This window comes from Ranitomeya variabilis, chromosome 2, assembly GCF_051348905.1.
Source record: "Ranitomeya variabilis isolate aRanVar5 chromosome 2, aRanVar5.hap1, whole genome shotgun sequence".
NCBI lineage: Eukaryota > Metazoa > Chordata > Amphibia > Anura > Dendrobatidae > Ranitomeya > Ranitomeya variabilis.
This window is the reverse complement of record NC_135233.1, coordinates 103,593,373-103,665,461: the sequence shown is the minus strand read 5'-3', so window position 1 is coordinate 103,665,461 and position 72,089 is coordinate 103,593,373.

Genomic DNA, 72,089 nt, shown 5'->3' with positions numbered 1-72,089 from the left:
CTCCATTATTAACCTGGCTTAATGTCATCTTACAATAGCAAGGTGACATTAACCCTTCATTACCCCATATCCCACCGCTACACGGGAGTGGGAAGAGAGTGGCCAAGTTCCAGAATAGGCGCATCTTCCAGATGTGCCTTTTCTGGGGTGGCTGGGGGCAGATGTTTTTAGCCAGGGGGGCCAATAACCATGGACCCTCTCTAGGCTATTAATATCTGCTCTCAGTCACTGGCTTTACCACTCTGGCGGAGAAAATTGCGCGGGAGCCCACGCCAATTTTTTCCGCGATTTAACCCTTTATTTTACAAGCTAGAGCGCCCAAATTTTGCACATACACACTACTAACATTAGTAGTGTGGAATATGCAAAAAAAAGGGATATGAGATGGTTTACTGTATGTAAACCATGTCTCATATCCTGTCGGGTTTGTGAAGGAGAAAGGAAAAAGCCGGCAATTGAATTACCAGCTTTTGTGCTATCTCGCACTGAATTAAATATAAATACAGTATATATATATATATATATATATATATATATGTGTGTGACTCAATGACATATATATATATATATATAGACAAAAAATTGGAACAGCACAATGCTCACCAGTGGGTGCCCGGCCTCCTGGGTATGACGGTCCACACATCAACCCAAATAGCATACAAGTTTGAAGAAAAGAAGGCAGCACTCCAAATCCTTTTCAAAAGTGCAAAATGTGCAGTTTATTCAAGCCCACATCTTTCTTGTGCGACGTTTCGGCTCGCAATGAGCCTTTCTCAAGCCTTGTATATATATATATATATATATATATATATATATATATATATATATATATATAGACTGTATATATGTTTTAACGAACATTTGAGCCCATAATTCCATTAGATGTCGGTTTTGCTAGCCTGCGAGAAAATTTCACAGTACGGATGCCATACGGATTACATATGGAGGATGCCATGCGCAAAATACGCTGCCACACCCTGCCTACGGATGACATACGGATCACTATTTTGGGAACATTTCTGCGTATTATGGCCGTAAAAAACAGACCGTATTTTCATACACTGAGTGTGACGCCGGCCTATGAACACAATTTACAAATCTAAGGTGTAGCACTATTTTTCATATGAGTGGAGATCAATCAAGATTTAGAAAAAAAACAGTTTTCTATCTAAATTTTATGAAAGTAAAAAAAGACCCTTTACATTTCCTCCCCAATGACCTCATAATCTATGCTCCTTTTTAAGCCTGACACAGAACAAACATAAAGTCATAGGAAAACGTGTGTTAATGTAAGATATGGCCCATTTCCAGACAGCTTCTTTAAGGGAAGATAAATTGAGCACCGTCAAATCAAAGAGCATTTAGGAATCCTTGTATGTTAATGTGCCATAAACCACTACCTTTTGTACCGCTTCCTTCTTAAGGATAATGTGGCTTTTCAGGTGTTCAACTCCCCAGCTACAGAATTAAAAAAAAGAATCTGCTGCTGCAAGAATGTTCATTAGTTATGTTTTTATGTTTTTTCCTATTTTATGCTTATGCAATTTTTACCAAATGTTTTATCAAATACCAATTCATTTTGTTTACCAAAATTTTGCCAATTTTTTTTTACCAAATACTAATTTTTATCAAATAGTCACAATCTATCAAATATCCAGTAGTGGGGCGCACCAAGACTATTTAGAGCTACAGAACCATTGCTGCTTTTCCTGCATGTCTGAATCCAAACCAATGGAAAAGTAAATCTGAACGTGCTCATTGAAGAATAATTGGAATGTTTTTTGCATTTCACTCTTATAAGATTATTTTTCAAGGCTTACCTCAATTTATGGGGCTTTTTAGCTGTCGTAGGAACCTATGATTGTCATGAAGTCATTGTGACTGTCATGGAGGGCACTAAGGCTGTCATGGGGATCATTGTGGCCAAAATGGGGCATTATATGTCAGGCAAAAGTCAAATATTGTAGCTCTCATAGGATTCATTGCAACAATCACAAGCATGTCGGGGGTGTCAATCTGTACCTGTAAATTGAGAGTACGTGGTATAAAAGTGAAGAACCAAAGTTGCCTAGGCAGTATGCTATATAGAAACACATCAGAAATGGAAAATGTCTTTATCTTTTTTATTTTGGCTTCAAACAGATTAAGGTGGGGAAATCAAACGACTATAATAAAGAATATGTATACAGTATATTATATGGGGTACACCCGCCCATGAAAAAAAGTTAGTTATACATAGCATCACACCATAATCCATAATACAAACTTTGTTCCTTCACTGCTGTATTAAATTAAATGTATATATATATATATATATATATATATATATATATATATATATATATATATATATATATATACACACTTATTTTCCACTTGCAAATAATATATGAGTCTATGTCAGGCTGAATGCTTGTATTGTTCAGTATATGATGGACACCTGTCCTGAAAGACACAGATCTCTAAGGATAATTAATTCACTAGAGCATCCATTTGTAAATGGTATAGAGTTAAACATGGACAAAAAATAGAACAGGTGTAGCAGATATTGATTTCTGCAGATATGGTTTTCTGTGATAACAGCTGTTCTTAGTGCCCCATATATTGTACAAGCGCACGAGTGCAGACAATACCGCAAATTAGCTTGACTTCCATCCTTTGTTGTTATTAAATGCTGTTTATACGGTATTCATTGTCTTTTTGCTATATTCCTGGTGATCTCATGGTGGTTTCCATGTTTTAACCTCAACAGTACATGTCAGGTATAATTTATTTAAAAAAACAATTATAAATAGATAGATGATAGATAAATAGATAGATTGATAGGGACATAGATACCGGTAAATAGATAGATAGATAGATAGATAGATAGATAGATAGATAGATAGATAGATATGCAGCGCCCCAGAGTCCTGGTCGTTGCAGTACTGTGGATCCGCCACTATGGGGAGCCATGGTACGTTCGATGGCACTGAAGGAGTTCCTCTGAGCAGGTATCACAGACACCAATATGTTTCACAGCTGGGCCTCCGGGGGGAGCTAAGGGTTCTATTCATTAGGCCACTCCCCACCATAGTGGGTAAACTGGGGGTCAGGCAGGAAGTTAGAGGAGAAAGCTGACTGGATTGAGCGAAGAAACACCTTGTGGCAGAGGGTGTTGTGGAGGAAGAGACAGTAGGGCCTCTGTCAGGGGTGGGATCCTGACAGAGGCTTGGCATTGGAAAGAACGTAACGGGACCGTGCCTGCTCAGCATAGCGGCGGTGCCCTAAGAAAGGACTAGAAGCGAGATAGATTGTGCTGAGTGAGAAATGAGATCAAGCGAAAGGAGAATACCAGTAGGGGTCATGCTGTAAGACCGGAGCAACATCCTACTGAGGCGCACTACCGGTGGCCGGAACGCCGAGGGAGTGGAATAGCATACAGCTTCAAGCCATACTCCAAACAGCGGCAGGGCAGTCAGTTTAAGGCGGGCTGTCTAACACATATCACCTATGAAGTCTTGGGGGGCAATTGCGGGAGAGGGGCGTCTCTAGGGTCCCGGAAGAACTCCAGGCCTACCTGACAAACGGGTGCCATTCCAACCTGAATAACAGGGTGGGATGGAATACGAGAAGAACATCAAGTAATCGAGTTGTGAGGGAACTTAAGAAACAGACACAACCGTTGTGGGGTACTTTCCGTGAGCACAGCAGGGAAGGACTACAACACACAGCGCTAGAAGGAGGGCACTGATTTCCACCTGTGAGGAGAACTCTGGAGGTGCCATTGGACCGGTCGGACTTGCGCAGCCTGGTGAACCGTATTCTGGACTGAGGACTCAGAGATCTCCAGTAAAGAGGTAAAGAGACTGCAACCTGGTGTCCTCGTTATTCGCCGCGACCTGCACCGCTACACCACCAACATCCACACCTATCATTCACTGTGCGCCCCACGGCAGGGTCACGGGCCGGGGCCTAGCCGCCGTGACAACCCCAGAAGCAGAGACCCAGAGGCCCGGTACCGGGTACCCCTCGGCCCTGCGGCGGTGGGGGCGCTACAGATAGATAGATAGATAGATAGATAGAAAAAAATCAGAGCAGCACCAGCAAAAGAAAGAGGGGTGCAAAGTCCTCCGAGGCATAAATCATTCCTCCAATATACCCAAAAAATAGAGGCAACACATCCAAAATAGAAAAATTTGAAAAAATGTAATGGCCCATAGTAACGGTAACATTTCAAGCAGTGTCTTATTTATTTATCTATTTTTATGTTTTTCAGGTTTCCATTTGTGGATGTCAGATTCCTTAAATTATGTCCGACCTACATCGGATTTTTTTTTAATTGGCATAAATTGGTGAACAAGGGAAAGTGTCGAGAAGGTTTAATTGAAATAAAGTATTTTTTTGTGTGTGTGTGGTTGTAACACAGGTACGGTAATTGAATGCAGCAACACAGAGGCACAGAGCAAGGGTTAACAGGGAAAAACAATTGTTTGATTTAACCCCTTAACGACCTTTGACGCATACGCTGCGTCATGAAAGTCGGTGCCAAAACGACCTATGACGCAGCGTATGCGTCATGGAATGATCGCGTCCCTGCAGATCGGGTGAAGGGGTTAACTCCTATTTTACCCGATCTGCAGGGAGAGGGGGAGTGGTGCTTCAGCCCAGGGGGGGTGGCTTCACCCCCCCGTGGCTACGATCGCTCTGATTGGCTGTTGAAAGTGAAACTGCCAATCAGAGCGATTTGTAATATTTCACCTAAAAAACTGGTGAAATATTACAATCCAGCCATGGCCGATGCTGCAATAACATCGGCCATGGCTGGAAATACTAAAGTGCCCCCCCCCACACCCACCGATCGCCCCCCCAGTGCTCCGTTAGTCCTCCGGTCCCCTCCGTCCGCCTGCCGGCTCCCCCGTCCTGCTGTCCGCTCCCTCCTTGCTCAGATCCCCCCCCCCTGTGCTCCGATCACCCCCCCTGTGCTCCGATCCACCCCACCACCACCCCTTCATACTTACCGATCCTCCCGGTGTCCGGCCGTCTCCTCCCTGGGCGCCGCCATCTTGGAAAATGGCGGGCGCATGCTCAGTGCGCCCGCCGAATCTGCCAGTCGGCAGATTCCTTACAGGTACATTTTGATCGCTGTGGTAGGTTCTATCACAGCGATCAAAATAAAAAAATAATAAATAACCCCCCCCCCTTTATCACCCCCATAGGGACAATAATAAAATAAAGAATTATTTTTTTTTTTTTTCCACTAGGGTTAGGGTTAGAACTAGGGTTAGAACTAGGGGTAGGGTTAGGGGTAGGGTTAGGGTTACGGGTAGGGTTAGGGGTAGGGTTATGGCATGTGCACACAGAGCGGATCGGCCGCGGATCCGCAGCGGATCGGCCGCGGATCCGCAGCGGATCCGCAGCGGATTGGCAGCGGATTGGCAGCGGATTGGCCGCGGATCCGCAGCGGATTGGCAGCGGACCCGCAGCGGATTGGCCGCGGATCCGCAGCGGATTGGCAGCGGACCCGCAGCGGATTGGCCGCGGATCCGCCGCGGATCGTCAGCGGATCGGCAGCGGATCGGCAGCGGATCCGCAACGGATCGGCAGCGGATCCGCAGCGGATCGGCAGCGGATCGGCAGCGGATCCGCAGCGGATCGGCCGCGGATCCGCAGCGGATTGGCAGTGGATCCGCAGCGGATTGGCAGCGGATCCGCAGCGGATCGGCCGCGGATCCGCAGCGGATCGGCAGCGGATCCGCAGCGGATCCGCAGCGGATCGGCCGCGGATCCGCAGCGGATTGGCAGCGGATCCGCAGCGGATTGGCCGCGGATCCGCAGCGGATTGGCAGCGGATTGGCCGCGGATCCGCAGCGGATTGGCCACTGCGAATTCGAAGCAGTTTTCCATCAGGTTTACAGTACCATGTACACCTAAGGAAAACCAAATCCGCTGTGCCCATGGTGCGGAAAATTCCGTGCAGAAACGCTGCGTTGTATTTTCCGCAGCATGTCAATTCTTTGTGAGGATTCCGCAGAGTTTTACACCTGTTCCTCAATAGGAATCCGCAGGTGAAATCCGCACAAAAAAACACTGGAAATCTGCTGTAAATCCGCAGGTAAAACGCAGTGCCTTTTACCTGCAGATTTTTCAAAAATCGTGCGGAAAAATCTCACACGAATCCGCAACGTGGGCACATAGCCTTAGGGTTAGGGTTGGAATTAGAGTTAGGGTTGGAATTAGGGCTAGGGTTTGAAATAGGGTTAAGATTAGGCTTGTGGTTAGGGTTACGGATAGGGTTAGGGGTGTGTTGGGGTTACAGTTGTGGTTAGGGTTGGGATTAGGGTTACGGTTGGGATTAGGGTTAGGATTAGGGTTGGAATTAGGGTTACGGGTGTGTTGCGGTTAGGGTTGTGGTTAGGGGTGTGTTGGGGTTAGGGTTGTGATTAGGGTTATGGCTACAGTTGGGATTAGGATTAGGGGTGTGTTGGGGTTAGTGTTGAAGTTAGAATTGAGGGGTTTCCACTGTTTAGGCACATCAGGGGTCTCCAAACGCAACATGGCGCCACCATTGATTCCAGCCAATCTTGCGTTCAAAAAGTCAAATGGTGCTCCCGCCCTTCCAAGCCCCGACGTGCGCCCAAACAGTGGTTTACCCCCACATTTGGGGTACCAGCGTACTCAGGACAAACTGGGCAACAACTGTTGGGGTCCAATTTCTCCTGTTACCCTTGCAAAAATAAAAAATTACTTGCTAAAACATAATTTTTGAGGAAAGAACAATTATTTTTTATTTTCACGGCTCTGCGTTATAAACTTCTGTGAAGCACTTGGGGGTTGAAAGTGCTCACCACACATCTAGATAAGTTCCTTCGGGGGTCTAGTTTCCAAAATGGGGTCACTTGTGGGGTGTTTCTACTGTTTAGGCACATCAGGGGCTCTGCAAATGCAATGTGACGCCCGCAGACCATTCCATCAAAGTCTGCATTTCAAATGTCACTACTTCCCTTCCGAGCCCTGACGTGCGCCCAAACAGTGGTTTACCCCCACATATGGGGTATCAGCGTACTCACAACAAACTGGGCAACAAATATTGGGGTCCAAATTCTCCTGTTACCCTTGTGAAAATAAAAAATTGCTTGCTAAAACATCTTTTTTGAGGAAAGAAAAATGATTTTTTATTTTCACGGCTCTGCGTTGTAAACTTCTGTGAAGCACTTGGGGGTTGAACGTGCTCACCACACATCTAGATAAGTTCCTTGGGGGGTCTAGTTTCCAAAATGGGGTCACTTGTGGGGGGTTTCTACTGTTTAGGCATATCAGGGGCTCTGCAAACGTAACATGATGCCCGCAGACCATTCCATCAAAGTCTGCATTCCAAAACGTCACTACTTCCCTTCCGAGCCCCGGCATGTGCCCAAACAGTGGTTTACCCCCACATATGGGGTATCAGCGTACTCAGGAGAAACTGGACAACAACTTTTGGGGTCCAATTTCTCCTGTTACTCTTGCAAAAATAAAAAATTCTGGGCTAAAAAAATATTTTTTAGGAAAGGAAACACATTTATTATTTTCACGGCTCTGCATTATAAACTTCTGTGAAGCACTTGGGGGTTCAAAGTGCTCACCACACATCTAGATAAGTTCCCTTGGGGGTCTAGTTTCCAAAATGGAGTCACTTGTGGGGAGTTCCTACTGTTTAGGCACATCAGGGGCTCTGCAAACGCAACATGATGCCCGCAGAGTATTCCATCAAAGTCTGCATTTCAAAACGTCACTACTTCCCTTCCGAACCCCGACGTGTGCCAAAACAGTGGTTTACCCCCACATATGGGGTATCAGCGTACTCAGGAGAAACTGGACAACAACTTTTGGGGTCCAATTTCTCCTGTTACTCTTGCAAAAATAAAAAAATTCTGGGCTAAAAAAATATTTTTGAGGAAAGGAAACACATTTTTTATTTTCACGGCTCTGCGTTATAAACTTCTGTGAAGCACTTGGGGGTTCAAAGTGCTCACCACACATCTAGATTAGTTCCTTGGGAGGTCTTGTTTCCAAAATGGGGTCACTTGTGCGGGAGCTCCAATGTTTAGGCACACAGGGGCTCTCCAAACGCGACATGGTGTCCGCTAATGATTGGAGCTAATTTTCCATTCAAAAAGCCAAATGGCGTGCCTTCCCTTCCGAGCCCTGCCGTGCGCCCAAACAGTGGTTTACCCCCACATATGGGGTATCATCGTACTCAGGACAAACTGGACAACAACATTTGGGATCCAATTTCTCCTATTACCCTTGGGAAAATAAAAAATTCTGGGCTAAAAATCATTTTTGAGGAAAGAAAAATTATTTTTTTATTTTCACGGCTCTGCGTTATAAACTTCTGTGAAGCACCTGGAGGTTATAAGTGCTCACTATGCATCTAGATAAGTTCCTTGGGGGGTCTAGTTTCCAAAATGGGGTCACTTGTGGGGGAGCTCCAATGTTTAGGCACACAGGGGCTCTCCAAACGCGACATGGTGTCCGCTAACGATTGGAGCTAATTTTCCATTCAAAAAGTCAAATGGCACGCCTCCCTTTCCGAGCCTTGCCGTGCACCCAAACAGTGGTTTACCCCCACATATGAGGTATCGGCATACTCAGGAGTTATTGCCCAACAAATTTTAGGATCCATTTTATCCTGTTGCCCATGTGAAAATGAAAGAATTGAGGCTAAAAGAAATTTTGTGTGAAAAAAAAGTACTTTTTCATTTTTGCGGATCAATTTGTGAAGCACCTGGGGGTTTAAAGTGCTCACTATGCCTCTAGATGAGTTCCTTGGGGGGTCTAGTTTCCAAAATGGGGTCACTTGTGGAGGAGCTCCAATGTTTAGGCACACAGGGGCTTTCCAAACGCGACATGGTGTCCGCTAACGATGGAGATAATTTTTCATTCAAAAAGTCAAATGGCGCTCCTTCCCTTCCGAGCCTTACCATGTGCCCAAACAGTGGTTTACCCCCACATGTGAGGTATTGGTGTACTCAGGAGAAATTGCCCAACAAAATTTAGGATCCATTTTATCCTGTTGCCCATGTGAAAATGAAAAAATTGAGGCTAAAATAATTTTTTTGTGAAAAAAAAGTACTTTTTCATTTTTACGGATCAATTTGTGAAGCACCTGGGGGTTTAAAGTGCTCACTATGCTTCTAGATAAGTTCCTTGGGGGGTCTAGTTTCCAAAATGGGGTCACTTGTGGGGGAGCTCCAATGTTTAGGCACACAGGGGCTCTCCAAACGTGACATGGTGTGGGCTAAAGATTGGAGCCAATTTTTCATTCAAAAAGTCAAATGGCGCTCCTTCCCTTCCGAGCCCTGCCGTGCGCCCAAACAGTGGTTTACCCCCACATATGAGGTATCAGCGTACTCAGGACAAATTGGACAACAACGTCCGTGGTCCAGTTTCTCCTTTTACCGCTGGGAAAATAAAAAAATTGTTGCTAAAAGATCATTTTTGTGACTAAAAAGTTAAATGTTCATTTTTTACTTCCATGTTGCTTCTGCTGCTGTGAAACACCTGAAGGGTTAATAAACTTCTTGAATGTGGTTTTGAGCACCTTGAGGGGTGCAGTTTTTAGAATGGTGTCACTTTTGGGTATTTTCAGCCATATAGAACCCTCAAAATGACTTCAAATGTGAGGTGGTCCCTAAAAAAAATGGTTTTGTAAATTTTGTTGTAAAAATAAGAAATCACTGGTCAAATTTTAACCCTTATAACTTCCTAGCAAAAAAAAAAAATGTTTCCAAAATTGTGCTGATGTAAAGTAGACATGTGGGAAACGTTATTTATTAACTATTTTGTGTCACATAACTCTCTGGTTTAACAGAATAAAAATTCAAAATGTGAAAATTGCGAAATTTTCAAATTTTTTGCCAAATTTCCGTTTTTTTCACAAATAAACTCAGAAATTATCGACCTAAATTTACAACTAACATGAAGCCCAATATGTCACGAAAAAACAATCTCAGAATCGCTAGGATCCGTTGAAGCGTTCCTGAGTTATTACCTCATAAAGGGACACTGGTCAGAATTTCAAAAAACGGCAAGGTCATTAAGGCCAAAATAGGCTGGGTCATGAAGGGGTTAATTGTTACAGGGACAGATCTCCTTGCAGGGAGCAACAGGGGATAAATCAGATTAAAGCTAGGGATTACAAAAAGAATGGAACAACTTAAGGTGGCAGTTTATATGTAAGTCAAGTTCACTTAGCGTGAGTCAGGCGCCTGTCACTTCCTCTGGCTTGAATGCTGGCTGCCGGCTGAGGCCGGTGCTGAGGTCTTCCGGCTTCCCCGCCTAATATGTCGGTCTTCTCTCTTCAGGCGGCAGCGGGCAGTCACCAGTCTGGCCCTCTGAGCCCATAGTTCGCCACACTGCTCTGCAGCCAAAAGTATTTCACAGCAGTCTCTTGCTCGGCGTGCACTCCTCTGCATGCCTGACTATGTTTCCAAGTCCTTTCTGCACTCACCCCTTATCGCTGCCGCGCGGCCTAACGTTACTTGCGGCGGAACGCAGGTCCTCACTATCACTTTGTTCTGGCAGGAATTAACTCTCTCCTCCAGCACAAAACCCCTTATACTCTCCTGGCTCACCATGCCCCCTCTGAACAGGTCATGGGTACCTTCCGTCTTCAATTTCCTTCGCCGGGCCAGGTCTACAGTTAAGTAATCGATCATCAGTACCTCCAAGGGGGCAGAAGTCATGATGGACTGTATTGGGGCCCTCTGTTCCGGGAGTTTGGCTAACTCACAGCTCCAACATTTTTGGTAAGCCTCCTGCACTGCAGCCCTCAATCGTGGATGATCCACCAGCTTCTGCAACCACTGGAACGTCTTCTCCGGACCGAAGTGAGCTCCTTTCTCATGGGCCATGGGCCTCCATAGCCACCACTCTGATCAAGTTTTCCGGGAGCACATCTTGCCAAGTGAACCCCAGTTCTCGGAGTAGCTGTACTCTCTGGTATAGCAATCCATCTTCCAACTGGATCCGCAGGGTTCCTGGAGAGAGAGCGTCTCTCTCTCACCAGCTTGGAAGTTGCTTCAGGGCCACCCACTGTTGCAGCTGGGCGATTTCTTTATCTGTCTGTTGGAGTCGCACCCAGTCGTCCTGGGGCTGTCCCAGCACCTGCTCTCCAGACGCCTCTCCGATCTGTCCCTGTGTCGCCACCAATGATTTGGCAAAGTCCCGGAAACCAGGAATCTCTTCCGCCTCCAGCTCTTCATCTCGGTCACGGTCGGGTCACTCATGAGTCACCCTCAAGAGGACATCAGTGTGGGTGTTCTCGGCCCTGGCCCTGTAGACGATCTTGTACCGATACTTCGCCATGCCAGCCACCCATCATTGGTCTAAGTCCCCCAACTTCGCATTTTCCAAGTGGAACGGGGGGTTATTATCCGTCTGCACCAGGACTTCTGACCCAGACAAGTATTCTGTGAACTTCTCAGTCATCGCCCATACCAGCGCGAGCAGTTCCAACTTGAAGGAGCTATAAGTGTCCGGGTTCCGCTCTGAGATGTGAAGGTACTGGCTTTCGACGTATCTTTGGCCTTAGAGGGGACTCTTTTAATGCTGGACCACTCATCTCGCTTTTCCCGTATTTCTCTCCGGATCTCCCGGGCACACTCCGGCTGAGCTGCGGGCGGGGTGGGTACCTCATTGCTCCAGACCATCCCTGCCAGAGCCACGACCCCCTGTTACTGTTCTCTCACGCGTGCCTCCGCCCCTATTTCTAAGAAAGTCATACAAAGGGCTAGTACGCAAGCGTTCTCGCAAAACCTGTTTGAGCAGCTCGTCCCTGAGACCCGACATGAACTGACTTCTCATTATTACGTCAGAGGGGCCCACTCATATTGCCCCCACATAATCCAGCTTAATGATATGTGCATTCACCTCCTGCAATGCATTGATATACTGGGTCACAGATTCTCCTTCCCCCTGGACACAGTGAAACAGTCGCATCCGCAGCTCTCCAACATTAGTGGGGTCACCATTCGTCTTTTCAGGATCTGCATCATCTTATCCAGTGTATCCCGCTCATGGGAGGGCAGAACATGACAGAACACCGAGCCTCACCATCTAGGGCCATCAAAGCAATCTCAGCTTGCATAATAGGGGTCATGGGGTGCATCCGCAACATGCTTTTAACCCTCTCAGTCCAGTTCCACAGCATCGTATTACTTCCCATGAATTTGGGGAGATTGCTGAGCAAGGCCCCTAATGGCAAACTGGGCCTTGGGGCACTCATGATAGATTGATCTGCAGTGTCTGTGTCCAAAGACTGCATCCTACTGACTATACCAAATGTAACACAGGTAATTGGATGCAGCGACACTGAGGTACAGAGCAAAGGTTAACAGGGGAAAACAATTGTTTGAAATAACACTGGTCAACAGCATTTTTGGTGCCAAAGATATTTCATCGAATTTAGGGTATTTTTGGGGTGCTGATTCTGAATATGTCATCAGTTTTGCCAGATTGGCTCAAGTTTTTGAGATTTTTGGTATCTTATTTATAGCACTTGTTGGTAAATGCGACGCATCATCTCATTAATTTCTTTGGATTAGTACTTGAACTGAGCAGTTCTCAATATAGTTTTGTGTTAATTAGTGTTCTAAAAGTTTGTTCATAGCTTGATTTTTGCACTAACTTTATGTTGTTGTCTGTTTTCCAGTGAAAAGCATGAACTCATCAAGAAGTTGTCTTAACGATCCAGACTCATTCTGTTACATTTGTGGTGAATACACACTGCCAAAACATAGAAGAAACATAACAGACTTCGTAAAAAAAGTGTATTTTGCCTATTTTGGGGTTATGCTTGGGGACCAAGACAAGTTTTGGGCACCACACATAGTGTGCAAAGCATGTATCGAATTATTACGAAAATGGAGCAAAGGACAAAGAAAAAGCTTCAAATTTGGTGTTCCAATGGTGTGGAGAGAGCCAAAAAATCATCATGATGACTGTTATTTATGGTAAACACAGGTACAGGCACATCTTCACAATGAGGGACAGGCCTTCTTGCAGATTCCATGTTACTCCCATTTTCGTTTCTTATGCTTATTGAATCCTTGCACTTGCACTGCACAGAAATAACAGTCATCATGATGATTTTTTGGCTCTCTCCACACCATTGGAACACCAAATTTGAAGCTTTTTCTTTGTCCTTTGCTCCATTTTCGTAATAATTCGATACATGCTTTGCACACTATGTGTGGTGCCCAAAACTTGTCTTGGTCCCCAAGCATAATCCCAAAATAGGCAAAATACACTTTTTTTACGAAGTCTGTTATGTTTCTTCTATGTTTTGGCAGTGTGCATTCACCACAAATGTAACAGAATGAGTCTGGATCGTTAAGACAACTTCTTCTTGATGAGTTCATGCTTTTCACTGGAAAACAGACAACAACATAAAGTTAGTGCAAAAATCAAGCTATGAACAAACTTTTAGAACACTAATTAACACAAAACTATATTGAGAACTGCTCAGTTCAAGTACTAATCCAAAGAAATTAATGAGATGATGCGTCGCATTTACCAACAAGTGCTATAAATAAGATACCAAAAATCTCAAAAACTTGAGCCAATCTGGCAAAACTGATGACATATTCAGAATCAGCACCCCAAAAATACCCTAAATTCATTAAAATATTTTGGACACCAGAAAAAAAAATTTTTTTTGTTGACCTGTGTAATCGTTACAGGGATAGATCTCTTCGCAGGGAGCAAAAGGGAATAAATCAAATTAAATCTAGGGATTACAAAAAGAACAGAGCAACTAAAAGTGGCAGTTTATATGTAAGTCAAGTTCACTTAGCGTGAGTCGGGCGCCTGCCATTTCCTCTGGATTGAATGCTGGCTTTGGCCTTTGCTGAGGTCTTCCAGCTTCCCCGCCTAATATGTTGGTCTTCTCTCTTCTGGTGACAGCGGGAAGTGACTGGTCTGACCCACTGAGCCCCTAGTTCGTCACACTGCCCTGCAGCCAAAAGTATTTCACAGCAGTTTCCCACTCGGAGTGCACTGTGCATGCCTGACGTTTCTGAGTCCTGTCTGCACTCACCCATTATCGCTGCCGCACGGCCTCTCATTACTCGCGGCGCGATGCAGGTCCTCACTATCACTTTGCTCTTACTGGAACTACTTCTCTCCTCCAACGCAAAACCCCTTATACTCTCCTGGCTCACCCCCTCTACGCAGATCATGGGACCTTTCCATCTTCGATTTTTTTCCTGCAACAACAGGCTCGACCCCAGCAGTTCTGGACCCGGTGCCCTGTCAGCACCCACAGCCCAGTCTTCTGCCCTACATAGATTTTTTTTTATTACTGGGTTAGTAATGGGGGTGTCTGACAGACACCTCTCCATTACTAACACCAGGGCTTGATGTCAGCTGTGTTTTTAAACACTTCACAGCTGACATCAACCCCAAGCCCTATTACCCCGATTGCCAACGCACCAGGGCAATCGGAAAGAGCGAAGGCGAAGAGCCAAAATTGGAGCATCTAATGTGATGCGTCACTTCTGGGGTGGCTGAGGTCTGGTATTGGGTTTGGGCAAGGAAACAGATCATTTTTTTATTTATTTGCTTCTTAGCTTACTACTTGTACTGCAAGCTACATATGCAAGGCACTAATTATATATCTCACAAATATCTCTATCTATCTAGCTATCTTTCTATCTATCTATCTGTGGCTCTGCTCTTTGCTCCACCTCCTGCAGTTATGCTCTTTACTCCGCCTCCTGCGGCTCTGGTCTTTGCTCTGTCTCCTGTGGCTCTGGTCTTGCTCCACCTCCTGTGGCTCAGGTCTTTGCTCCACCTGCTGTGGCTCTGGTCTTTGCTCCGCCTCCTGTGGCTCTGGTCTTTGCTCCGCCTCCTGTGGTTCTGGTCTTTGCTCCGCCTCCTGCGGTTTTGGTCTTTGCTCCGCCTCCTGCAGTTCTGGTCTTTGCTCTGCCTCCTGCGGTTCTGGTCTTTGCTCCACCTCCTGCGGTTCTTAGCTTTGCTCCACCTCCTGCGGTTCTGGTCTTTGCTCCGCCTCCTGTGGTTCTGGTCTTTGCTCCTCCTCTTGCGGTTCTGCTCTAATCTCTTCCCGCTTCCTGCAGCTCTGTCCTGCTCTCCGCATTGTTCGGCTTTGCTCTGCTCCCACTCCGTGCCATCTGTGTCCTTGTCCCTCCAGTCTGTACTGGTTCCTGCCTGCTCCTTTATCCTGCTCATTCCAGCCTGTGTTCCCGTGTCTCCTGAAGCAGTTCCTGTCCTTCCAGTCTGAACTAGTCCCTACCTGTTCCCTTATCCCACATGTACCTGCCTATGTTCCTGTCCTACCTGAACCATATCCAGTCCGCTAGCCATGCCCACCTGCCTGCCAGAGTGCCAGCCGTGCCCACCTGCCTGCCAGAGTACCAGCCTGCCTGCCAGAGTACAAGTAGTGCTCATCTGAACTTGCCTACACTTGCTATTAGGGTTCAGTCCCACAGTGGGATCAGTTGCCACGACCAGACACCACCCTGGAGTAGTACCTGGCATTTACCACAAGCCTGACCTCACCATCAGAAGCTCCAGTGAACACCAAGGTAGCTACTTAGTCACATCCTTCCAGGGTAGTTATTTTTGTGGCACAGTGGGGCCACAATCCCCTCGCTCACGCCACCCGGTCAGGGCACGAGCATGACACTATCTGTCTATCTACCTATCTAGTATCTATCTATCTATGCAGAATATATCTGTCTGTCTTTCTTTACATCTATCTATATCTTTGCACATCTTTAAAACCTAAAAATCTGCATTTTTATTCTGGTACTTGTTACACAAATGGCACACAGATGTCTCACGAATGGTACACACGCACACACAGACAGCCAACAGAAAACCAGAAGGATAATAAAATGGACGGTCTCATATGCATGTCTTTTTAAGGAGACTTGTGAAGGGGACCCTAATATGTACACACAAGAAGTGTAATATGGAACATGGAGAGTAGGGGGCACCTGTTGAATAAAAGGATTAGATTTTGAGGTAAGACCAATTTTAAATAGGTTACAATCATTAAGAAAATTAGAGCAACTATTAGGGGCCACTTTTGGAGTAAGTGTGGTTCCCTCGGAGACTCAAGCAGTCCATATGTAAGGAGATGGACATGCTGCCCACGTTCCCTCTCAAAAAAGTTTATTGTTGTAAAATGTTATGTGATGTAATGTGAATTGTGATGTCCATTGTGACTTGTGATGTGCTTTATTGGTATTAGTAATACTGATACTGTGTGTAGTTTGACAGTAGGGGTAGTGAGAATTAATGTTTGGGATTAGCCAAGAGTGGGAAGGAAAGTGACATCTTCCTGTTAGAAAGTCAGATGGGGCCTGGAGTGCATAGAAAGATGACCTAAGGTCTATTGTGAACAGTGCTGCATTCTGGAGTGTCCCTAAAGTAAGAGGAGTCCAAAGGAAAGTGACTAAGTGACTAAGAGACAGTGATCGATTGGAGACAGATCCCGGGAGAGGATGCCTATCAAAAAGGTCCAGAGTTTATATCCCTTGAAGGTAATGGGCATAGACAGGAGTGAGTTGAGTACGTGAGATGAGTAGAGTGGGGGGATACCGCGATAGAGTGGGGTCAGACAATCGCAGCATCTGGTGATGCACACACCTGTGGCAGTTAGAACGACTTCACCATCCTATTAGCAGTTCTGGCTTTCTTTGCTCTGGCGTTGCAAGAGTTAAACTGCTTGGTTGGATTCCTGGAGTTCTCTGCCTTGGGTGGTATCAGCTGTTCTGAGTTTGCTACTCCCAGCAGGAATAAGAACCCTCCTCCTTACTTCTGACCTTGCCAGTGATAGTTCAGTCTGCCTTGTTTAGTGTTGGAAGAGTAGTTTGTGTTTGTAGTAGGAGTTTGGAGAGTTTTTCTGGAGATTGTTGCATGGAGTTGGTTTGAGGCAGTCCAGAATTGTTTAAAGGCATATTAATCTTAGTGTATGTAAACTTTTGACTTTGTAGTAAGTAATAAAAATGCCTTAAAACATTCTCTCATTATTCTGGCATTTGGCAAATATTAATAATTATGGTAATCCTAGTTGACCTAAAACAGGAAAGGTTTATTCTGATTTCATGTCAGTTATTGAGAAAAACATGCAGATGTGTCTTTTTATATAGTGTATGTAAACTTCTGTTTAAACTGTATGAGGTGCAAAAGGGGGCATTATTAATTGATTGAGACATAAAGTGAGCATTTACATATGGAGGTTGAAAGGGGGAATTAATAAGCCTTGCGGGCACAGAGGGTTCATTATTAATATATAGAGATGCAAATATGATATTATCATTATATGAGGCATCAATGTGGCATTCTTAATTTACAGAAGCACAAAGGGGACATTACTAATATATCCAGACATAGAGTGGGGGAGTATAACTGTCACTGGGCTAACGCAACAGAGTGGAGCAAGAAGACCGCAGTGTCTGGTTGATCCTACTACGGTGAGAAGAAGCACTTCTCCAGCATATTAAACGTGTTAATTTCTTCCAACAGAACAGAGGTTAATCGGCCATATTGGAAAACTCCTACTTTCAGCTGTGCTCAGTTACCCACTCCTTATCCCTATAAAATCTGGGCTCGATTACCAAGTCCTCGTCAGAGTTAGCATTTGCTGCATGATAGAGAAGAAGTTGGTTTTGAGAAGGAGTGCTGGAGGAGTTTATTAGCGACTGTTTTCTGGTTTGTACGCTTGGAAATTCCTTATCCTTTCCTGTTTTACTTTCTTCCCCCTCTGAATACCTCTGTTATATGTGAGTGTATATTTTGCGTGTGTGGAGTTTTCAGTTTACCCTTATCTTTGTTACCCTGTCTGTTGGGTTGGTGTACTGCGGTGCACAGTAGTGCCTCTCTTCCCTGGGTGGGGGAAGGGGACAGATGAAGGGCTGTGCTAGGAGATAGGGCAAGGGTGGTGGCCTCAGCGTTGTCACCATCTGAAGTATCCTGGGGAACGGTGAGCTAGGGCGCCCCCTAGTGTTAGGGCCAGGAAAGGTGCCTCTGGTCCCAGGTCACTTGCCAGTCGAATCATGACAATAACTATATATGGAGGCATAAAGGGGGCCTTTTTATTGAGAGGAGTCACTGTGGGAGAGCAAATACTTTGACTATGGTAAGTAGGGCACTGGAGGCGATTTTTAATGTCTAGCACACAATGAATGGCTATAGCACTATGGAGTGCCAGAGCAGTAATCAACGAAAGATGTCGTTGTGTTAAAATCTGTAGAGATGAGATGTGCAAAACTTTGTGGCAATCTGAAATAAGTAGGAAATGGAAATGAATAAATCCAACCATAGAAGATATAATCTTTGAATGCTTTTCACTGCATTTACCTGTACACTATTATATGGCCTTCTGCGCTAGTATCTTCCACTCTAATGTCACTGTGTGGTAGCAACATTGTTTTTTTCTTCATTATAATTTGTAGTCATTTTATGGCAGTAATATTTGTCCCATTGTGGTATCATTGGCAATATTGGTCTTGAAATACTACTTTGTTCAGCAACAGTACAGAAGTATTATATAGTTAATTCTGTATATGGTGGTTATATTGTAATGGTGTCGCAATATTATTTGTCCTTTATATAGTAGCATTACTGGTAAAGATGGGATATACAGTACCGTGCAAAAGATTTAGGCAGGTGTTAAAAAAGCTGCAAAGTAAGAATGTTTTAAAAAATAGAAGTGTTAATACCGTATATACTCGAGTATAAGCCGACCCGAGTATAAGCCGACCCCCCTAATTTTGCCACAAAAAACTGGGAAAATTTATTGACTCGAGTATAAGCCTAGGGTGGAAAATACAGCAGCTACCGGTGAATTTCAAAAATAAAAATAGATGCTCCATACCATTTATTATTGCCCCAAAGGAGGTTCCATATAAAGCTGTGCCATATATAATGCTCCATACCGTTGATTATTGCCCCATAGATGCTCCATATATAGCTGTGCCATATAGAATGCTCTGCACCGTTCATTATGGCCCCATAGATGCTCCTTATAAAGCTGTGCCATTGCTCTGCACCATTCATTATGGCCCCATAGATGCTCCTTATAAAGCAGTGCCATATATGCTCTGCACTGTTCATTATTGCCCCATAGATGCTCCTTATTAAGCTGTGCCATATATGCTCTGCACTGTTCATTGTTGCCCCATAGATGTGCCATATAAATCTTTGCCATATATAGTGCTCTGCACCGTTGACCCATAGATGTGCCATATAAATCTGTGCCATATATAGTGCTCTGCACCGTTGCCCCATAGATACTCCACATAAATCTGTGCCATATATAACGCTGCTGCTGCAATAAAAAAAAACACATACTCACCTCTCTTGCTTGCAGCTCCTCAGCGTCCCGTCCCGGGGTCTCTCTGCACTGACTGATCAGGCAGAGGGCGGCGCGCACACTATATGCGTCATCGCGCCCTCTGACCTGAACAGTCAGAGCCAGAGGACGGGAAGATGGAGCGGCGCCCGGCGGGTGGAACGTGGACAGGTGAATATAAAATACTCACCTAGTCCCGGCGCTCCTGGCGCTCCCTGTTATGACCCCAATGGCAGAGGGTCTCAAAAGTACATACCAAGTCTGCAAACACAAAAAACCAGCTCATAGGGCAGTGGTAACTGGGCTGACCATATATCTAATCCTAGCACCACAAATAGCAGCAGCCGGGGAACGTGCCTACGTTGGTTCTAGACGTCTCGCGCCAGCCGGAGAACTAACTAACCCTAGAAGGGAAAAGATAGACCTTTCTTGCCTCCAGAGAAAAGACCCCAAAAGTTGGATACAAGCCCCCAACAAATAATAACGGTAAGGAGAAAAGACAAACGTAAGAATGAACTAGATATTTAGCAAAGAGAGGCCCACTGACTAATAGCAGAATATAGTAAGATGACTTATATGGTCAGCAAAAACCCTATCAAAATTTCCACGCTGGATATTCAAGAACCCCCGAACCGTCTAACGGCCCGGGGGGAGAACACCAGCCCCCTAGAGCTTCCAGCAAAATCAGGAATCACATTTAGTACAAGCTGGACAAAAAATAAGAGCAAAGCAAATAACCAAAAAACAAGGAAGCAGGACTTAGCTTAATTTTGCAAGATCCAAGACCAGCAGACAGGAGCAAACAGAAAGGAACTGATTACAACGATGCCAGGCACAGGACTGAGAAACCAGGAAGTTTATATAGCAACACCCCTGGACTAACGACCCAGGTGGGTGCCAAACTGAGGAAAGACAATCCCAGAGTCATATCACTAGTGACCACAAGAGGGAGCCAAAAAAGTCTAATTCACAACAGTACCCCCCCTTTAAGGAGGGGTCACCGAACCCTCACCAAGACCACCAGGGCGATCAGGATGAGCAGCGTGAAAGGCACGAACTAAATCGGCCGCATGCACATCAGAGGCAACCACCCAGGAATTATCCTCCTGACCATAGCCCTTCCACTTGACCAGATACTGAAGCCTCCGCCTGGAGAGACGAGAATCCAAGATCTTCTCCACCACGTACTCCAACTCGCCCTCAACCAACACCGGAGCAGGAGGCTCAACAGAAGGAACCACAGGTACAACGTACCGCCGCAACAAAGACCTATGGAACACGTTGTGAATGGCAAACGACACCAGAAGATCCAAGCGAAAGGACACAGGATTAAGGATTTCCAATATCTTGTAAGGACCGATGAAGCGAGGCTTAAATTTAGGAGAGGAGACCTTCATAGGAACAAATCGAGAAGACAGCCATACCAAATCCCCAACACGAAGTCGGGGACCCACACCGCGGCGGCGGTTGGCAAAACGCTGAGCCTTCTCCTGTGACAACTTCAAGTTGTCCACCACATGATTCCAGATCCGCTGCAACCTATCCACCACGGAATCTACCCCAGGACAGTCAGAAGGCTCCACATGTCCCGAGGAAAAACGAGGATGGAAACCAGAGTTGCAAAAAAAAGGCGAAACCAAAGTAGCGGAACTAGCCCGATTATTAAGGGCAAACTCAGCCAACGGCAAGAAGGTCACCCAATCATCCTGATCTGCAGAAACAAAACACCTCAAATAAGCCTCCAGAGTCTGATTAGTTCGCTCCGTTTGTCCATTAGTCTGAGGATGAAAGGCAGACGAAAACGACAAATCAATGCCCATCTTAGCACAAAAGGATCGCCAAAACCTGGAAACAAACTGGGATCCTCTGTCAGACACAATATTCTCAGGAATGCCGTGTAAACGAACCACATTCTGAAAGAACAAAGGAACCAGATCGGAAGAGGAAGGCAGCTTAGGCAAAGATACCAAATGGACCATCTTGGAAAAGCGATCACATACCACCCAGATGACAGACATGCCCTGAGACACCGGAAGATCTGAAATGAAATCCATGGAAATGTGTGTCCAAGGCCTCTTCGGGACAGGCAAGGGCAAGAGCAACCCGCTGGCACGAGAACAGCAAGGCTTAGCTCGAGCACAAGTCCCACAGGACTGCACAAATGACCGCACATCCCGTGACAAGGAAGGCCACCAAAAGGACCTAGCCACCAGATCTCTGGTGCCAAAAATTCCCGGATGCCCTGCCAACACCGAGGAATGAACCTCGGAAATGACTCTGCTGGTCCACTTATCAGGAACAAACAGTCTGTCAGTTGGACAAGAGTCAGGTCTACCAGCCTGAAATCTCTGCAACACACGTCGCAAATCCGGAGAAATGGCTGACAGGATAACTCCCTCTTTGAGAATACCAACTGGTTCTGCGACTCCAGGAGAGTCAGGCACAAAGCTCCTTGAAAGAGCATCAGCCTTCACATTCTTTGAACCTGATAAATACGAGACCACAAAGTCAAAACGGGAGAAAAACAATGACCAGCGGGCCTGTCTAGGATTCAGGCGTTTAGCAGACTCGAGATACATCAGATTTTTGTGATCAGTCAAGACCACCACACGATGCTTAGCACCCTCGAGCCAATGACGCCACTCCTCAAATGCCCACTTCATGGCCAACAACTCCCGATTGCCAACATCATAATTCCGCTCAGCAGGCGAAAACTTCCTAGAGAAAAAAGCACATGGTCTCATTACAGAGCAACCAGGGCCTCTCTGCGACAAAACGGCCCCTGCCCCAATCTCAGAAGCATCCACTTCAACCTGAAAGGGAAGTGAGACATCAGGCTGGCACAAAACAGGCGCCGAAGTAAACCGGCGCTTCAACTCTTGAAAGGCTTCCACGGCTGCAGGAGCCCAGTTAGCAACATCAGAACCTTTCTTGGTCATATCCGTCAAAGGTTTAACAACGCTAGAAAAATTAGCGATAAAACGACAGTAGAAGTTAGCAAAACCCAAGAACTTCTGAAGACTCTTAACTGACGTGGGTTGAGTCCAATCATGAATAGCTCGGACCTTGACTGGGTCCATCTCCACCGCAGAAGGGGAAAAAATAAAACCCAAAAAGGGAACCTTCTGTACTCCAAAGAGACACTTTGAGCCCTTAACAAACAAAGCATTCTCACGCAAAACCTGAAACACCATCCTGACCTGCTCTACATGCGAGTCCCAATCATCAGAAAAAAACAGAATATCATCCAGATAAACAATCATAAATTTATCCAGATACTTCCGGAAAATATCATGCATAAAGGACTGAAACACTGAAGGAGCATTAGAGAGCCCGAAAGGCATCACCAAGTACTCAAAATGACCTTCGGGCGTATTAAATGCAGTTTTCCATTCATCTCCTTGCTTAATGCGCAAAGGTTGTACGCACCACGAAGATCTATCTTGGTGAACCACTTGGCACCTTTAATCCGGGCAAACAAGTCTGACAACAGAGGCAAAGGATACTGAAATTTAACAGTGATTTTATTCAGAAGCCGATAGTCAATACAAGGTCTCAAAGATCCGTCCTTCTTGGCCACAAAAAAGAATCCCGCACCAAGAGGGGAAGAGGATGGACGGATATGCCCCTTCTCCAGAGATTCCTTGATATACGAACGCATTGCGGTATGCTCAGGTACAGACAGATTAAATAATCTTCCCTTAGGAAATTTACTACCTGGAATCAAATCTATAGCGCAGTCACAGTCCCTATGAGGAGGAAGAGCACTGGACCTGGACTCGCTGAATACATCCTGGTAATCAGACAAATACTCAGGAACTTCCGAAGGAGTAGAGGAAGCAATAGACACCGGCGGGGAATCACCATGAATTCCCTGACAGCCCCAACTTGACACAGACATTGCCTTCCAATCCAAGACTGGATTATGGGTCTGTAACCATGGCAGACCCAAAACAACCAAATCATGCATTTTATGCAGAACAAGAAAACGAATCACCTCCCGATGTTCAGGAGTCATGCACATGGTTACCTGTGTCCAAAACTGCGGTTTATTTTCCGCCAATGACGTAGCATCAATACCTCTAAGAGGGATAGGATTTACCAACGGCTCAAGAACAAAACCACAGTGCTTGGCAAACGACAGATCCATAAGACTCAGGGCAGCACCTGAATCCACAAACGCCATAACAGGGTAGGAGGACAATGAGCAAATTAAAGTCACAGACAAAATAAACTTAGGTTGCAAATTACCAATGGCGACAGGACTAACAACCCTAGTTAGGCGTTTAGAGCATGCTGATATAACATGTGTAGAATCACCACAGTAAAAACACAACCCATTCTGACGTCTATGATTTTTCCGTTCATTTCTAGTCAGAATTCTACCACATTGCATTAAATCAGGTGTTTGTTCAGACAACACCACCAGAGGATTCGCGGCTTTGCGCTCCCGCAAACGCCGGTCAATTTGAATAGCCAGCGCCATGGAATCATTCAGACCTGTAGGAATGGAGAAACCCACCATCACATTCTTTATGGCTTCAGAAAGGCCATTTCTGAAATTTGCGGCCAGAGCACACTCATTCCACTGAGTAAGCACGGACCATTTCCGAAATTTTTGGCAATACACTTCAGCTTCATCCTGACCCTGAGAAATAGCCAGCAAGGCTTTTTCTGCCTGAATTTCAAGATTGGGTTCCTCGTAAAGCAATCCGAGCGCCAGAAAAAACGCATCAATATTTGCCAATGCCGGATCTCCTGGCGCTAGCGAGAAGGCCCAATCCTGAGGGTCGCCCCGTAAGAAAGAGATAACAATTTTTACTTGCTGAGCTGAGTCTCCAGATGAACGGGGTCTCAGAGATAGAAACAATTTACAATTATTCCTGAAATTCCTAAACTTAAATCGGTCTCCAGAGAACAGTTCAGGAATAGGTATTTTAGGTTCAGACATTGGACTACTGGTAATAAAATCTTGTATGCCCTGCACACGAGCAGCAAGCTGATCCACACTTGCAATCAAAGTCTGGACATTCATGTCTGCAGCAAGCACAAGCCACTCAGAGGTAAAGGGGAGGAAAAAAGAGAGGAAAGAAAAAAAAAACAAAAAAAACCTCAGACTTTCCTTTCTTGTAATCCCACTTCTGCAATGCATTAAACATTCAACCTTGTCCTGGCATACTGTTATGACCCCAATGGCAGAGGGTCTCAAAAGTACATACCAAGTCTGCAAACACAAAAAACCAGCTCATAGGGCAGTGGTAACTGGGCTGACCATATATCTAATCCTAGCACCACAAATAGCAGCAGCCGGGGAACATGCCTACGTTGGTTCTAGACGTCTCGCGCCAGCCGGAGAACTAACTAACCCTAGAAGGGAAAAGATAGACCTTTCTTGCCTCCAGAGAAAAGACCCCAAAAGTTGGATACAAGCCCCCAACAAATAATAACGGTGAGGTAAGGAGAAAAGACAAACGTAAGAATGAACTAGATATTTAGCAAAGAGAGGCCCACTGACTAATAGCAGAATATAGTAAGATGACTTATATGGTCAGCAAAAACCCTATCAAAATTTCCACGCTGGATATTCAAGAACCCCCGAACCGTCTAACGGCCCGGGGGGAGAACACCAGCCCCCTAGAGCTTCCAGCAAAATCAGGAATCACATTTAGTACAAGCTGGACAAAAAATAAGAGCAAAGCAAATAACCAAAAAACAAGGAAGCAGGACTTAGCTTAATTTTGCAAGATCCAAGACCAGCAGACAGGAGCAAACAGAAAGGAACTGATTACAACGATGCCAGGCACAGGACTGAGAAACCAGGAAGTTTATATAGCAACACCCCTGGACTAACGACCCAGGTGGGTGCCAAACTGAGGAAAGACAATCCCAGAGTCATATCACTAGTGACCACAAGAGGGAGCCAAAAAAGTCTAATTCACAACAGCTCCCCCTGCCTGTCACACTGTCTCCGGGTGCCGCAGCTCTTCCTCTGTCAGCGGTCACTGGCACCGCTGATTAGAGAAATGAATTGAATGAATGAACCGCTGAACAGGGGAAGAGCTGCGGCACCCGGAGACAGTGTGACAGGCAGGGGGAGCGCCAGGAGCGCCGGGACTAGGTGAGTATGCCTCAGCGCCCTCTCCCCCTCACCCGCCGACCCCACCGCCGACCGTGACTCGAGTATAAGCCGAGAGGGGCACTTTCAGCCCAAAAATTTGGGCTGAAAATCTCGGCTTATACTCGAGTATATACGGTAGTTTATTTTTATCAATTAGCAAAATGCAAAGTGAATGAGCAAAGGAGGAATCTAAATCAAATCTATATTTGGTTTAACCGCCCTTTTTCTTCAATTTGTCTGTTCCAAAACATCTTGGAGAACTAACCACAGATCTGTGGATGTAGGTGTCACTCACACTGTGTAAGACAGACTAAGGGTGCTGTCACACAGTGGCACTTTTGTCGCTACGATGGTACGATCCGTGATGTTCCAGAGATATCCATACGATATCGCTGTGTCTGACACGCAGCAGCGATCAGGGACCCTGCTGAGAATCGTACGTCGTAGCAGATCGTTTGGAACTTTCTTTCGTCGCCGCTGTGATCTGCTTTCACTTTACGGCGGCACTCAGTCAGAGCGGGAAGCAGACTGCAAGGGACCTGACGGACACCGGAATGTGAGTATGTACTGTTTTGTTTTTTTTTACTTTTACGATGGTAACCAGGGTAAACATCGGGTTACTAAGCGCGGCCCTGCGCTTAGTAACCCGATGTTTACCCTGGTTACCCGGGGCCTTCGGCATCGTTGGTCGCTGGAGAGCTGTCTGTGTGACAGCTCTCCAGCGACCACACAACGACTTTCCAATGATCACGGCCAGGTCGTATCGCTGGTTGTGATCGTTGGAAAGTTGCAGAGTGTGACAGTACCCTAAGTGTAACACAAAGGAATAAGGGAGGACCAACAATAGGGACATGGGGAGAGGAGACCCCTAGGTAGATCTAACGTCATTCTGTCTGCCCTAAGAGACCCTAAATAGGTTTTGCACTTATCGTCAAGCAGGATACGTAATCCCTGTCAGACCCTAGCGTTAAGCCCTGCTCAGGGAAGGAAGGGGTGAACGCTGGTCGAACCCCATTAATGCTAAAGGCAGCTAGGATAAACAAAACAAGGGAAACACTTAGCTTGAGTAGACTAAGAGAGAAACAACTACGCCCTCGAAACTCCAAAGAGGACGCTAGCTGACTGCTACAGCTCCAAGCCTCAACAGGAAAGTGCAAATAGGAAACATCTCCCGCAACTCCCAACAGTAAGTTGGGAGTTATAAACATCCAGATCCAGGTATGACCATTAGAGCCAGGGGATGTGGCTACTAGGTCCTAGTGTCAGAAGAACCAGGCAGAAGTCTGTAGAGCAAACTGCTGAGACCTTCTGCAGACAGATGTCGTCCAATGGTCCGCAGCCTCTGACATATCCTTTACATATCCTTTGGCTTGTGGAAATCCTTCTGTCTCTTCATGTAATCCTAAACAGACTTAATTGTGTTGAAATTAAGTCTCTGTGGGGCCATATCATCAACTCCAGGACTCCTTGTTCGTCTTTATGCTGAAGAGAGTTTTTAATGAAATTGGTTTTATATTTTTCAGTTGTTGTCCTGTTGCAGAATAAATTTGGAGCCAATTATATGCTTCCACATGGTGATGCACTATAGATATGTATATGTCTGTATTTCTCATCATTAAAGACATCATTAACCTCTTTCCGACCTTAGACATATCTATATGTCCAGGTCGCCCGGTACTTACCGACCTTTGACATATGGATACATCCAGGTGATTTTGCGCTCACAGACGCTGTGAGTGCACGAACAACACTGGGTGTCAGCTGATTCTGACAGTTGACACCCGGCACGCAATGCCAGGAGTGGTTCCGTACAGCTCCCAGCATTTTAACCTCCTAAATGCGGTGATTGAACTCCATCGCAGCATTTCGGGAGCAGGCAGAGGGAAGAAATCCCCTCTGTCCTTGGATTGCAATGACATCGCTGTGGCCCGATCTTTGCCATGGTGACTCGATGTTGTCATGATGACATCCAGGTCATCAGAGCTAGCAAAGGTGCTTGCTAATGCTCAGAGCATGATCAAGCAAGTTTGCCTGTCAGTGCAGTGCTGACAGCTTGCATAGCATAGGGATAATACTGCATCCCTGTGCTATACAAGCGATTAGCCTCCAAAAAATGAAAGTCTCATAGTCGCGGCAAAGTAAACAAAATACTGTAACAATATAAAAAATTAAATAGAAAAATATAAAAAAGAAAACAAAAAAATATTCTGTACCCATAAATAAATATGTTTTATGAAAAAAGAAAAAAAACAATAAAAGTATACATATCTGGTATCGCCGCGTTCGGAACAACTCAACCTATAAAACTGCCCCACTAGTTAACCCCTATAGTGAACACAGTAAAAAACATAAAGAAAAAACTAAGAAAAAAAGCTTTATCACCATACCGCTGAACAAAGAGTGGAATAAAGTGCAATAAAAAAGATGACTATAAAAAAAACATGGTACCGTTAAAAAGGTAATCTTGTCTTGCAAACAAAAAGCATTCATAGAGCTCCATCAGCACAAAAAATAAAAAAGTTATAGCTCTTAGAATAAAGCGATGCAAAAATAACAATTTTTTCTTTAAAATAGTTTTTATTGTGTAAAACTTGTGCAAAACATGAAAAAACTATATAAATGTGGTACCGCTGTAATATTACTGACCAGAAGAAAAAAGCTGCCTAATCTGTTTTACTACAAGTGAATCGACATAAAAATTGCTGGGTTTTTTTCCATTCTGCCTCCCAAAAATCGGAATATAAAGCAATAAAAAAATGAAGTGCCCCAAAATGGTACCAATCAACGCGTAAATTCGTCTCACAAAAAACAAGCTCTTGCATGACTCTGTTGGCCAAAATCTGGAAAAATTTTAGCTCTCAAAATATGGTGATGCAACAACTGTTTTTTGAGAAAAAAAAGCGTTGTTTAGTGTGTGACAGCAGCCAAACATAAAAAAGCGATATAAATATGTAATCGCTGTAATCGTACCGACCTGAAGAATAAAGTCGCCTAATCACTTATACCGCACAAGGAACGGCATAAAAAAATAAATAAAACCAATTCTTCACCTGCTGTTGCTTTGTTCATTCAGCCTTTCAAAGATCACCGTAATACTCAGTGCACATTTATCATGTGCTCTGCGCTGAGCGCTTACACCAGGGTTTCCATGTAAATCTCTGAAATGCGTGATTCAGACGAAACCCCCGGTTTAAGATTCCCTATCATGAGGCAGATGTTGATGCCATCTGGCCTATGATCTGTCAGTGTCTGTCTTTTTAGGTGTGCATAAAAGTGCAGTCGGCCACAGTTTGGGGTGCTTCTGAAACGAAGGACACCACTGAAAAGATGCCACTGAAAAGATGCCAGAACTCTGCTGCCTCATTATAGTGAATGGATCCCTTGGAGGTTTCATCTGAATCACGTCACTTGGATATTTAGATGGAAACCCCAATGTAAGTGCTCAGCATAGAGCGCTGGATAAATGTCATCCCAAACATTATGTAAAATGTTCCTAACAAAAGCTTCAACTCAATCCACAAAAAAGTCACCACTCAGGTCCATTATCTGATAACAGAAATGGAAAAGCAAAATGGCGCCTCACCCATCAAAACAAATTCAGCAAATTCTGCGCTTCCAAATCCAAATGCCCCCTCCCTTCTGAACCCCAGTGTGCCTAAATCACATTAAGCGAACACATGTTGACATTTTCGTAGTGATGAGAGCCCACCTAATTTATGGGTGCGTGTCTCCAGAAATATGAGCATAACGTACTGGTCGCTATAAGCTATTGGTCACTACAGCGTACTGGTCACTACAACAGTAGTTTGCAATTTTTACTCAGCAACATCCACTATTGCCTGTTTCTGGACACCCATGGAGTCAGAATAATCACTACATCTGTAGATAAATTCCCAAAGGGTTATAATTTCCAAAATGTGGTCAATTGAGGGTGGGATTCTGCTTTTCTAGCACTTAGGGGCTCTGTATATGGAATCAGCAAACTATTCTAGGAAAATCTGCACTCCAGGAGGCAAATTGTGCTCCGTCCCTCCCGAGTCTCGCTGTGTGGCTAAGCAGTACTGTACAGCCACATATGGTGTATTGCCACGTTCAGTAGAAATTGTGGGACAAATTATGGTGCCATTTTTACCCATTTCTTATGCGAAAATGTAAAATCTGGGGCTAAAATAAAATTTTGGTGGTAAAAATGTAATTATTTTTCCTTCATTGCACAATGGTATAAAATTCTGTGCACATCCATAATGCCAATATGACCACTGCACTGCTAGATGAATTAGTTAAGGCTGGTTTCACATTTGTGTTTTTTGCCGCTGCGTTTTAGCGCAAAAAAACGCATGCATTTTTTTTCCTATATTTAACATTAAAAACGCATGCGTTATTTTTTGTATGCGTTTTGCCGCGTTTGACGACGCATGCGTCTTTTCTATGCTTGCGTTTTGTTGCAGAAATGCAACATGTAGTAATTTCTAGAGGTGTTTTTTTGCCGCAAAAAAACGTATTGCTGTCTATGTAAACGCATGCGTTTTTAAGCACATGCGTTTGGTTGCGTTTTAAACGCATGCGTTTCAATAGAAAAAAACAAGAATACACACTGATAAGCCACCCCCCCATCAAGGTGACAAAGGGATCCAAACCCTAACCCTAAGCCTACCCTTAACCCTACCCCTAACCCTACCCCTAACCCTAAAGCTGATAATTCAATTGCCGGCTTTTCATTTCTCCTGCCTAAACCCGACATGATATGAGACATGGTTTACATACAGTAAACCATGTCATATCCCCCTTTTTTTTTGCATAATCCACACTACTAATGTTAGTAGTGTGTATGTGCAAAATTTCGGCGCTATAGCTATTAAATTAAAGGGTTAAATCGCGGAAAAAATTGGCGTGGGCTCCCGCGCAATTTTCTCCGCCAGAGTGGTAAAGCCAGTGACTGAGGGCAGATATTAATAGCCTGGAGAGGGTCCACGGTTATTGGCCCCCCTGGCTAAAAACATCTGCCCCCAGCCACCCCAGAAAAGGCACATCTGGAAGATGCGCCTATTCTGGCACTTGGCCACTCTCTTCCCATTCCCGTGTAGCGGTGGGATATGGGGTAATGAAGGGTTAATGTCACCTTGCTATTGTAAGGTGACATTAAGCCAGATTAATAATGGAGAGGTGTCAATTATGACACCTATACATTATTAATCCAATTGTATGAAATGGTTAAGAAAGACACACACAATATTGCAAAGTATTTTAATGAAATAAACACACAGGTTGTTGTAATATTTTATTGCTCTCTCAATCCACCTGAAGACCCTCGTTCTGTAACAAATTAAAAATAATAAACCAACAATATACATACCTTCCGTAGATCTGTAACGTCCCACGATGTAAATCCATCTGAAGGGGTTAAAATATTTTACAGGCAGGAGCTCTGCTATAATGCAGCTGTGCTCCTGCCTGTAACCCCGGGGAATGAAGGTAATGTAGGTCAATGACCTATAGTTACCTTCAGTAGCGGTGATGTGCCCTCTGCTGGATGTCCTCATATGACGTCGAGCGTGGGAAAAAGTTCCCAGAACAAGGGTCTTCAGGTGAATTGAGAGAGCAATAAAATATTACAACAACCTGTGTGTTTATTTCATCAAAATACTTTGCAATATTGTGTGTGGTTTTTTATCCATTTCATACAATTGGATTAATAATGTATAGGTGTCATAATTGACGCCTCTCCATTATTAATCTGGCTTAATGTCACCTTACAATAGCAAGGTGACATTAACCCTTCATTACACCATATCCCACCGCTACACGGGAGTGGGAAGAGAGTGGCCAAGTGCCAGAATAGGCGCATCTTCCAGATGTGCCTTTTCTGGGGTGGCTGGGGGCAGTTGTTTTTAGCTAGGGGGGGCCAATAACCATGGACCTTCTCTAGGCTATTAATATCTGCCCTCAGTAACTGGCTTTACCACTCTGGCGGAGAAAATTGCGCGGGAGCCCACGCCAATTTTTTCCACGATTTAACCCTTTAATTTAATAGCTACAGCACCGAAATTTTGCACATACACACTACTAACATTAGTAGTGTGGAATATGCAAAAAAAAGGGGGATATGACATGGTTTACCGTATGTAAACCATGTCTCATATCATGTCGGGTTTAGGCAGGAGAAATGAAAAGCCGGCAATCGGCTTTTCTGCTATATCGCGCTGAAGTAAATATATATATATATATATATATATATATATATATATATATATGTGTGTCTCAATGATATATATATAAAAAAAAAAACGAAACCCGACTTTGCCAAAAGTCGGCGACTTTTGAAATTGGCCGATCTGTTTCTCTCAACCCTAATTTTGATGATTGGCAGCTGTCACACACTTCTCAGCATGCGTTTCAAAAACGCAAACACGGGAAAAAACGCATGTAAATGCATCAAAACGCCGCGTTTTTTTTACCGCATGAGAAAACGCATGCGTCTAAAAAACGCAGCGTTTGCACGCGTTTACATGCGTTTTTTCACCACCTGCGTTTGCGTTTTAAACGCTGAGTTTTCAAATGCAAATGTGAAACTAGCCTAAGAGGTGTAGTTTGTAAAATGAGGTCATGTATGGGGGGGTTCTGCTGTGCTGGCACCTCAGGGGCTCTCCCAGCGGGTCATGGCACCTGGAAACCATAACAGTAAAATCTGCACTATAATATGGCGCTCCTTCACTTCTGAGCTTTGAGCTGTGCCTGAAAAGTATTTCCTGATTACATTTAGGGTATTGGCACACTCAGGAAAATATGGATCTTAGTTTGCTGTAAACATTTCTCCTATTAGCCCTTAGAAAAATTAAAAACCTAGTGCTAAAACAACATTTTAGCAGTAAAAATTTATTTCATTCTTTCTTCACCACTCAATGGTCTAAAATTCTGTGAGGCACATGTGGTGTCAATATGATCACAGCACCCCTAGATTTAGGCCACGTTTACACATGCCAGGTGTTTTGTGGACCTCTTTTACGGGCCATTGTTGCGGGCCGTATTGCCATGTTTTTTGAGGTCTCCCGCAAAAACGGACCACAAAAAACCTTCTCAGATCGCTGTTTTTCCCTGTTGTAGCAAATTGCAGGGAAAAAAAAGTCGATCCGCAAATACGGTGAACCACAAAAACAAGGTACCATTGTTTTTGTGGTACCATTGTTTTAAATGGAGGCCGTGCACGTGAGCCATGAAAAATATCGAGCAAGCTCAATATTTTTTCACGTCCGTATATAAGCCCCTTATGGCCATATGGGACACGGCACTACGATGTAGTTTTGCGGGCTGTTTTTGCGGCCCCATAGAAATCTACTGGAGCAGCAAAAATGACCCGCAAAAACACGGCAAGTGTAAAAGCAGCCTATTGGGGCATATAGTTTGTAAAATTAGTTCACATATCTCTATATGTGCCTGTTCTGGCACCTTAGGGGCTTTGTCAATGTGACATGGCACACTCAAACCATTCCAGCAAAATCTGTACTCCAACATGGCGCTTCTTCCCTTCTGAGCTTTGCACTGTGTCCCAAAAGTGGTATTCCCCCACATATGGGATATTGATGTACTCATAAGAAATTGCACAGCAAACTGTATGGTGCAATTTTTCCGGTCAGCCCTGTGAAAATAAAAAAATTGGGGCTAAAATACAATTTTTGTGGGGAAAATGTGATTTTCTTATTTTCACAGTTCAACGTTATAAATTTCTGTGAAGCACCTGGGAGTTAAAGGTGCTCACAACACATCTAAATACATTTATTGGGGTGTCTAGTTTTCAAAATGGGGTCACTTGTGAGGGATTTCCATTGTTTAGTCACATCAGGGGCTCTCCAAATGGGACATGGCGACCGCTAATGATTCCAGACAAATAACGCTTTCCTGCACAGTGCAGTAGGGTGATGGGAGAAAGTTCCACAAAGTCAACTATCACTGCAGACCTCCACCAGTCAGGCCTTTATGACTGAGTGGCCCGACGGAAGCCTCTCCTCAGTGCAAGACATACAGTTGTGGCCAAAAGTATTGACACCCCTGCAATTCTGTCAGATAATACTCAGTTTCTTCCTGAAAATGAATGCAATCACAAATTCTTTGGTATTATTATATTCATTTAATTTGTCTTAAATGAAAAAGCACAAAAGAGAATGAAGCAAAAAGCAAAACATTGATCATTTCACACAAAACTCCAAAAATGGGCCAGACAAAAGTATTGGCGCCCTCAGCCTAATACTTGGTTGCACAACCTTTAGCCAAAATAACTGCGACCAACCGCTTCAGGTAACCATCAATGAGTTTCTTACAATGCTCTGCTGGAATTTTAGACCATTCTTCTTTGGCAAACTGCTCCAGGTCCCTGATATTTGAAGGGTGCCTTCTCCATACTGCCATTTTTAGATCTCTCCACAGGTGTTCTATGGGATTCAGGTCTGGACTCATTGCTGGCCACCTTAGAAGTCTCCAGTGCTTTCTCTCAAACCCTTTTCTAGTGCTTTTTGAAGTGTGTTTTGGGTCATTATCCTGCTGGAAGACCCATGACCTCTGAGGGAGACCCAGCTTTCTCACACTGGGCCCTACATTATGCTGCAAAATTTGTTGGTAGTCTTCAGACTTCATAATGCCATGCGCACGGTCAAGCAGTCCAGTGCCAGAGGCAGCAAAGCAACCCCAAAACATCAGGGAACCTCCGCCATGTTTGACTGTAGGGACCGTGTTCTTTTCTTTGATTGCCTCTTTTTTTCTCCTGTAAACTCCATGTTGATGCCTTTGCTCAAAAAGCTCTACTTTTGTCTCATCTGACCAGAGAACATTCTTCCAAAACGTTTTAGGCTTTTTCAGGTAAGTTTTGGCAAACTCCAGCCTGGCTTTTTTATGTCTCGGGTTAAGAAGTGGGGTCTTCCTGGGTCTCCTACCATACAGTTCCTTTTCATTCAGATGCCAACGGATAGTACGGGTTGACACTGTTGTACCCTCGGACTGCAGGGCAGCTTGAACTTGTTTGGATGTTAGTCGAGGTTCTTTATCCAACATCCGCACAATCTTGCGTTGAAATCTCTTGTCAATTTTTCTTTTCCGTCCACATCTAGGGAGGTTAGCCACAGTGCCATGGGCTTTAAACTTCTTGATGACACTGCGCATGGTAGACACAGGAACATTCAGGTCTTTGGAGATGGACTTGTAGCCTTGAGATTGCTCATGCTTCCTCACAATTTGGTTTCTCAAGTCCTCAGACAGTTCTTTGGTCTTATTTCTTTTCTCCATGCTCAATGTGGTACACACAAGGACACAGGACAGAGGTTGAGTCAACTTTAATCCATGTCAACTGGCTGCAAGTGTGATTTAGTTATTGCCAACACCTGTTAGGTGCCACAGGTAAGTTACAGGTGCTGTTAATTATACAAATTAGAGAAGCATCACATGATTTTTCGAACAGTGCCAATACTTTTGTCCACCCCCTTTTTTATGTTTGGTGTGGAATTATATCCAATTTGGCTTTAGGACAATTCTTTTTGTGTTTTTTCATTTAAGACAAATTAAATGAAGATAATATTAACAAAGAATTTGTGTTTGCAATCATTTTCAGGAAGAAACTGAGTATTATCTGACAGAATTGCAGGGGTGTCAATACTTTTGGTCACAACTGTATGAAAGCCCGCATAGAGCTTGCTAAAAAACACATGAAGGACTCCCAGACTATGAGAAATAAGATTCTCTGGTCTGATGAGACGACGATAGACCTTTTTCATGATAATTTTAAGTGATATGTGTGGAGAAAACCAGGCACTGCTCATCACCTGTCCAATACAATCCCAACAGTGAAACATAGTGGTGGCAGCATTATGCTATGGGGGTGTTTTTCAGCTGCAGGGACAGGATGACTGGTTGTCATTGAATGAAACATGAACGTGGCCAAGTACAGAGATATCCTGGATGAAAACCTCTTCCAGAGTGCTCTGGACCTCAGACTTGGCCGAAGGTTCACCTTCCAACAAGACAATAACCCTAAGCACACAGCTAAAATAACATAGGGGTGGCTTCAAAACAACTCTGTGACCATTCTTGACCCTCCCAGCCAGAGCCTTGACCTAAACCTAATTGAGCATCTCTGGAGAGACCTGAAAATGGCTGTCCACCAACGTTCAACAAGGAAGAATGGCAGAGGATCATCATTTCCAAGATGACTCATGGCTGTATTACCTCAAAAGGGTGCTTCTACTCAATACTGAGCAAAAGGTCTGAATACTTATGACCATGTGATATTTCAGTTTTTCTTTTTTAAGAAATTTAAATAAATTTGCAAAAAATTCTATATTTCTGTTTTTTTCAGTCAAGATGGGGTGCGGAGTGTACATTTAATGTGAAAAAAATGAACTTTTTTGAATTTACCAAATGACTGCAATGAAACAAAGAGTGAAAAATTTAAAGGGGTCTGAATACTTTCCATACCCACTGTAACTCTCTGATTCAAAGTTCAAAGTTTGAAAATCAATACATTTTCCAGATTTTCGCCAAATTTCCATTTTTTTCACAAATAAATGCATGTCATATCAAAGAAATTTTACCACTATCATGAAGTACTATATGTCACGAAAAAACAGTCTCAGAATCAATAGGATCTGTTGAAGAGTACCAATGTTCCGCATAAATTGACACTGGTCAGAATTGTAGAAATTGTCCTGGTCATTAATGTGCAATCCACCTTGGAGGGTTAAGGGGTTAATCCTGATGAAATCTACAATTCCATTTGCTGAAATGCAGCTCCACATTTGCAAATATTCTCTATAATATACACCCTATCCTGCAGACAATCATTCTTGTGCCATTGTCCAGCCCTTCAATAAACAACCTGCCTTCTGTTACACTGAAATATTGCAAATTTTGACTCATGAGTCCAGAACACTTGATGACATTTTTCTAAATCCCAGTTATGTATGTTTTTGTGCATAGTTGACTCACTTAGCCTTGTTGCCATTTTTAAGGTATGGCTTCCATAAAGACAATTTCTCCCCAGATTTCTCCATACATTTGATGGATGTAGCTGGATCCCACTAATTACTGCCAGTTTTGAGATGATGGTACTGCTGGACATCTTTTGGTTTCAAAAGGAAATAGGGGGCATGGCCCTCACTAACATACAAGCTTACTATGAAGGAAATTTAACCTTACAATAATGCAGAAATTGGCTCTATTCAAATCCTAAAAATAATTGGGTCATCCTTGAAGAAGAACAAAATAATAATCATCCGTGACTATCTCTTATTCTGATTTACTTACTGACTCCTTCTTTACCCCTCCCCACTCATCCTTTGCTGAAAGCTTCAATTTCTCAATGGAAAAAAAATGTTTGAAATAACACTTCATAATTTCTCCCCTTTCCTACTGGAGAAGATTCCGCTCACCATTTTTAAATAATATTTCCAAATTTTCCATTTGAAAAATGGCATAATCTAGGTAGTAAACACTGCTCCTTTTTATTTATAGGTCCCAATAAAGATATTATAATTAACTATCAAGCGTTAAAATCTTCCTATGGCCTTCCAGAAGAAGAACTCCTTAACTTAATAGCTCTTAGAAAAATCATCAGAAATAAAACTACAACTCCTTGGGTCCTCCCAAGAGCTACTTCCATTTTATTAAATAACTTCCAATCAGATCGTATCTGGACCACGAAAAACCTATACACCCTATTTAATTCTGACACAGATTTTGTCAAATCTAAACCCCTTATAAAATGGGAACAGGACTTAAACAAAACATTTTCTCCAACAAATTGGCAACTGGCTCTCAAACTGATGCATAAAAACAGCATGAACGCTAACATTCATGAAAATTTCTACAAAATAATCTCCCATTGGCACTTGACCTCCATAAGACTCAAACTAGCATTCCCTTCATGTTCAGATGCATGTTGGAGAGACTGCAGGGGTCTTGGTACCATTACACATTTTTTAGTCCTGCCCAAAACGAAAATCCTTCTGGATAGACGTTTATGACTTATTATTTAAGCTAGGGAAACAAAGATTATCCTGATCTCCACAACTCTCTCTCCTTTCCCTAGATACTGATTTCCTTCCTAATAAAATCAAATTAATCTCTTTGCATATCTTTTCAGTTGCTAAACTTCTTATTAGTGCTAAATGGAAATCAGCAAATATCCCAAGCATTAATAATCTAATAGACAAGATCATATCACACAATACTTTTGAACTTGCCATTGATTTAAATAATAACATTCTTAAAAAATATGTAGCAAAATGGTCTTCATGGAATGTATCCTTTTCCTCCAAAGTAGAGTCCCATACTCACTAATGTTATTGATTTTGCCAGTCAAATTATTTTATTACTTTCTGTGCCAACCCATTCTCAGAGGAGTATTGTTTTTCCTTTTCTTAATATTCTCCTTCCATTTTTATTCCCTTTCCCTTCCCTCCCCTTCCTCCTCCCAGTTTTCCCCCGCCCTTTCCCTTCCCTGCTCCTTCCCTTCTTTCCCTTCCCCATCTTCCCTCTTACTCCACACAGGTTTATAATCAATGTTGTTCACGGTCTGTCAATTTTTACAGTTTACCTGTTATTCTTATATCCTTGTATTTTACTTATCCCTTTATCTCCCCTCCCCAAAGTTGTAAAAATTTCCCCAAATAAAAATTATTGGAATAAAAGGAAATAAGCATGATGTATCTTTCATCTGCTGCACTAAGTTTCCTTTGCCAAGCACTGCATATATGATCCTTAATGTTGCCCATTTATTGGTGATTCTTCAACAGAGTTTGAACACCACATCTTGAAACCCCAGTCTGCCAGGGAGAGACCTTGCTGGTGCCGTATAACTACCCTGTGTCTTGTTGCAGTCCTCAGTTTTGCTATGGTATATGTCATATGACATGAATTTATATTCCACAACCTAATCTTTGTAGCATAGATGGTCGGTTTCTTGCACAGATTTAAGACTCCCACAAAACTGTTTCTGTTTCAGTTAATGACTTTGCCTAAACTTACATATGGCAATTATGATCATTATCATCTATTTAGTATAACTGGTTCCTGATTTGATCTGGTGGTCCTGTGCTCTTCTGTTGGTGTCTCTGTGAGCAATTTTACTTAACAGGGGAATACTCCATGTAGGGAGGCAAACAGTTAAAGAGAGGACAAAAAACAGTTCAAATGCAAAAAGATGTGCAGAGTCAATGAAAACAAGGGAAAAGATAGTGGTAGTTCGTATTAGATCAACTTAGCCTGTCAGTCCTATTCCAGGCCATGGCAATTACAGAGCAGGCGATGACTCCAACAATGGCTGGTGCGGTGCTGTTACAGTGGGGTCCTGCAAGCAACGGTCCATCTTCTGACGGTAGTGGTTGGTGTCCAGTACCTTCCACTGAGCCACAAGTCCATTAACATATGCGGCCGGAGCAAAGAAGGCCGCAGCACAATCAGGGTCTCCCGTGGGCAGTAAAGTATATGCTGGTAAAGTGGGTTACAAAAGTCTATCCAGTACTCGGTTCTCTCTTTGCGGCACATGTGCTGTACTCACGATCACGAAGCACACGACACCTTGATCTCTGTCAGCTAGGGGGCACGCAGCACTTTTCTCTCTATGCTGTGCGCTGCCAGTTCCCACCAAGACTGAAACACCGACAACCACTGGTGCGCTGCTTCTCCAGCGAGATCCTGCAGACCATGGTCCGGTGACGAGGGCAGCAGCAAACAGTCTTGAATGCTGCCCTGGCTCTTAGGTTGGCGTGCGGCGCTTAACTGAACAGGGCTCCCAGCTCTTTCCTTATTACTGCGGTGGGCTCCTGCAGCATCCTGGCATCTGATCGGCTGAGTATCATCTCAGCCTCACTGCTCACCCCTCGGAGCCCGAGCCCGAGCTCGGAGCACCTTGCCTCTGTCACCGCCAGGCGGGAAACTGCACAACGCTGCGCATGCTTTCACTTATAACCGTGCCCCCAGCTTCCGGGTCAGAGCCCTGGTCCAGTCCTTTTTGCCTTCCCCCAGGAAATAAGGGACTCAGCCTCAGCAGTTCCGGACCCAGCTCAATACAGGTACTTGCAGCCTGGTCTTTCTCCTTACATCTCTGTCCGGTGAGCTTCAGCAGATTTGTCGCTGTCCAGGTGCTGACTACCTTTTGCCTTTGTCCATTCTTTTCAGACAGATATTTGTTATTTGTTATCTAGCCTGTCCTATCACATTGTAAGTGCCACTTTTTGAACCTTCCCCCTGCTAGTCTTCCCTGCTGGTGATAGTCTTTAGTGGATTCTGCTTGGCGTTCTAGTCCTACTTCTGAGTACCAGATGGGTTTGTGCAGCTTTTTCATAGTTAGATCCTTTTTCCCCGTGTTTACTATCACTTGTGCATAACATACACCTAACTGTAATCCTTTAAAATGTTTAACTTTGTTCAAGTGTACCTAGAAAAATTGATGCTCTCTTGAAGGCAAAGGGTGCTAACACCAAGTATTGATTTGACTTAGATTTTTCTTTTATTAATTCACTCAACATTTAGTTTTTTGATAAAAATAAACTATTGACACTTCTATTTTGAAAGCATTCTTACTTGGCAGCATTTTTCCACACCTGAGTAAAAAATGTATACAGTGCTGTGTATTTGTGTTATTTTTTTTCCTTTGAGAGAGGAAGAATATTTAAAGATCATAGTAGCAGCACTCTTGGAGAATTGAAAAAACAAGCAAGTGGTGGAAAGTCTAGGTGCAAAAATTGCCCTTGGGCCCATGGAAATCTAGTTATGTCCCTGGTCAGGACATTAGGTAACTAAATCACATGCTGCCTCACATCTTAGCTCAATAGCTCAGAGCAGAGCATTATAACGCATTATCTAACTATAGATTTGCACCTATATTTGTTGTGACTACATAATAACAAAACAATAACCAATGAAAATGTGTCTAGTCAATCAAAATTTGTTTTAAATATCCTTTCCTTACTAATAGTTATTGCATGTATATCTGAAGATATTTCAAGGCAAAGGCTTTAACTTTCCTGAGTCTTGGAGACAGATGTGTTGTGGTCTCACAAATCAGCATAAACCTCAGACACTTCCTTTCGTCTGTCTGAAATACACAAGTTTGAAATGTCACCCAAGACACATTGTCTACTCTAACCAACAATGTTTGTGCACCTGAAGCACACAACCATCGCCAATTACATCCTTGAGAATAGAGGAAGAAATGGCAGCAGGATTTGAAATTGTCCAGGAAGTGTTTTCTACTCCCCAGGATATATCTGCATGACAAGGAGCACATTATTCATACAGGTGGAAAGCTGTGTTTGTCTTTAACCCCAGGGAGCTGATGAGTTGGGAATGTGAAGACTGTCAGTTCCATTCTTCCTTGGCTGTAAAATACTCAACAATCTTAGTAGAAAATTACTGTGGGTGAGCCAAGGCTATGTCAACACAGGTTGGACTCCGACATTGTCTCAACCGAGCAACCTGCTAGAACATACTGCGAAGCATTCAGATATAGAGGGAAACATTAAATTCCTTGAGTACTGGATAAGACTCACTCACACGTTGAAGAGACTGCACACATTCCATAGCATGCTTGTCTAAGAGGACATGCTACTATGGCAAGGAAGGCTTCTATGAGGAGGCGTCTTTCTAATAATACCTTTGAGAAAGCAAATGTTGATTCAGACATTAGTAAAGAGGAATTGCTATTCAATCCCATACACAGTATTCTACACAAAGACGTCCTGAAATATCTAAGCTTTGTAGCAAATATTTAAGAAGGTAATTTATCAAGTGTCTTTTAAAAGCTTAGGCCTATTAAGAGTCAAGATTGCATAAACAGCTTCGGATACCCAAAGTATCAAGGTTCTCAAAGATATAACAGATTCCCAACCACTGTTTATATCACCATGACTGACAGAATTTGAAATGTATCTGTATGAATATAACAGAGGTTGTATGGTTTGAAAAATACCAATTTTATACCATGGGAACACCTATTAGTAAAGTTGATAGAAGTAGCCTCATTATTAGAAGTCATTAAAGTGTTTGTGGATTACTCATGTCATCCAAGTAATATCAAGAGCTCTGTAACATGTGACCTTTGGATTTTACTCATAGAGAAATGAAAGCACATGATATGAGGACTCAGACTTTAAGGCATATTTTAATGGACACAGAAAGAAGGTATGAAAGGTCCAATGGCCAGATGTTCTAAAGGGCAGAAATGTTCAAGAAGAATGGGAGATTTTGCTAAATGAAATTCTCACCGCAGAATCGGTAACAATCCAGATAAAAAGGAAGCATTGGAAGCATTTAAAGAGACCATAATGGATGAACACAGAACTTAATCACTTGTTAAAAGGAAAAAAGAAGAACACATAATGCGGTTTGCAGGGAATGCATGGCAAGTGTTAGAAGAGCTAAAGCCAGTAATGAAATGAAGCTTGCAAGGGAGACCCAAAAGCAGCAAAAAGGATTTGGGGGCTAAGTCAAAAGCAAAACAAAAGTCAAAGATGCTATAGGATTTTTACAGGATGAAAAGGGTGAAGTGGTCAAAAATGATGTTGAGAAGGCTGAACATTTAAATTCCTATTTTGCATCTGTGTTTTCTAAGGCAGAAAATGTAACATTAACTGATCTTCATGGTGCTATTGAAGGAATAAAAGAATCCACTCTATCAATAAACATAGAGATGGTGAGGGAACACTTAGCTAATTTAAATTAACGTAAATCTCATGATCCAGATGAATTACATCCTAGGGTACTGAAAGAGTTATCAGAGGAAATTGTAGAACCACTAGCCAGAATCTTTGAAAAATCCTGGAAAACAGGAGAAATCCCAGAAGATTGGAGAAGGGCAAATGTTTCATACTTTCCTTCAGAAAGCGTAACAGCGAAACATGCTTCGGGGCACTGTTGGCTGAATATGGGATCCCTTCACCTCAATATGGGTAAGCTCTATACTACCTTTATATTAGATATGGACTGACGAAACGTTTTTTTTTTCTTGTCTTCCAATATTATATTGCATGATATACATTACATATAAACGGACTGAGTATTTTTGTCACTATTGTGTCTTAATAGTCTGTATACTGATTTGCGGTATCATGTCTTACATGCAAATTCTTATGTGAATCATGGAAGTTCACTAATATTCCCTGCTTTGTCTGGTAGAGACTACCTTGCTACCATTCACTTTTTGTGAAAACCCCCTCCCACCTTTATCTACTTGATTTTATACCCCTTTGAATCCTCTTACATGCCCCATTTACTCTCTGATTCATGTCTTTTTTACATTTAATCCTTAATAAAAAAATATATATTTTATATTCGTTTGAGTGGTGTTTTTCTGGGTAATTTGTACCTTGACTTTGGCTGTATATATTAATAGAACCCACCGGTTATTGACCTTTATATGAGGGGAAAACCCATAACTATGTTTATATGTCTTTTGGATACTTTTATGCTCTTTTGCTGAATGTCAACTACTCATTATTAGGTTTGGTGGACGAAATTTAATGTTTAATGGTTGTTGTTCTCAGCTGCCTCTACATGTGCATGTCATCCATGGCTGGCAGTTATTATTTTCCTTTATGCACTATGCGCCTTATACTGCCCCATTAATTATATGCACATGTTTGAGAATATGTTACTACTGTTTATGACCGCCTTCCTAGTATGACCACATCTGGCTACTAATATATAAAGAGTCCACGGCACTCAAGGTTCCTTGGTGGTGCACAAGTAGGGTATCCAACCCGTATATAAACAATAAAGCACTTGGCACTCAGAGATTCATTTGCAAAAAAAAAACCTGAAGGTTTTGTTTATTTGTGCGACCAGTTCAAGAGTGTTTAAACATTTTCGGTCATAAGACCTTCATCAGAAACATCTCTCATGAAACTGAAAAAATATGCAAACAACAATTACAAGATTGTAAAAGACATCTGATATACAATTAATTGACAAATTTATACACAAAGGGAGAACAAGTCAGATTACAATGGATGTTAATACAGAAGAGATCAGCACATGATGAAAAATTAAATAAATAACCAGTGACAACCGTGACGGTCAGGGATAATCCAGACTGGTGATCCGTGAGTTGTAGAATTCTCAGGTTAGGCTATAGGAAGCTGTGATCGTGGATAAGGATAACAAGCAGTTGTATAACCTTAATGCTGATATTTAACACAAATTGAGCTAATGCCCAGAAGGATACTGTGAGGGCAGTGCTGCAGGGTGTCTGACTGTGGCACTAGGAACACGAGTGCAGAGTGAGCACCTACAATGAAAATGTGACATAGTGAATAAACAGCAATGAAGCGAGATGAACAGGGAGAGCTCCAGCAATATATGTCCGCCCACCCTGTATAAGGGCACCACCATATATATGGCACACACTCCCCATGAGGGTATGATATCCCCAATCAGGGGTGCTGATAATGTACAATGGCGATATTCGTTAAGATCCCCGGTAGAAAAGTTTATGTAAATTACCTGGAGGCAGGACAGCGCAATACATAGGCCTGAGAGGCCCAATTGCATGTATGAGAGACCTGGCAAAACCACCTAGAGGGTATGATGAGGGCCATGTTATAGATAATGACAAGCAGGGCGAGCAGAGAATGTGTTCCCTAAATAGTGATATACATTAAGCTCATAATTACCTCGGAGGTCCTGGAGGATATGTAAGAGGTAGAGCGCTCTGGGAGGGCAAAAAGCCGCTGCAGGAAATGGCGCTAGAAAGATAAATGCACAATGGGAAAAGTATCCCTTAGAGTCGTACAGAGCGGGGTGAGCTTTCAGTAAATGGATCATGTATATTTACCAATAAATCCAGGTCCGGGGAGCCGAGGTGCTAAGGGGCCGGTGTAGCCAGAAGCCGCTGTGTGACAGCGGTACTTCCGGGTATAAGAGCGCCCTGAGAGCGGGTCATGTGACCCGCCTCGTCATAGAACACATGATCGCGGCCATCAGGGCCGCGCCTGCGCAGAGTGAGGGGCTGCCACAAGCAGGGACAGAGCGCTGTATTGAGAGCCCTGCGCCTGCGTAGATTAAACAGGGAAGCGAAGTGCTGTAAATAAGCGCTGTGTGACCATGGGTGAGCGCTGTAAGAATAGATAACCTAAAACGCTGGCAGTATAACTAATGATATAAGATCTAGAGGGGTATCCTATAATAAAAACCGAAGAAATAAGCTGGCCATTAAGAGAATGGTTACACAGTGTGTGTGTGTGTGTATGGTGACCCCTGAACAAGAAGGAACATAACACATATATACTCTACCATATGTGGTGCCACCAGTGCCCAGTGCGTGACATGATTTTAACGATTCTAAAAGATAGTAAAAGAGAATAGTATTAGGTTACTTGCTTGAACACTAATGCAAAAACAACAACAATAATAAAACAATAAAATATATAGGAGCTCCAATAGACATGGTTAACATTATTGTAGAAAAGCTGAGATATCATAGTCTCTATTTAACCCCTTGGGTTCCAGGGTCTGAAGTGTAAAAATCCAGAAGGCCTCCCTCCTTTTAAGCATTTTAGTACGATTCTGGCCTCTCCTTAGGGGGTCTATTTGTTCTAAGACCTGAAACCTAAGTTGAGAGATATTATGATTCCTCTCAAGAAAATGGGACGGGAGGGGAAGGTGGTTTTTTTTACAACGAATGGTTGACTTATGCTGGGACACCCTGTCCCGGACTGTTTGAGTGGTCTCCCCCACATAGGCCAGACCACATGGGCATTTAATCAAGTACACTACGAATGAAGACTCGCATGTGTAAAAGCCTTTGATTGGTATAGCTCTGCCTGTGTGGGGATGAAATACTGAGGGGCCCTTTTGTACATTACTGCACTGGAGGCAGTTGAGGCAGGGGAAGGTGCCTCGTCTTTGGGTCTGCAGAAAGGACTGTCTTGAAAGAATCGTACCTGAACCCACATCTGCTTTGACCAATCTATCTTTAAGGTTTTTGGCCCGTCTGAAACAGGGCATGAAAGGTACCTTAAACTCAGGGATATGTGGGTAGCTTTTTGTGAGTATGCCCCAGTGCCTCCTGATGGTGGATTGTACCAGGCCTGAGAACGGATGAAAGGTGGTGACAAAGGGAATTCTTTTACACCCCTCAGTAGATTTCCTGGATGTCATGTCATGTTTGGCCTTTGTTAGGACCCCCTGTGGATAACCCCTGGCCGAAAATTTATTTTCCATTTCAGTTAACCTTGCTTGTTTAGTATCTTTATTGGAGACAATCCTGTCAACCCTCTGGAACTGTGACTTAGGAATAGAGTTTTTTATGGATGGGGGGTGGCAACTACTAAAATGTAACAGGCCATTCCTGTCTGTAGGCTTGGTGAATAGGTCTATGCCGAGCGTCCCCCCCCTCTCCCGATAAATTAAAGTGTCCAAGAAACTGATTCTGTTTGTATCGTGCTGTATAGAAAATTTGAGTTCGGGCCAGATGTTGTTAATATGATTATCAAAGGTTACAAGTGACTCCATGGGCCCATCCCAGATGCAAAAAATGTCATCAATATATCTCCGCCAAGTGATGCAATGAGCTAAGAACAGGGGATGACCATAGACAAAATCATTTTCAAAGGCTGCCATATATGCAACAGCATATGGAGGCGCTACGTTAGAGCCCATTGCTGTGCCTTGTTGCTGGATGTAAAAGGAATCTTGGAACATGAAGTAGTTCTCTTTAAGTACCAAGTCCAGAAGGTCAGCACAGAAATGCCGAATTTTCATGTCTACCCCGGCCTCGCTCAGGAGTCTATCTGTGGCTGCCAAACCTTTTTCATGGATGATAGACGTATAAAGGCTATTAACATCCCACGTGATCAATAGACAGGTGGGGGAGAGGGGGCCCAGGGACCTGATGACCTTGATAAAATCGTTAGTGTCGAGTAAGAAGGATCGGGTGGTTTTAACCAATGGGGTGATGATTTTTTCCAGTATAATGGCCAGTGGAGATAATACGGAGTCCGTTAGTGCCACAATTGGTCGTCCTGGGGGTTTTACCAATCTCTTGTGGATTTTCGGCAAAATATAGAATATAGGAGTGATAGGGTCTGTCTTGATGAGGAAGTCCCCTATTTTTGTGTCAATTGTACCCGCCTGGAGATGGTACTCTATAATTGGTTTAATTTTTTTAATTAGTTGGTTTAGTGGATTCTGTGCTATTTTTTTGTATACTGAAGTGTCATTTAGTTGCCTAAATACCTCCTCCAGATAGTCAGATTTATCCATAATCACGGTAGCACCACCCTTATCTGCTGGTTTAATTACGAGTGAATTATCTGCTGATAATTGGTCCAGAGATAATTTCTCGGACTGTGACAAATTAGTATGACAGTGAAAGTGCCCTTGTTCCACCCCCCGAGTAAACACATGAATGTCTTTTTCTACTAAGGAAACAAATGTCTCCACTGGTGGATTATCACGCGGTGGCATATAGGAGCTGGAAGTCCGTAGTCCCAACCCCCGGAGTTCAAGAAGAGGGGTACTTCCCTGGGATGATGAAGCCAATGCAGGTGGTTTATTAGAAAAATGGACCCGTAGCCGGAGGTTCCGAAAAAACCTCTGTAGGTCCATGTTCAATTCAAATGAGTTAAATTTGTACATAGGGCAAAATGATAAGCCCTTTTGAAGTAGGGATAGTTGATGTGGATCCAGGTTCTTGGAGGAGATATTAATCACCAGTGGGAGGTCCTTACCTGAGAGCGTGTTGACATCTGGCTTCTGGACTCCCCTGCGACATTGGCCCCCCCCGCCTCGTCTTCCTTTCTGGCGGCTGCGGCCGTGTCCTAAAAAAGAATGGGAGGTAGAAGTATTTGAGGTGCCGGGTCTGCTCTCGGTGGAACCAGAAGAGCTGAGGGAGCTGTGTCGTCTGGTGAAATGCCGAGTATCCTGCCACCGATATACGCGGTTTTGTAAATAGTCTTCTGTATCCCTCAGAAATTTTGATCTTTTCTTTTTCTCCAGTTCCAACCTGTGTGTTCGCAGCATGTCTTGATTCTTTATCTTGAGTTCTTGAAACTCCTCCTGAGGTAGGGTACTGGATAGTTGGTTCTCGATTGCATTTATCTGGGCATTCACTGTGTCTAGGTTTTTTTGCAGGTAGGAGAGGGTTAACGTCATCAGGTCTGCCGAACATTTGTTTAGGATATGTTCAAATTTCGTGCAATAGTCCTTGTCTTCCCTGAAAAATGTAGGTTGTAAAGAAACCCGTAGGCCTCTCGGGATCCGTTGAACCCGAAGGTATTCAGCTAATGTGATAATATGGAGCTCCAAATTAATAGCTCTTCTGGACTCACGTTCCAGGTCTCGATTCTTGAGTTCCTGGGTGGGAATCTGAAGAAAATCACTAGGGGCAGTTACTTTAGAAAGGATTTCCGCCACTTCCGTTGCATTGAAGGAAAAAGTCTCATTAGACATCGTCCAGGGTGCCCGTGTAAGGAGGTATCCAAATATATAAAGAGTCCACGGCACTCAAGGTTCCTTGGTGGTGCACAAGTAGGGTATCCAACCCGTATATAAACAATAAAGCACTTGGCACTCAGAGATTCATTTGCAAAAAAAAACCTGAAGGTTTTGTTTATTTGTGCGACCAGTTCAAGAGTGTTTAAACGTTTTCGGTCATAAGACCTTCATCAGAAACATCTCTCATGAAACTGAAAAAATATGCAAACAACAATTACAAGATTGTAAAAGACATCTGATATACAATTAATTGACAAATTTATACACAAAGGGAGAACAAGTCAGATTACAATGGATGTTAATACAGAAGAGATCAGCACATGATGAAAAATTAAATAAATAACCAGTGACAACCGTGACGGTCAGGGATAATCCAGACTGGTGATCCGTGAGTCGTAGAATTCTCAGGTTAGGCTATAGGAAGCTGTGATCGTGGATAAGGATAACAAGCAGTTGTATAACCTTAATGCTGAGATTTAACACAAATTGAGCTAATGCCCAGAAGGATACTGTGAGGGCAGTGCTGCAGGGTGTCTGACTGTGGCACTAGGAACACGAGTGCAGAGTGAGCACCTACAATGAAAATGTGACATAGTGAATAAACAGCAATGAAGCGAGATGAACAGGGAGAGCTCCAGCAATATATGTCCGCCCACCCTGTATAAGGGCACCACCATATATATGGCACACACTCCCCATGAGGGTATGATATCCCCAATCAGGGGTGCTGATAATGTACAATGGCGATATTCGTTAAGATCCCCAGTAGAAAAGTTTATGTAAATTACCTGGAGGCAGGACAGCGCAATACATAGGCCTGAGAGACCCAATTGCATGTATGAGAGACCTGGCAAAACCACCTAGAGGGTATGATGAGGGCCATGTTATAGATAATGACAAGCAGGGCGAGCAGAGAATGTGTTCCCTAAATAGTGATATACATTAAGCTCATAATTACCTCGGAGGTCCTGGAGGATATGTAAGAGGTAGAGCGCTCTGGGAGGGCAAAAAGCCGCTGCAGGAAATGGCGCTAGAAAGATAAATGCACAATGGGAAAAGTATCCCTTAGAGTCGTACAGAGCGGGGTGAGCTTTCAGTAAATGGATCATGTATATTTACCAATAAATCCAGGTCCGGGGAGCCGAGGTGCTAAGGGGCCGGTGTAGCCAGAAGCCGCTGTGTGACAGCGGTACTTCCGGGTATAAGAGCGCCCTGAGAGCGGGTCATGTGACCCGCCTCGCCATAGAACACATGATCGCGGCCATCAGGGCCGCGCCTGCGCAGAGTGAGGGGCTGCCACAAGCAGGGACAGAGCGCTGTATTGAGAGCCCTGCGCCTGCGTAGATTAAACAGGGAAGCGAAGTGCTGTAAATAAGCGCTGTGTGACCATGGGTGAGCGCTGTAAGAATAGATAACCTAAAACGCAACTAAATGATACTTCAGTATACAAAAAAATAGCACAGAATCCACTAAACCAACTAATTAAAAAAATTAAACCAATTATAGAGTACCATCTCCAGGCGGGTACAATTGACACAAAAATAGGGGACTTCCTCATCAAGACAGACCCTATCACTCCTATATTCAGATAGATTCCTGAGCGAGGCCGGGGTAGACATGAAAATTCGGCATTTCTGTGCTGACCTTCTGGACTTGGTACTTAAAGAGAACTACTTCATGTTCCAAGATTCCTTTTACGTCCAGCAACAAGGCACAGCAATGGGCTCTAACGTAGCGCCTCCATATGTTGTTGCATATATGGCAGCCTTTGAAAACGATTTTGTCTATGGTCATCCCCTGTTCTTAGCTCATTGCATCACTTGGCGGAGATATATTGATGACATTTTTTGCATCTGGGATGGGCCCATGGAGTCACTTGTAACCTTTGATAATCATATTAACAACATCTGGCCCGAACTCAAATTTTCTATACAGCACGATACAAACAGAATCAGTTTCTTGGACACTTTAATTTATCGGGAGAGGGGGGGGACGCTCGGCATAGACCTATTCACCAAGCCTACAGACAGGAATGGCCTGTTACATTTTAGTAGTTGCCACCCCCCATCCATAAAAAACTCTATTCCTAAGTCACAGTTCCAGAGGGTTGACAGGATTGTCTCCAATAAAGATACTAAACAAGCAAGGTTAACTGAAATGGAAAATAAATTTTCGGCCAGGGGTTATCCACAGGGGGTCCTAACAAAGGCCAAACATGACATGACATCCAGGAAATCTACCGAGGGGTGTAAAAGAATTCCCTTCATCACCACCTTTCATCCGTTCTCAGGCCTGGTACAATCCACCATCAGGAGGCACTGGGGCATACTCACAAAAAGCTACCCACATATCCCTGAGTTTAAGGTACCTTTCATGCCCTGTTTCAGACGGGCCAAAAACCTTAAAGATAGATTGGTCAAAGCAGATGTGGGTTCAGGTACGATTCTTTCAAGACAGTCCTTTCTGCAGACCCAAAGACGAGGCACCTTCCCCTGCCTCAACTGCCTCCAGTGCAGTAATGTACAAAAGGGCCCCTCAGTATTTCATCCCCACACAGGCAGAGCTATACCAATCAAAGGCTTTTACACATGCGAGTCTTCATTCGTAGTGTACTTGATTAAATGCCCATGTGGTCTGGCCTATGTGGGGGAGACCACTCAAACAGTCCGGGACAGGGTGTCCCAGCATAAGTCAACCATTCGTTGTAAAAAAACCCACCTTCCCCTCCCGTCCCATTTTCTTGAGAAGAATCATAATATCTCTCAACTTAGGTTTCAGGTCTTAGAACAAATAGACCCCCTAAGGAGAGGCCAGAATCGTACTAAAATGCTTAAAAGGAGGGAGGCCTTCTGGATTTTTACACTTCAGACCCTGGAACCCAAGGGGTTAAATAGAGACTATGATATCTCAGCTTTTCTACAATAATGTTAACCATGTCTATTGGAGCTCCTATATATTTTATTGTTTTATTATTGTTGTTGTTTTTGCATTAGTGTTCAAGCATGTAACCTAATACTATTCTCTTTTACTATCTTTTAGAATTGTTAAAATCATGTCACGCACTGGGCACTGGTGGCACCACATATGGTAGAGTATATATGTGTTATGTTCCTTCTTGTTCAGGGGTCACCATACACACACACACACTGTGTAACCATTCTCTTAATGGCCAGCTTATTTCTTCGGTTTTTATTATAGGATACCCCTCTAGATCTTATATCATTAGTTATACTGCCAGCGTTTTAGGTTATCTATTCTTACAGCTCTCACCCATGGTCACACAGCGCTTATTTACAGCACTTCGCTTCCCTGTTTAATCTACACAGGCGCAGGGCTCTCAATACAGCGCTCTGTCCCTGCTTGTGGCAGCCCCTCACTCTGCGCAGGCGCGGCCCTGATGGCCGCGATCATGTGTTCTATGACGAGGCGGGTCACATGACCCGCTCTCAGGGCGCTCTTATACCCGGAAGTACCGCTGTCACACAGCGGCTTCTGGCTACACCGGCCCCTTAGCACCTCGGCTCCCCGGACCTGGATTTATTGGTAAATATACATGATCCATTTACTGAAAGCTCACCCCGCTCTGTACGACTCTAAGGGATACTTTTCCCATTGTGCATTTATCTTTCTAGCGCCATTTCCTGCAGCGGCTTTTTGCCCTCCCAGAGCGCTCTACCTCTTACATATCCTCCAGGACCTCCGAGGTAATTATGAGCTTAATGTATATCACTATTTAGGGAACACATTCTCTGCTCGCCCTGCTTGTCATTATCTATAACATGGCCCTCATCATACCCTCTAGGTGGTTTTGCCAGGTCTCTCATACATGCAATTGGGCCTCTCAGGCCTATGTATTGCGCTGTCCTGCCTCCAGGTAATTTACATTAACTTTTCTACTGGGGATCTTAACGAATATCGCCATTGTACATTATCAGCACCCCTGATTGGGGATATCATACCCTCATGGGGAGTGTGTGCCATATATATGGTGGTGCCCTTATACAGGGTGGGCGGACATATATTGCTGGAGCTCTCCCTGTTCATCTCGCTTCATTGCTGTTTATTCACTATGTCACATTTTCATTGTAGGTGCTCACTCTGCACTCGTGTTCCTAGTGCCACAGTCAGACACCCTGCAGCACTGCCCTCACAGTATCCTTCTGGGCATTAGCTCAATTTGTGTTAAATCTCAGCATTAAGGTTATACAACTGCTTGTTATCCTTATCCACGATCACAGCTTCCTATAGCCTAACCTGAGAATTCTACAACTCACGGATCACCAGTCTGGATTATCCCTGACCGTCACGGTTGTCACTGGTTATTTATTTAATTTTTCATCATGTGCTGATCTCTTCTGTATTAACATCCATTGTAATCTGACTTGTTCTCCCTTTGTGAATAAATTTGACAATTAATTGTATATCAGATGTCTTTTACAATCTTGTAATTGTTGTTTGCATATTTTTTCAGTTTCATGAGAGATGTTTCTGATGAAGGTCTTATGACCGAAAACGTTTAAACACTCTTGAACTGGTCGGTCGCACAAATAAACAAAACCTTCAGGTTTTTTTTTGCAAATGAATCTCTGAGTGCCAAGTGCTTTATTGTTTGTTCACATCTGGCTACTCTCATATGGTCAATCCTGTATAATTATACATATATATATCTTGTATCAGCAAACTGAATTTCTATAAAAAAAATTCTTCTTTATTTCATTCTTTTAGAAAAAAAATAGTCCAGACAGATGATAAAATCATGTAGCATTTTATCATCTGTCTGTTTTTTTTTTGTTTGTTTTTTAAGAATGAAACAAAGAAGAATTTTTTTTATTGAAATTCAGTTTGCTAATCCAATTTCCTAACTTATCTGATGGTCAAACGGAATCTGGATCCTAACTGCCGTATCGGAGGCTACCTACCATATAATACACGGCAATGCACTATTCCCTTTCTTTTGTTTGCTTTTTCTCATATATATCTTGTACTCCTCTTGCTATTTATTAACTACCCACACGGACTTCCCAAACTCAGCCCAAACGTGGCACTAAAGTGTCGATGCCCTTTAAAAATTTTAAAATATTTGTATTTATGTCTCTATTTTTATGAAAAATGTTAGAATAAAGTTTTATATATATATACACTCACTGGCCACTTTATTAGGTACACCTGTCCAACTTCTTGTTAACACTTAATTTCTAATCAGCCAATCACATGGCAGCAACTCAGTGCATTTAGGCATGTAGACATGGTCAAGACAATCTCCTGCAGTTCAAACCGAGCATCAGTATGGGGAAGAAAGGTGATTTGAGTGCCTTTGAACGTGGCATGGTTGTTGGTGCCAGAAGGGCTGGTCTGAGTATTTCAGAAACTGCTGATCTACTGGGATTTTCACGCACAACCATCTCTAGGGTTTACAGAGAATGGTCCGAAAAAGAAAAAAAATCCAGTGAGCGGCAGTTCTGTGGGCGGAAATGCCTTGTTGATGCCAGAGGTCAGAGGAGAATGGGCAGACTGGTTCGAGCTGATAGAAAGGCAACAGTGACTCAAATCGCCACCCGTTACAATCAAGGTAGGCCTAAGAGCATCTCTGAACGCACAGTGCATCGAACTTTGAGGCAGATGGGCTACAGCAGCAGAAGACCACACCGGGTACCACTCCTTTCAGCTAAGAACAGGAAACTGAGGCTACAATTTGTACAAGCTCATCGAAATTGGACAGTAGAAGATTGGAAAAACGTTGCTTGGTCTGATGAGTCTCGATTTCTGCTGCGACATTCGGATGGTAGGGTCAGAATTTGGCGTAAACAACATGAAAGCATGGATCCATCCTGCCTTGTATGGAGCATCTTTGGGATGTGCAGCCGACAAATCTGCGGCAACTGTGTGATGCCATCATGTTAATATGGACCAAAATCTCTGAGGAATGCTTCCAGCACCTTGTTGAATCTATGCCATGAAGAATTGAGGAAGTTCTGAAGGCAAAAGGGGGTCCAACCCGTTACTAGCATGGTGTACCTAATAAAGTGGCCGGTGAGTGTATATTCTATGTTACTTGCTCTGTTATCTATTTTTGTTTTAGGTTATTTAAGTATTTATGTATACAGTAGAGCTCTTGCATTGACCGGGCCTTCTTATTTGGATTTGTACTCCTTGGTCAGACCTGAACTGGAATACTGTAACCAGTTCTGGGCACCACATTTAAAAAAATACATTAAAAACTGGAGCAAGTTCAGAGAAGAGCTACCAGGATGGTGCAGACTGCAAACTATGTCCTATGAGGAACGGTTAAAGGATCTGGGAATGTTTAGCTTGCAAAAAAGAAGGCTAAGAGGAGACTTACTAGCTGTTTACAAATATCTGAAATGGTGTCACAGTGTAGAGGGATCATCCTTATTCTCATTTGCACATGGAAACACTAGAGGCAATGGAATGAAACTGAAAGGGAGAAGATCCAAATTAGATATTAAAAAAATCTTTTTTGACAGTGAGGGTGCTCAATGAGTGGAACAGGCTACAATGAGAGGTGGTGATTTCTCCTTCAATGGAAGACTTCAAACAGAGGCTGGACAGACATCTGTCTGAGATGGTTTAGTGAATCCTGCATTGAGCAGGGGATTAGACATGATGACTCTGGAGGTCCCTTACAACTCTAACATTCTATGATTCTATGATTCTGTCCATCTCTGCAAACTGAATGAGTATGCAAAATGCTTTTACATTCTATGGATAAAAGTATTGGAACACCCGAACATTACACTTATGTAGGTAGATGGAAAGGAGAGAAGACTTGCACAGTTAGCACCTGATAGAGTGTCTGCAAGCAAACACTGCCATCTGCTGCTCAAAGATGATAAGAAAAGGGAAAGCCTTGAGTGAGGAAGAAGGATCAGAGAGAGAACCAACCAGAGAAATCGAGACAACCCGTATAAAAAAAGCTGACCCAAGAAATCGAGATGACCAGAGAGAGCCAACCAGAAAAATTGAGGCAACCTGAGAAAAGAGAGATGACCAGAAGAACTCAGGTGACTGTGGTGTAAATTACGGTACACAGGGACCAGGGAACATGCTTCAGTAAATGGTAAATGCAAGCAGCCAGAATAAAGACATCATTGAAGCAAATAGTTGATAAAAGACTTGCAGCCTAGTTGAACACATGTTTTAGACCTGCATGGTCCTTTGTCAAGCTTGAAACATGTTGCCTGAGAGCACAGCGGATATTTCTCTTCTGCCATTCTTTTGCCTTTTTAATTTTTGTGCTGCTGTGTTCAACCATTTTTAGTGCCTTTTATGCTACTGGATCAATAAAGCAATTATTTTAAGAAGATGTAAGTTCTTACTGTACATGTATTAACCTAATAATTAAATAAATGGGTCCCCTCATTTTTTTAATCAGCAAAGGTAAAGCAGACAGCTGAGAGTTGATATTACCAGACTGGAGAAGTTCATGGTTATTTGTCCCTTCCCAGCCTAAAAATGCCAGCCCGCAGCAGCCCTTAAAGTGGCGCATCACATGAGATGCTCCAATTCTGCCAATTCACCTTCACTCTTCCAGATTGCCCTGGTGCGTCGGCAATCATGGTAATGGGGTTGTGGTTGATGTCTGCTGTGAAGTGTCCAAAAACTATCAGACACTGCCATTACTAACCCAGTAATAAAAAAAAACGCAAAAAAAATTGCTTTATTTAAATAAACACTCCCTTTCACTTTCCTGGTTCACTTTATAAAAAAAATCCCAGGGACAACATAGTCTACCGAATTCGACGTAGTTCAGCGAATAGAAACCTGAAAAGAACATATACACAAAACACAGATAAATAAAACAAAGACACTTTCCCTTGTTGACCACTTTATTAAAAAAAAGTTCCCACTCATGTCTGACATAGTCTACTGAATCCAACGATGTCCAAGCGAATCCATCGAAGTCCATTTAATCCTCCGTACAATGCCCAACGAGCCTCATTCTGAGGTACCATAGTCTTTACAAACAGCCACTGTTGCACTGCGTGAGATCTGGCGGCTCTGAACAGTGGTGACGTCATTAATGCTAAAGCTCAGCAGAATGATCAGTTTACGGCACGTATTGTAATCCATGCTGCTGTAAAAAACAGACATGTCTACTTTTGGCTCACACGGACACACAAACATGTGCGCAGGCCCATAGATTAACATGTTTGCTTGTGTACGTGTCTCTGGTAGGTGTGAAAATGGATGCCACAAGTACCGGAAACACAGACGTGTGAAGGGGGCATAAGTGACTGACTGTGGCACACTATGGACCAGGGTATTAGAACAGAGACGCCTTTACCCATCATTATCGTTTATTGCCTTCTGTGAGTTTTTTTTGTTAGAATTGTTATAGCAACTTCCATCCTCAAAAGGGTATACATTTCTGTTGTAAAATACTATACTGCATTTCAATAATTTGACAAACCTTCTAAATTCTGTATTCTAATCACCTAAACTGTTGTGTTATTGGTAAAAAAAACCTTTGGTTAAGTTACCACTGTGTCTTTATCTTCTGCGCTGTTGCATCCGATCACCTGTTTACACCTATTTGAGCTTTTACGACGTTCCATTACAAATCCATATTTATTAATATAGAGTTGCTCCGCATTTGCAGCTAAAACAATCTCCACTATACTGGAAAGTCCTACAAGATTTTTTTTAGTGCATCTGTGGGAAAAGTTATCAATTGATCCAGAAGAGCATTTGGAAGATAAGACACTGATATTGGACAAATGGCTGACAATTAGAGGTGAACATATTGATCCGTAGAAGATTTAGTTTGAGTCAAATTTCATGATATCCACAGTTTCACCTGAATTTGAACATTTTAAGACTCAATTTGCAGTTCACAAAAAAAGGCAGGCAAATGTCATTTTGAATTGCTGCACAGGCTTCCCCATAATGCCCTACAGCTATGACATTTTACACATTATCATACCTTGTACAGTGGTGGTCAGTATTGGCGGGGCCACAGAAATCAGCAGTTCCCAGAGAAGCGCAGTTTGTGTGGCAGATTCGTTTTCCATGTTGATAGTCACTGGGTAAGTATCTACCTCTGGAGAGTGTATTCTATTATGGTTAGTGGGTTCATCTCTCTCCGATAGAGCGTAAGCTCCTAAGGTCAGCATGGTCCTCTCTCTCGCCTGTAAAGGGTAGGTTCTTGTGGTTAGCAGGTTTCTCTCTCTCGCTTATAATGAGTAAACCCTTTAGGTCAGTAGGGTCCTCTCTCTGGCTTATTAAGTGTAAGCTCTCTTGGTCAGCGAGGTTCTCTGTCTCTCTTTCTCTCACCTGTAAAGTGAGAGCTCTTATGTCAGTGAGGTTCTCTCTATCTCTCTTTTTCTCTCTCCTCTCCTTTATCCCTTGTGTATGCTAAGATCAATTACAAGCTTTCCAGTATTGAGACTGCAGCAAATTGTTGAGAAAATTTGGCGAATTTGAATTTCAAAAGATCTGTTCATCTCAGCTGACAATCTCTGTTTTGGTTCCCCTCAACGATGTCTGATTGAGTTGAGATCAGGGCTCTGTGCTGCTAGTCATGTTTTTCCAGACCAAACTAACCCAATTATGCCTTCATAGACACGATCAAAAACAGAAAAATATCTTTTTCAGACAGTTACCACAAAGTTGGAAGCATACAATTGTTCAAAATGTCTTGGTATGCTGAAATAATTAGATTTAATTTCACTAAAACTAAGGGGCTTATGCCAACCCCTGGAAAAAAAACTATAGCATTATCTCTCATCCACCAAATTTTACAGTTGGCACATTGCAGTCAGACAGGTAACATTGATAATCACTTAATTCACAGGATTAGTTCAAAAAAGCTCACCAAAAAACCTAATACCATTAAAATTAAACGTTTATTGAATTTATTTATAACAACCAACAAACAAATGTGATGCCTAACTAGGCAACCAGTAGTTAGCTGACCTAAAGGGGATGTTACGATGAGTGTACCTAAATCACTATGCTGTCCCCTAAATAGGTCCTGCCTATCAGCGGAGGTTGGCACCCTGTCATGCTGCTGCAGTGCAGCATAGCGCAACCTCCACCAGAGGGAGCTTGAGAGGGAAGTGAGACTGCATACACAGAGAAATACCACAGAGCAGCAGCACAGGCACCACGAAGTGGCGAGAGAGTGGTCAGACAAACCGAGTCAAAAAACAGAAGTTTGGCAGAAGTACCAAAGGGATCAGCATTACACGTGGTCAGGAACAAGCCAGGAGGTTCAGCAATGGTCAGAAGCGGATAAGACAAAGTCAGAAGGCAGAAGCGAGTCCGAATACCAGCCAAGTCAGAAACCAGAGAAACAAACTGACAAACAGGGAAACGCTGGGAGAAGGGGAAACAGAGGGAGTCAACAGAAATGGGGCAAGTAAGGGATCACAGCAGGACAAATCAAGAGCTACCAGAGTCAGGTTCACACGCCAAAGGCAGAACTATAGCTGACACCACCAGCAGGATGCATAGGAGCTAAATAGCAAACCTGAACCCAGAATGAGGCAGAGCAAAGTTAGCCCGTGACATGATCCGCCCAGAAAAAGGGTAAACAGGATTAAACCCTGGAACGGATCATGACACACCCTTTCTTGAATGCAAATTGGTGCCCCCAGTCACCCTAAAGGAGCATAGGAATCCCTACTCACTTTGACCAACAATTGAAGACAATACACACCAAATAAGGCAATCTAGTTCTTCAATATGAGTCACGTATTTGACCATATCTAAATCTAGGGGCAGTCCAACTTGTATAAGGAATAGGGATGAGAGATTATAAGATATCAGCCAAAATCTAGATGCCAACCGATAGGGGTAAATTGAGACCAAAGATCCACAGCAGTGATTGTAGAAAGGTTATATAAATGGTCAGTAACCAAGAAAAAAACATTAATTTTAGTGATGAAAGAATATACTAGTTACTCGAGATTTCTCGAGCATGCTCGGGGGTCCTCCGAGTATTTTTTAGCGCTGGGAGATTTAGTTTTTCTTGCTGCAGCTGAATGATTTACATCTGTTAGCCAGCATAAGTACATGTGGAGGTTGCCTGGTTGCTTATCACAGCAGAAGGGTGTACTTGGTCAAAAATCCTGCAATAGAGGTATATACAGGACAACAGTCTATTGCACTATGCCCAAGGGAAATCAACTTATAAATTCAACATTAGTGATAGAGATAAACTTATCTGATCAGTTCAAAAATATATACGGTAAATTCAGATTCAACGCGTTTCCCTGCAATGGTGAGGGAAATGGACCCCAAATTGTGTTGTTCATGCAAAGAACATGCCTACAAGCGTGAACATTTGTTTTCATTTTTATTGTGAAGCAAGCAACAAATAGGACAAAATTACTGAAAACTTCAGTGTGCATAACTATTCACCTCCTTAAAGTCAGTTCTTTGTAGAGCCTCCTTTTTCTGCAATTACTGCTGCAAGTTGCTGTGGATCAGTCTCTATGAGATTTCCACATCTTGCTACAGGGATTTTTGCCCATTCCTCAAGGCAAAACTGCTCCAGCTCCTTCAAGTAAGATGGTTTCCTCTGGTGAACAGCAATCTTTAAGTCTGACCACATACTCTTGCTAACAGGCTGAAGCATGTTTTGATGAAGGATTTCCCTGCATTTCGCACCATCACAGCTGAAGCCCCAAAAACAAAGAAGAGCAAGTATAGTGGAAAGACAGTGCTGGAGTTACATAAGCAGTATTGCGCCCAATCTTTTCTGAAACCAGACAATCCCTTTAAAAATTTGGTCTTTTTATACTAGTGACTAGGCCAACCTAGATAAAATAATAGGTGTTCTAACACCTGGTCACTTGATATTACTCTGCATGTGATATAAGGTCATTACAGAAGCTGATTACACAAACTACAGTACTCCCCTTTTGGCTGCATGTATATGATAACATACACGTCAGTCTTTAAAATTTAATTTTCAATATGGTATGTATAGAATTTTTTTCAGAGAAAGAGAGATCCTATTTAAGGTTATATGGGACTTATTCATGTATGCATATTTCTTCATATTTGAAATTGCCCTCCAATTTCATAATCTGACTTTTTTTTAATTCAAACCAATAATGGGTTTCTTATGTAAAATCATTCACTAGTCATGTTCTAGTGTGCAGTGGAATTAGCATTATAAGATTGACCTTTTATAACCTACACAGCTCTTGTAATAGAAGGATCTGTAAAAACTCATTACATGGATCAGGCATGCCGATTCCTTTTTTTGTCCGTTAGTTCTGTAGGTCAATCATCAAAGAGTGAAATGAAGAACAATCCCATTCATACATTCTGACTATGCACCTACTGCATTCAATTAGATTACAAATTGGAATTCAATTTACATTTTATTTAAAAATGAAATCATTTTGAAAAATAAAGAATGCGAGATATAAAAATTTTGTTTTTGTTTTTCTTTTATTTTACGTATTACTGAAATTTTATTTATTTTGATATTAATTTATATTGCAAAACCAAAATGTTTGTAAGGAAAATTAGGCAGACATATTTGCTAAATATTCATTCCCCTCTATCCACTTCGTGCACTAAAAGCCGTAAATTACTGTATTTCTTGCATTATTTTTTTCTCTCTCCAGTGAGATGTTTGGTGTCTTTGAATGTATATTTAGGACATAGAACTGAAGATTATCCAATAGTATTGTCCATGTTCCCTTCCCTAATCTAATTTCTGCATGTCTAAATCAGTTTGTTTAGATTCCAAGCCTTTAGAAAACATTTACCGTAATTATAATATATATTTAATAAAATTATAAATGAGCTATGTCATAAGATCTAGAACAAAACAATCTGGGATCTCACAGCTTCTGCTGCAGTAGGCAAAGTTTCAGCACAAAAAGAACTCAGGGCTTATTCAGACATCAGTTTCTCATGGACGTCTTCTATACGTATTTTTCATTTACAGAACACGTACCTTTTATAGTCTGTGGGCTGTCCACATGTCCGTGTATTTTTCCTGAGTGGTTCTTACCAAAACACTGAGCCATGTCGAATTTTTATCTGAGTCACGAATCAAACTCTCCAATGCATCTCTATGCAACCGTGAAAAAATTGGACATCACTGGAATACCGTCCATGTGTCGTCCATTGTTCACTGGCTATTTTATAGGAGAATCTTGGATTTGGAGAGCAGTTAATGCACTAAGCTGGCATAGAGTCATAAGCCACACATCAGGGGCCCTGAACCAAATGAAGCTTGAGAGCCACTGAATGGAGAACCATGCTGTAGAAGGTGCAGAGGAATCAGTTGCACCCAGGTTCTAATGCTTGAGGGAGCCCAAAGACATGTGTGTTATAAACAGCACATGATAAGTGAGAGCCATTTGAAGATTTTACAATGGGCACCAATGCAATATGTGTAAAGAAGCTCTTACCTACCAACTCTCTAAGCTGCTGATTTGCTTTACTTCATTTGTTTCTTACACGTTTCAAAAAACAAGGGAAAAACAGCACCAGTCTTGAAAAAAAAGCGGTCTGTAGTTAGATGCACCAAATTTATCAAGAGATCAGCTTTTATAAGTTTAGTGCATCTATTAGGCTGTTGATGTGCCAGAATGATGGTTCGGTGGTTAGCATTGCAGAGCTGGGAGTCTTAGGGTTGCATATGACGAAAAGCAAATCCCATAAGTGCTATGAGTATGATTCATGAAAGCTTTCACTCCAGAATTCTTGTGTAAAAGTTTTGAAAAGGTTTTGAAAAGTTGGAAACTTTAGGTGCTATTATGAGATGCGCCAAACTTTTGCAACTTTTGGTGTTTTCACACAAGTTTTTCCTAACTCCGACAAAATGAGCAAGATTGGAGTGTGACAAGGACGTATTGAGGGTGGGACACCACAGCTCATCTAATTCATGAATAGCTGTGGTGTTCCCAATGCCAGAAACCTAAGATTTCTGTTGTGATGCATGGAGGCGCATATCATTCATCAGATCCAAATTACTGAAGAGGCGAGCACTTTTTCAAGAATCAGGAACGTCTGACTCCAGCTCTCCGCCTCATCAAGACCATCGTGAACAATGCTGGTCTTGATGAATGGGGCTGTATGTGTTCTCCTGTGTTTGTGTGGGCTTCTTTTCACAGTATAAAACTATAATAAGAGGTTAATTGGCTTTCTATAAAATTGGCTCTGGGTAAAGTAGATTTTGGGCCTCACTGAGGACAAGGACAGATTTGAACAGTGGCAACACAAAATATTGAAAAAATTAAATGATTCATCTGTGACCTCTGTAATAACTTTTTATATCAGAGTGTAGGAAGGCTAAAGTCCTGCTGATGGGTTGATGGCCTAGGGTTGTCCACCTTTCATATGACGGGGAGCAGACCCAGCCTGTTGTACTTGACTTGTGTTCCAAATAATAATAATAATAATAATGTGACTCCACATTTATTTTTACAGAAATTGAAAAAATAAATGTGGAGTCAAAAAAATATTTTTTTCACAATTTCTTCATGTCAGCCATAGTTTTGCCTGCCATGGTTTGTGAGTCTTCTTACTGGTAAGAAATCTGATGTTACGTTTATCATCCCTGGGCAGCTGTCAAGTATCGTGGTTACCCATAAAACCATAATGCAAATCCATTCAAATATCGGAGGTAAACTGATGTGTTTTTAACTAAAGCATTCTGGTGACAACTTGTAAGCTAAAACAACATACACAAATAAGTAATAAAAGAACACTTGACTTCACGAGAACAGAAAAACAAAGTGAGATCGGATGAAAAATCTGTGGGATCCCAGTCTCAGGGAAAGCAATAAAACTGCTACATTCACTGTTGAAAAGATCTTGATTTTGATGTTGATTCTCATCAGTAGTCTATTATTTACATGGATTTCTATTGTAGAATAAAGAGAATGTAGTCACCCCCTGCTCCTGTTTTTCATATCTTGTATCTTGTAACCAGCTATAAAAGAGGGTGAAGTCTCAGGTCCCTGATGGACAAATAAAGATTTGGTGACTGATTGTGTTTGACTCATTTCAGTCAAAGATTCAATCTTTTAGGTGTGGAAGCCACATGTCGTTTCGCCCGTTGTATAGCCATAGTAAAAACTGTTTCATTTGTTGACAAGCTTTACTTGCCTATTTATATTAGAGGTAAATGTGTTGGATATAGTGTTGTTCCCTATTAGGGAGGGACGCTGTGACACAGAGACCGGTTTCCCAGAATGAGGTGGGATATCTGTGTCTATATGTGGAGTATTATTTTGGCGGACTTGTGGAGGAGGGCATGAGCCTTTAAAGATAACTTGTCATAATGGCATTAACCTACATATATAAGATTAATCTGAAGGTTAGGAAGGTGCCCAGCTGCTGTTTGAAAGTGCAGCACTCTGGAGAAAATGAACTTTATTCCCCCCGGTAGGCGCCGGCTTTCAGTCATATATGTGTATATGTATTCTGGACTAGTTCCATTAGTAAAGTAGATGGAGTGTCCTCAAAGTCGTTATGGTCAAAGCCACAGCATCGTTATTTCGTCTCTATTGTGCATTCACCTTTTGATACATAGCTTTTTCAGGTTCCATAAGATGGGCGCTAAAGGTAGGACAGATACATAACAATAAACTGAAAAATAAGCTGAAAAACAGCAATTATTTATTGAATTAATCACCTGTTTGTTGCCCCAATATTCATCCTCCCCTGTCCCTACTCTTGTCATACAGTCAATACTGAATTGTCAGCTTCTTGACTCAGCATAAGGCAGGAGTGCACAATATTATTTTGGAAAAATATATATATATAAATAATTTCAGCTCACCACTATGACGGCCATTTCAGACGCTCCAGCACAGAAGTAGTTCAGTCCAGACTAAGCACAGCTATATCCAAAGATGCGTGTATCCAGCGAGCGTAGAAGGAGCAGTGATGGATGTTTTTGCAAATAACTTCTCAATATTTAATGAATCCAATAATATTAAATATATAGACAAAAATGTAACCCCTCACCCCCTAAAACTATGCATTTCAGCAGATGCCTTTTTCAAGTTGTGTCAAATATTATTTTGTCCAAGGGCCACATTGCCATACTGACCCAATCCCAAGGACCAGTTTTTTAAAGGGGTATTTACATTAATACATCACTGGAACCAAATTGTGTGTATTTTAGAAGAATTTGGAGATCTTATGCTACATAAAAATTATTGTGAACACACGCTAACTTAAAATTTTTTGGAGCAGAAAATTGCCAAATCCTCCTCATAATCGCAAATCTGTAAGTTTTGATACTTTTTAAGTTTAAACATAACCATGAAACACATTATGGATTTCTACATGTGTACAACATCAGAACCACTGTCAGCACATGAATTCAGCACCGGAACTACCATCAGTACATGAATGCAGCATCAGAACCACCATAATTACATGAATGCAGCACCAGAACTACCATTTGTACATGAATGCTGCACCATAAACACTGTCAGCACATGAATGTAGCACCAGAACCATCGTCAGTTCATTAATTCAGTGCCGGAACCACCATTAGTACATGAATGCAGCACTAGAACCACCATCAATACATGAATGCAGAGTGAGAAACACCATCAGTTCATGAATGCTGTGGCAGAAACATTGCTAGTACATTAATGCAGCACTAGAAACGCCATAAGAACATGAATGCAGCACCAGAAATACCATCACTACGTGAATGCAGTGAAAGAACCTCCATCACTACATTAATAAAGCTTACTACAGTCATCATTGCAATATCAGGCCAGCCCCATATACATTTGTATTGCATGAACCTACAATTCCCAGTGTGTCCTTAACAATAATAGATTCTGGAAGTTGTTGTTACCAGCCCACATAAGACTGCGGACCATACAGGAACCACAGCACTGATGAGATGTAGTGAGGAAGACGAAGGAGCAGCATTTCCATATGGTGAGTATATAAAAAATGTAACTTTAATTTCAATCCATTAAAACAAAGAGATGGAAGTTTAAAAATAAACGGACTTGTTTTCAGGAATAAAATGCATTATTTTCCCTACAGCAATTACAAGCAGAAAGTTTTAATACAAATAGGATGCAAGACAATGATGTAATACCAAAAATTAAGAATCTCTTATAATTTCCTTTAGAATCCAGAACCCTTGCATTGAGAGAATTTCTAAACTCTGGTAGAACAAGATATGAGAAATCTTTATGCTCAAATGTCTAGGTCAAATATTCACAAAAACCTTTCCAGGGACCATTTTGCAGCCATTCAGGAACTTTGCTCAATGCCAATTTAAGGCCATGTGCACACGTTCAGGATTTTTCGTGTTTTTTTCGCGTTTTTTCGCTATAAAAACGTGATAAAAACGCGAAAAAAACGCTTACATATGCCTCCTATTATTTACAGGGTATTCCGCATTTTTTATGCAAATGTTGCGATTTTTTCCGCAAAAAAAATCGCATCGCGGAAAAAAAAGCAACATGTTCATTAAAAATGCGGAATTGCGGGGATTCCGCACACCTAGGAGTGCATTGATCTGCTTACTTCCCGCACGGGGCTGTGCACACCATGCGGGAAGTAAGCAGATTATGTGCGGTTGGTATCCAGGGTGGAGGAGAGCAGACTCTCCTCCACGGACTGGACACCATATAATTGGTCAAAAAAAATAATTAAAATAAAAAATAGTCCTATACTCACCCTCTGATGGCCCCCGAAGTGTTCCCGCCTCTCCGGTGCATGCTCTCTCTTCGGTTCCTATAGATGGTGTGGTTCAGGACCTGTGATGACGTCACTGTCTTGTGATTGGTCGCTTGACCGCTCATGTGACATGCGACCAATCACAAGCCGTGACGTCATCACAGGTCCTGAACCACACCGGCATCTATAGGAACGGACGCCGCTGAGGAGATCGTCTGGGTGAGTATAGCCATTTTTTTTTTTTTTTATTATTTTTAAACATTCTATCTTTTACTATAGATGCTGCATAAGCAGCATCTATAGTAACAAGTTGGTCACACTTGTCAAACAGTATGTTTGACAAGTGTGACCAACTTGTCAGTCAGTTTTCCAAGCGATGCTACAGATCGCTTGGAAAACTTTAGCATTCTGCAAGCTAATTACGCTTGCAGAATGCTAAAAAAACGCGAAAAAAACGCAAAAAAAAAAATGCGGATTTCTTGCAGAAAATTTCCGGTTTTCTTCAGGAAATTTCTGCAAGAAATCCGGACGTGTGCACATACCCTAAACATCCGACAAAACAGGATGTGTGATAGTATTAGATGCTGCTTTATATGTCAAACAGGTCCTGTTCATTCTGGATGACACTGGCACATACATCAGATTAAATTCTGACCCAAATATTTTCTTAAAAAATACATTGTTGTGGGGTCATTAACGATAAATTGTAAATTGCAATCATTGTTTTTGAGATAGGTGGTTGCTGCTGAAATATCTGGGGAATCATTGTTCATACCACAAGGAGGTTGTCTCCATAACGGCTGTCCCATTTATTGTGAACAGCATTAATGCAATTAATGCTGCATTTATGAATGTAAATTCCAAGTCTAGAGCATCAGTGTTAAAGGACAAAACATATGTCCACAAAATAAACTGTACACTTGCACCGATCACTTTCTCCACACTGTACAATTTACAATTCAAGCAAATAAAAAATATTCAAAATAAAAAATTTTTGGCTGTCAACCAGGATGATACTTTGAGAAAGATAACTTCTGACAGCTATTAATATGTAGCAAAAAGGGGACAATCCCTCGGAAACATGCTGTCTCCCAGTTAATTCCAAAGCTCCCCCAAAAAAACATTTGGCTTAGAACAAAATACTTTTTAAGGGTGCAGGAAGCCATTGCAATATGTGCGCTTTCGCTGCATATAAAATCAATTTTTTCCCATACTTGCAGGGTGATAACCATTTTATTAATGGGTTCATAAATTGTGATACACATCATTTCGTCTACTGTATCGAATGAGATTCATGCAATATGAGATACATAGGCTGCAAAACCAAAAAAATAAAACAGCGCATCTCTAAACATCTAGCCAATATTCTAAACAAAAACAGTCCATACTCTGGTGCAGTAAGGCAGTTTATGACCATCAGCTTCATACAATGCATTTTAAATTTTTTGGGATAGAGAGGGTCTAATATCCTAAGTTATATTTTTTATATACTGATCATATGGAAGTGATACCATATTTTTCGGACTATAAGACACACCGGACCATAAGATGCAAGTAGGTTTTAGAGGAGGAAATTAGAAAAAAAATTGAAGCAAAAAAGAAAATTTAAATTTGCACTAATATCCCCTATCCTAGTATATATGGTTCCCTCATTCCCATCCTGGTATCCATGGCACCCTCATCCCTATCCCGGTATAAATAGTCCCCTCATCCCTATTCTGGTATGCATGGACCCCTCATCCCTACCCTGGAATGCATGGCCTCCTCATCCCTATTCTGTTATGCATGGCCCCCTCATCCCTACCCTGGTATGCATGGCCTCCTCTTCCCCATCTTGGTATGCATGGCCCCCTTATTCCTATCCTGGTATGAATAGCCTCCTCATCCCCATCTTGGTATGTATGGCCCCCTCATACCTATCCTGGTATGCATAGCCCCCATCTCCATTCTGGTATGCATGGCCTCCTCATCCCTATTCTGTTATGCATGGCCCCCTCATCCCTACCCTGGTATGCATGGCCTCCTCTTCCCCATCTTGGTATGCATGGCCCCCTTATTCCTATCCTGGTATGAATAGCCTCCTCATCCCCATCTTGGTATGTATGGCCCCCTCATACCTATCCTGGTATGCATAGCCCCCATCTCCATTCTGGTATGCATGGCCTCCTCATCCCTAGCCTGATAGGCATGTCCCCCTTATCCCTAGCTTGGAAGACATGTCCCCCACATCCCTAGCCTTGTAGGCATGGCCCCCTCATCCATTTCCTGTTAGGCATTGTCTCCCTTACCCCTATCCTGGTAAACATGGTCCCCTCATGCCTTTCCAGGTATGCAGGGACCCCATCCTTATCCTGGTATGACTTGAACCCATCCCCATCCTGATATGCATGGCTTCTATCAGAAAAACATAAAAAAACATAAACCATCCTACTTACCTTCCTGCGCTCCCTCGCAGCATCTTGTTCTGATGCCAGCAACTAATTTATGCTTGTAAGCAGCACATGGCAGTGAAGTCATGCGCCGCTTACAAGCCAAGGACAGCTGCCAGAATACTCACTGCTCCACATGCCAGGACATTGTGCATGGAGAGCAGTGAATATTCATTACTCTTTAACAGTGGGCACAGTGTTAGCAACAGCCGCCGGCTTCCTGCAGTTGCCAGGCGTTCACATGTGCCCGCTACTAAAGGGAATGAATAATCACTGCATTCCATGCCTATGGGAGTGGAGAGCAGTGAATATTCATTCTCTTAAGCAGCAGGCACATGCGAACGCTCAGTAGCTGCAGGAGGCCAGCTGCTGCGTCTAAAAGTGTGTCCACTATTAAAGAGAAATTAATATTCACTGCTTTCCATTCCCATGGGCGTGGAATGCAGTGAATATTCATTTCTCTTTTCAACGGGCACAGGTGTTAACTGCAGCTGCTGAATCCAGCCTCCTGTGACCCGCTGCTCTGCCGCTGCCACTCCCCCACCTCCCCATCCACAGCCAGTAGGTACATCCGAACTATGAGACACACCCACCGTTTTCCTCCAAATTTTGGGAGGAAAAAAGTGAGCCTTATAGTCTGAAAAATACGGTACTTCTTCGTCCTCTTCACTGTTCCTGCTTTGCTACACCAGTGAGAGACAAGGCACCCGTTGGACTGCACCTAACAATGTTTCATATGCAGGCGTTGTAAGCTCCTTTCCCCTACTTTGCCATTACTGATGAGATGTAGTCAGTATCACAAAAAACATTTACATCCAGGTACCTTACATAGTAACATAGTAACATAGTTAGTAAGGCCGAAAAAAGACATTTGTCCATCCAGTTCAGCCTATATTCCATCATAATAAATCCCCAGATCTACGTCCTTCTACAGAACCTAATAATTGTATGATACAATATTGTTCTGCTCCAGGAAGACATCCAGGCCTCTCTTGAACCCCTCGACTGAGTTCGCCATCACCACCTCCTCAGGCAAGCAATTCCAGATTCTCACTGCCCTAACAGTAAAGAATCCTCTTCTATGTTGGTGGAAAAACCTTCTCTCCTCCAGACGCAAAGAATGCCCCCTTGTGCCCTTCACCTTCCTTGGTATAAACAGATCCTCAGCGAGATATTTGTATTGTCCCCTTATATACTTATACATGGTTATTAGATCGCCCCTCAGTCGTCTTTTTTCTAGACTAAATAATCCTAGTTTCGCTAATCTATCTCGGTATTGTAGTTCTCCCATCCCCTTTATTAATTTTGTTGCCCTCCTTTGTACTCTCTCTAGTTCCATTATATCCTTCCTGAGCACCGGTGCCCAAAACTGGACACAGTACTCCATGTGCGGTCTAACTAGGGATTTGTACAGAGGCAGTATAATGCTCTCATCATGTGTATCCAGACCTCTTTTAATGCACCCCATGATCCTGTTTGCCTTGGCAGCTGCTGCCTGGCACTGGCTGCTCCAGGTAAGTTTATCATTAACTAGGATCCCCAAGTCCTTCTCCCTGTCAGATTTACCCAGTGGTTTCCCGTTCAGTGTGTAATGGTGATATTGATTCCTTCTTCCCATGTGTATAACCTTACATTTATCATTGTTAAACCTCATCTGCCATCTTTCAGCCTAAGTTTCCAACTTATCCAGATCCATCTGTAGCAGAATACTATCTTCTCTTGTATTAACTGCTTTACATAGTTTTGTATCATCTGCAAATATCAATATTTTACTGTGTAAACCTTCTACCAGATCATTAATGAATATGTTGAAGAGAACAGGCCCCAATACCGACCCCTGCGGCACCCCACTGGTCACAGCAACCCAGTTAGAGACTATACCATTTATAACCACCCTCTGCTTTCTATCACTAAGCCAGTTACTAACCCATTTACACACATTTTCCCCCAGACCAAGCATTCTCATTTTGTGTACCAACCTCTTGTGCGGCACAGTATCAAACGCTTTGGAAAAATCGAGATATACCACGTCCAATGACTCACCATGGTCCAGCCTATAGCTTACCTCTTCATAAAAACTGATTAGATTGGTTTGACAGGAGCGATTTCTCATAAACCCATGCTGATATGGAGTTAAACAGTTATTCTCATTGAGATAATCCAGAATAACATCCTTCAGAAACCCTTCAAATATTTTACCAACAATAGAGGTTAGACTTACTGGCCTATAATTTCCAGGTTCAATTTTAGAGCCCTTTTTGAATATTGGCACCACATTTGCTATGCGCCAGTCCTGCGGAACAGACCCCGTCGCTATAGAGTCCCTAAAAATAAGAAATAATGGTTTATCTATTACATTACTTAGTTCTCTTAGTACTCGTGGGTGTATGCCATCCGGACCCGGAGATTTATCTATTTTAATCTTATTTAGCCGGTTTCGCACCTCTTCTTGGGTTAGATTGGTGACCCTTAATATAGGGTTTTCATTGTTTCTTGGGATTTCACCGAGCATTTCATTTTCCACCGTGAATACCGTGGAGAAGAAGGTGTTTAATATGTTAGCTTTTTCCTCGTCATCTACAACCATTCTTTCCTCACTATTTTTTAAGGGGCCTACATTTTCAGTTTTTATTCTTTTACTATTGATATAGTTGAAGAACAGTTTGGGATTAGTTTTACTCTCCTTAGCAATGTGCTTCTCTGTTTCCTTTTTGGCAGCTTTAATTGACATCTTTAAGTGACATCTTCTCTGGAGTTATTCCTATCCCTTTTGTCTCCATGTAGCATAGACGCCATGATGAGATTTCATGCCCAGAGCTCGTCGCTCCAGACTCCCTCTTCTCTGTGTTCAGCAGCACATTCTGACATGGTGCTCTTAAAAATAAAAGCATCATTATACTGCTCCACAAATAAAAATATCTCCCATGCTCTGCCCCTGAATAAACAACTGCCTCTCACTGTGCTTCATACATAAAATACCCCCCCAACACACACTGCCCTTTTCCAAAATGATTCACACTTCTCTATAACACCTACCCACATGCTGCCCCTCTACATAATACTCCCTGACACTGCCCCACTATAAAATATCTGTCACACACACCACCCTTCTCTAAAATATCCCCCCACTCTGCCCATCTGTATAATATCTCCCCACATTGCAATTCTCCAAAATATTACCCCACACTGCCCTTCTGTATAGTACCCCCCACAATGACAATGAAAAATATCCCCCAACATTGCCCCTCTATATAATATCTCCTCCACATAATATCCCTCACAGAACCCCTCTCCATAATGTCCCCCTACATATTGCCCCTTTCCATATCTCACCAAAACTGCCCCTTCCTAAGTTGTCCCCACCCCATTGCATCTCGCTATACTATGCGCCCTTTCACAATCTCCCTTACTGTCCCAAATTGCCCCATAATGTTCCAAATTGTCCAATATTGTCCCCCATAATGTCCTAAATTGGCCCATAATGTCCCAGTTTTCCACATTGTATGCCCTTGTGGTAACATAATCCTTCCCTCCCCCAGGCACTCATCTAAAATAACATGACATTTGATCTTTGGCTCTTCCATGAAGGGCTTACCAGTGCCCAATGGCTCCTCCTGTGAGGCCCCGGCGCTGGCAGCAGTGTTATGACATCAGTAGCTTGCTGAGTTCATCACACTGCTGCATGGTGGGGTGGAGGATGATTAGTGCTCCTTTGCCCCAGTTCCAGTGCCGCAGTGATCAAATGTATTCACGTCTGAAAGACGCAAATACATTTGAATATGGAAAGAAGGAATCAACGCATCCTGGGCAGCTTTGCGGGCAGCACAACATCAAGCCGCATGTTGTGCAGGCCTGGCATAAGGTGATTATGGCTGCTGTGTAATCTCAATTCCTTGATTCAATCTATGGACAATCATTGCAGCTGTGCACTGTAGTCTCATCAGATTAGAGTGTAAGGATCATGGCTGCTGTGGATTGGCGGTTTATTGTAGAGGTTACTATGGCTTCTGCATATTCTCACCTCCTTGACTTAATATAGAGGTAATAGAAGGAGTTATGGCTGCTGTAC